Here is a 72089-nt window from a genome sequence, read left to right as displayed (position 1 = left end):
ATCTGGATCCCAATAGGGGAGGGAGCCAGAGCACGTTGGAGAGAGCAGTGTTAGACAGGCTCAGGGGAGCAGTAGAGAAGCTCCAGACTGAAACCTCCCAGGCAGTGGACCTTGATACAAGAGCCAGGAAGACACAAAGATCATGTGGAAGTGGCCCAGAGAATGGGAACAGACAAGGGGAGAGAAGAAGGGCAAGAGATGACTACTGCCAGAGGGTCCCTGGGTAGTGAGCAGGCCTGAGTCCCCCTCTTGCACCGTACCTAGTCACTACCAAGCATGACCATAACAGAATTTGGCTGGCCCCTGAGGCAAGGGGCTAGATGTTTGGTGCTGCAGTTCGCCTCTAAGATGGATGTATGGACTGAGGGATGCTGATACCCTCCCCCCCCCAGAAGGGGGGAGAACAAAATGGAGGGCACTTCTGGAGGGTAGTGTCCAGATGTGGACAACGCAGACCAAGGAAGTGATGTGGGTCCAGAAGCAGCGGGTGGAGACAAGCAGTGTGGAGCAATGACAGGTGAGACACTGACAGGTAAAGGTGCACTCAATAGACAGAGCTAATTCCTGGATTAACCAGCAAAAGGCACTACTCAGTGTTCCCTTGCCCTCTTGCTGGAGAAAGTTTTTAAAGGAAAATGCCTCTATTTGACAGTCTTGTAGATGATCATAACTGTTCTTTGGGGGATGGGTAGTAAAAAAGGAGAAAGTTTGTTGAGATAGGCTAGAGCTGTTTCTGTTGTTAACGTCTAATAGTATCTCCTGCAAAGCCAAACAAGACAAATACACAAAGAGAAAAGAACAGCCAACAGGAATAGGAAACACAGCTTTTGTCTTTGCTATTGACTTTCATGTACGATCTCATTGCTTGCAAAACACAGGCACAGCACATGGTCTAATCAATGACCCTGAGGCCTGGCAAGCTCATTCTCTATATTATATAAGGCATAGCTTTTATATGACACTTTAGTTACAGGCTCAAAGCAGTGTTTCAAACTTTAGTCTTGGCCAGTTAAGCCAGACTCTTATTAGACAGAAGGTGAAAGGAGAAGGATAGGAAAGAGAAAATATAAGGAATGGAAAAGAGAGTACACCCGGTGGGAGGAGAGTGGGGAGGGAATTGGCAAAGTCTCACATCCCAGTGGTGGTCAGGAGTTAACTCGTCAGTAGAGGTGGCAATTCCACTTGGATTCCTCTCTCCTGATGGGTCAGGACAGCTCTTTAGGCGTGCTACTGTCAGAGTGGTTACTGGGGAAAGAGGAGACTGTGCAAGTGGCTGCCATGTCTGTGAAGCTCATTTCTTCCTGTTTTCCCATCTTTCATCCATAGCTGTCCTCTATTTTTTTTTTAATCTCCAAAACCTTGTTTTGAAGGAGTGCTAAAGGAGGAGGGATGGGTGGAAGAGCTAATCCCCTCATTATTTTGTCCAACAATTAGGCCTAATTTCTGACACATCAGTTTGGGTCCATTCATTTCCAACTCACTTCTCTTGTTTACCAGGCATGATCTTAATAAAGTCATCAAATTCTATCACTAGGCCTTCTTGTTTGTACTATTTCAGCCTCTTTGATTCTCTTTAGAACTGTTTCTCATCAACATTTGTTGTAACAGGCTAGTGTGACACTTGATTCACTTTTATCCACTTTCCCTAGTTGAGTTTACAATTAGGGCAAATTTGTAGGCACAATTATTGCAATAAGCTGCTCTCTTCATGCTGTCATTATTCAGTAATAGGTCACCACTGGGAGTCATTTAGACTTCTACTAAAGGAATTCAATAGACTGTAAAGCTGCCCATTAAACTCTCATCATCTACATCTTTTTGACATTCAATGCTCAATTGTGCTCTTTGCTCAAACCTGTGAATTACAGGTGTTCAGTTCTGGTGTAATCTCAGTTATTTTTAAACCTGTTGTTTTTACCATATTGGATACTTAAAAGATATAATATCACAGTCTCAATGCCAGGAGATGAATGGAGGACACAGTCAAAAATCAAGTGTACATACAGGTCACTAAGCAATGTTTAACATAACACCAGAAAAACACAAAAGGGAAGAGAAAAGACTAGCAAAGATATAAATGCAGCTTCTGTCTAGTGTTGACTTCATATGGATCAGAGTGCAGGAGACTGGACTAGATGACCTACTGAGGTCCTTGCCAATTCTACATTTCTGTGATTCTCTGATATTAAATAAATTGTAGGGACAATGTACTATGCTGCCAAAACTAGAAGGATGGCTGGTTCCTACCACTGTTTAGCTTTTGGTTCTCACAATGGGCTAGGCTGGGGAGAAGAGGGTGGATTAAAAGCAAATTGTGATCAGCTGCTGGTGCTCAGGTTGATGAGAGCCCTATAAAGGCCAAATCCAGTGCACATTGAAGTCAATTTAAAGGTTCTTTGACATCAGTGGGCATCAGATTATACCCTGAATCCCTAGATAGTTGTACCTCTGAAAGCATGTAGGTTTTTTTTAATGTCCAGAAGCTACCCAGGGAAATTTCAGTAAAAGAACTGAAGGGTAAATCCATAGGCATAATTTACCTGTTATGACTGACAAAACTCTAACATGCTTGTAGTAAAATAGTATTGCTACTTAGTAATTTCATCCAAGCACTGCAAAGTACTTCATGTATACAGCAACTTCTCACTTAACAAGCCTCAGAGGGGTAGCCGTGTTAATCTGTAACTTTCAAACTGAGTAGTCCTGTGGCACCAAAGGAACACTGCAGAGTTATTTTGAAATGACTCACATTATATTAAAATAACCAGGTGTGTGTCTACATAGCAAGCCCGTTATTTTGAAATAATTTTAAAATAATGGGTCTCTTATTCCAAAATCTGTAACCCTCATTTTATGAGGAATAACGCCTATTCCGAAGTAGTTATTTCAAAATAGGGTGAGTGCAGCAATGCTTATTTCAAAATAAGTGGCTTCAGGGATTCTCACAGCTGCCCTGGCAGCCACTCTGTCCACACTCATCGGAACTCTATAGTTCCCCTCCCCCTGCAGCCAGAGGGGAAACCGTTTGTGGCATGATGCAAGTTCTGCTAGCACCCTGCCACACTGCAGCACCCTGCTCTGCAGTCCCTGATGCCATGGCAGACCCCAGTGCTTCATCTGAGCCCCCCATGGCAACTAGCACAACTGCAGCTAGCTCCAAAGCCCCCGCCCAGGGGTGGAATAGGAGGGCCCCATCATGGTCTGGTGCAGAGATCCTGGATCTCACTGAGGTCTGGGAAGAGGAGGCAAAACTCCAGGATCTCCGCATCCGATGCAGGAATGTGGACATTTATGGCTGGATGGCCAACACCCTGGACCAGAAGGGCTACATGTGCACCCAAGGAGCAGGTGCACATGCAGGTCAAGGAGCCGAGGCACAAGAACAGGGAGCACAGCTCCCACTCAGGGGTGGCACCCCAGTCATACCCCTATTTTGACCAGCTCCACTGCATCCTGGGAGAGGGGTCAGTCCCTTGCCCCCTTTGTTGTGGACTCTGGGTTGCAGGTGTCTGTCATCAGTCTCCTGGAGGGCAGGGCTGTGGACAAGGAAGAGGAGGAGCTGGAAGAAGGCGGGGAAGAGGAGGAGGCCAGCACCGACAGCATGCCTATCAGTCAGAAGGTCAGCCTGTCCCTGGAGCTAGTACCCCTCTCCCAGGATGTGACCCAGGGCTTGGATGAAGCCTGGGAAAGCCCATCAAGTGAGTTCCATTACTTACCCTAGACACATGTAGGGGGAGGTGATGGGTGGCGAGGAGCTGTATGCTCCTCGCTCGGTCTTCTCATCCTGGGAATCACACAGCAGCTCCAGTCCAGAGCACGTGGAGTGCCACTCCAGAGCACAAAGCTGCAATGAGGCTGCCACACAGGAAACTTGCGCTTTTGCTGACAGGGTTCCTGCATAGGCCTGCCTTACTCCTGACTCCATGGTGGGACGCCTTTCCTCCACATGCCACCCCTAAGGAGGCTGAGGTCATGGACACACACACAGCAGTGCCACACATGGTCATGCCTGCACGGCCGAGCCAGTGTGGCGAGGCGGAGGACACCGAGCCCTTGCCAGGGGAGCCTTCCAGGAAGGGGAGGAAGTGGAGGTGACCCCAGTAGCATCCTCTCCAGCAAGTGGAATCTGCCGCTCACACATACTGCCCCCAACACTATCCCCCACCTCCAGCTAGCAGGGATTCAAGTCCTTTCCCTGACAGATGCTGCCACTGCTGGTCCCAACATGTGCATGACACAGAAGGAAATCAAACTGCCATGTCACACCTCTACTTCCCGCAGGCTCCTGTCCTGGCCGGCACCTTTCTATGCCTGCTACTCCCCGGGACATGGGAGTAGTGAGGTCCCCCTCCAGGACATCTATGCCTCTGCAGGAAAGAGCCTCAGATGGCCTTGTTTCAAAGCATATTGCCTTTGCCTGAACTGAGACCTTTTGGTGTGGGCTCAGAGATGAGGGCTAGCTTCAGGCACCCTGTCTCCTGGGATGAGTGCCCTTCTTGTTCTTCATGAGCCAGGGGAGCAGAGTGTAAACTGTGTTCCCCACAATGCACATCAGGCTGTCATACAATTGAACATCCACTAATGTGATCTATGCCATCAAGTGCAAGCAATGCCCCTCTGCCGTGTATATTGGCCAAACTGGACAGTCTCTGTGACCAAAGGATAAATGGACACAAATCAGACATCAGGAATGGTAACACACAGAAACGTAGGCCAATAAACACGGAAGAGGGGCATTGCTGGCACTTGATGGCATATATATCACATTAGTAGATGTGCAGTTGTATGAGCCCCTGATGGTGTGGCTTATGTGGTTAAGTTCTGTGATGGTGTCACTTGTATAGTTGTGTGGACAGAGTTGGCAATGGGGTTTGTTGCAGTGATAGGTTACTGGGTGAGTGTATATGAGGTTTGGTATTTGGCTGCTGGGTGGATATTTCAGTTTTAAGAATGCCTGTAGGTGTTTGTCTCGGTCTGTGGTATTGGAGCAAATTCCTGCTTAACATTGTAGTTATTTTCCTGAAAAATGCTACTTTAAGCAAAACAATGTTAAACTAATCCAATTAGCCCATAAGATTTAATGTAAATGGGGGCTAGGTTGCAGGAATTTTTTTTCCAGCAGACATGACAGTATATACATGTAGGTTGTGTCTAGACTGGCAAGTTTTTCCACAAAATCATCTGCTTTTGCTGAAAAACTTGCCAGCTGTCTACACTGGCCGCTTGAATTTCCGCAAGAACACTGATGATCTCATGTAAGATCGTCAGTGTTCTTGCGGAAATACTATGCTGCTCCCATTCTGGCAAAAGCCCTCTTGCGCAAATCATTTGCACAAGAGGGCCAGGGTAGACAGCACAGTACTGTTTTGCGCAAAAAAGCCCCGATGGCTAAAATGGTGATTGGGGCTTTTTTGCGCAAAAGCACATCTAGATTGCAATGGACGCTTTTCCGCGAAAAGTGCTTTTGCGGAAAAGCGTCCGTACCAATCTAGACGCTCTTTTCCGAAAATGCTTTTAACAGAAAACTTTTCCGTTAAAAGCATTTCTGGAAAATCATTCCAGTGTAGACATAGCCATACAGTATAAGTTTTAAACAATTTTAAACACACAACTTAATACTATGCACAGATTGTGACGCTTGGTTGAGGTCATGGAGTCAGGGGTTGGAATATTTCCCAGGGAATGTCTTGCTATTAAATGATGAACTAGCATTCAGCTGAGCCCTCCAGGGTTAACATGTTGTAGTTAATGTAGCCTCACACTTCACCAGGCAGCATGGACTGAGGCAGGAGAGAGGAAACACAAGAGACACATGGCAGTTGCTGCAAACACTTACCCACAGACACTGAACATGATGATGAACCACACTACCCTGCTGGAATGCACCACTCTCTCCTCCGGATGGTGCACACACAGCTGTGCAGTGTCAAGGGGTGTGTGTGTGTGAGAGACAGACAGATGCGCACACGCTGTGTGTGTGTGTGTGTGTGTGTGTGTGTGTGTGTGTAAGAGAGAGAGAGATAGGTAGAGGAAGGCAGACAGAGATGCGTATTGCTCCTGTAAATATGCTGACCCCTGCATCAAGTACACTGCCCTTTTAAGTACAGTAGATCAGCAAGTTCAGACTCAGGGATATCCTGTTTTGTGGAGTTGGCATGCAGAGTGGGGGCTCAACTGGTGGGAGGGGAGACATTCTGATGTCAGCACCCTTCTTCCTCTCTTCTGCACAGCAAGCAGTGGGCTACCAGGAGCAACTCCAACGCTGAGGGTAGAAGCAGTGCAGCAGTGGGGGAGGGGCAGCTGAACAGGGATATATCCTATCCTGGTTCAAAGACCCTTGAGGACAGGCTGCTTTTCCAGAAAGCCTATAAGTAGTAGACAAAGCAGAAGACCAAACTACATTATAAGAGGGCATTGGACAACTTTAAACTAGCACATGCTGTAACGGATAAGCAATATAACTACGAGACAATGATAACTGGGACACCCTTAAGCAAGGAGTTACTGTATTGGGACTTGATACTTCTCCCGCTGGTGCGGGTGGTGTAGTTTGTATTGCCTATGCAGCTATGCTCATCATGAGGTCAGATTCCCCCCAAGGTCCATCAAATGCAGTTGGCCGTGCAGCAGGCTCATTTGCTTGTGAAGAGCAGAGAGGTGAACTTATAAGATTTTCTCTGATAGGCAGGGGGGCCGACAGACTTGCCGGGCCCTTTGCCAAGTTGCGCGGGGGAGGGAAGGGTCCCAGCTCCATTGTCCTGGAAAGGGAAGCCCTCAGAACTGTCTGGAGTGTACGCACCCTGCATCACCTCCTCCCCAGTCAGCCCTGAAAACCACCCAGAGAGTACTGCGCAGCAATTGAAAGGGCCTAGGACTTTGGCTGCTGTTGCTATTGCAGCAGTGTTAAAGACCAGGAACCTTGGACCCTTTCAAATGATGAGACCTAATTTGCCCCTTTTGTGTCCTTCCCACCCCCACATTGGTTGGCCTACTGATGGGCCTTTTGATTTCGGTAGTATCATCTGAGCTTGGCCAATGCAAATAAACAAACAAACTCTGACTTGTTCTGAGGCTTGTATTGCAGATTGATGGGAAGGATGAACATAAGAAGCATTAAGTGTGGTGGAGTAGTTATGTAATATGCAGTAGTTATTGTTAATATAACTTCTATAGGCTTGTTTGAGAAATAATCCCAGACACAAGGAGGTCTTTTATCCTGACTGAGAGAACAGTTTCCTCCACCTGTGGATCAGAGGCTGTCTGCTATCACTAATTTGGTTTTAATCTAAGAACCCTTTACGTGACAAAGCTACTAAGAAACAACAACGAGAGATGCTCGGGGAAAAATGACTCCACTACTTCAAGATAATTATATGTTGCAGAGACTGAGTTTGCAGTAAATTAAAAAGGGTGGATTTTTAAATGGCTTTATATATATCAAGTAGAACTCAGGGATTGTGTTCCAAACCTCTGTGAGTTATGATAAAGTGGGGGAGGAGAAAGGGGATTGTATTTTAGGCATGCTGCTACATCTCATGTTTCCTCTTGGCAGAACTGAGTCAGTATTATTGCCTCACACAACGCGGAGAGCTGCTAGATAAGGAAATTAAAAACGCACACCAGGTTTGCGTAGTTTGCCATCCTGGAAGGTTCAGGGCATGTCAGCATCCTAAACACTGAAGATTTTCAGATCTATCATACTTAAATCCACAGGAAGTGGAATAGGAAAATGAATGTTGCTAACTGCAACGAAATGACAATATTAAAGAGTTCATGCAGGGTTGCAGTGTGGCAGAGGTAAAGTGGTGCTTTCCAGGGTCAGCAGGGATCTTTGGCAAACATAAATGACTTTCCTATAGCTGGTAACAAAAACACCTGGTCAATTGTGCACTGCAAATAACCCATCTGTACAATGTATTAAAATGTCATTGCAGGTTCTTCGGGGGGAGCTGGAGCTGAATAAATTAACTCCTTCACAGTCTCCTCTGTGGCTGCTATTTCACAGCCTGAAAGAGGGTGAATGAAGGCTGTGAAACCTTTGCCAACAGCAGTAGGATTTGCAGTGGAGTTCTGTTACCAGACCTGAGGGCCTGCAGAACAGCTGTTCATGTGACCGCCTCCTGCAAAGGCCTTGTTTGCAGAACCCTAGGGTTAAAGGGACTTGGAGGCTGCAGCCCTTGCCCACTTTGTGCCAGGAGAACCGTTCTTAGCAATCTTTTGGAATTTCTGTCCTCTCCCAACGTTTCCTGCGTATCGCAGATGGTCCAACAGTCCTGGGTTTCAGGTGGTTACCCTGCTTTGAACTACAACCCCCCTGTTCTCTTTTGAAGTGGCTTCTGTCTAGGATTGCCAGATGGCTGAAAGAAAAATACTGAAACCCCCCCCCCCCCCAAAAAAAAAATTTGTTGCAGGAAAAAAAAAAAGGGTGAAGGGAACCAAACTTGTTGAGCAAAAGAAAAAAACCTCCGAGAACCTGGATCACTGCTAGGGGTTAGCAGGTAATCATTTAAAAAAACAAACAAACCCAGACACACTTTGGGGGGGGGGGCTTGGAAGCAGCTAATGGGGAGAGGGCGGGGAAGATTGGGGGGGCAACGGGAAGCAGGGCTGGTTGGGGGGGGCGGGTGGAACGGGGCTGGCCATGGGATATCAGGGGAGGGGGGACTGGCCGGAAGGGGGTGGGGCTGGCTGGGAGTAAGGGGGGACGGGAAGCAGAGCTGGAGGGGGGTGGGGAGGGCTGGGGGGAAGGGGGAGCAGGAAGCACAGCTGGCGAGGGGGGTGCAGCAGTGCTGGCTGGGAGGAAGGGGGGGCAGGAAGCAGAGCTGGCGGGTGCGGGGAGAGGTGCAGCGGTGCTGGCTGGGGGAGAAAAAGAAGAGGAATGGGCCAGCAGAAAGCAGAGCTGGGAGGGTGCAGGGAGCCTACCCAGGGAAGATCAGGAGGGGAAGTGAGGGAGAACCGGCCGGCTGGGAAGGGGAGGGGTGAACAAATTGGCTGGCGGGGAGAGGGACTGACCTGGGCACTTACTGCCTGTCCTGCGCAGGCTCCCAGCAACGCACAAGGGAGGAGGAGGAGGCTTCCCCTTCTCCTCACATTCAATTGAGGGCTCCTGGCAGCAATCGTGGCCCCGCCTCCCAGCCAGGACTCCCGAGCTGCTCCCCCCGCCCATGCCAGGCTTCCATCCGGTGCACAGCTGGAAAAATCAGAAAATACCAGACATTGCACATGTCCGGTATTTTCTGAATTTTTTAACCGGACAGAGCGCTCAAATACCGGAATATCCGGTACAATACCGGACACCTGGCAACCCTACTTCTGTCCTATAGAGCTGGCTGGGCATGGCTTCCCAGTTCCCACTCCGGGTATTGCAACTTGATACGTGGAGTTACAGTGCTGAGGTATGAACCGCCTCCCCTCTCCCTATAGAGTCAGAGTGAGGCAAGCTTATTCTGCAACTCCCCAGTCCCTCCAGTCTTTTTACTTCCTGCCTCCAGGGCAGCATCCAAACCTTCCTGGTTGTTCCACCTCTTGGAAGAAGGACCCATACTGCTTTAGTCACTTGAAATATTTAGGGGTATGATATTGCTCCGGAAGTGATATTTCTAGTTTGGTGTTGACTTTAACACAGGCAAGAAAATAATACTTTTTAATTTGAAGGTATAAACACATTTTCCTAAACTTGGAACATGCCACAAACATTCATGGAGTGTGGCCATAGTTCATGTAATGTCATTTAAAACAATGAGGAATACTGAGCAAAGAAATGTATTAGGAAAAGAAGAAACAATGCTACTGTAATCCAAGCAATGAAAGTATTATCCCTAAAGCTACTCTACCACACTCTTTCCTTCACTCTCTTGATTCTGTCTATAATCTCATACTTCTCCTGGCTTCCCAGGACTGCTTTAGAGAAATAATTCATATCCATTGGATATCAAGGCAAAATTTTGATCCTTAAGGAATAACTGTTGCAGTTTAAATTCCAGCTAAATGCACACAGATTTTAAAGCAGAAAGAAAAAGCTTTCTTCAGTTTTGCTGATGTTTGACACTTTCATATTTCTGATAGCCCTGTATTAAATATCTTACTGGGAATGTATTGGTAGAATGTGTCTGGATTTGCTAACTAACTGATGAATTTTATTAGTCTTGTTTTGAATATGCTAATTCATTATAATTTTAGCAAGATCAGTAAAGTAATTAGACACTTGTCATAATTTTTGCTACACTGTAAGTTGGCTTTAGGGTCCTTAGTAGTTCTTTAGTATTCTGTATGGATGATACTGGATATCTCACTCTATCAAGAGATCCATTGACAGATCTTAAAATTCAGCTATGATGTTTTTTTCCACTTGACATATCTTTCTAATTACTTAATTCTTAGTGCAACACCGCTTATTAAAAAGTACCTTTTTATGGTACATTTTTCTTTTTGGAGGCGATTATTGAAAATAAAACAAAAGAACAATTTGATATTATGGAACCTAAAAGGAAATAATGTTTTCCACATATGTTTCTATTTTTCTTTGATATGTCTATTAATCCATAGAAAATGATTAAATAATGAAGACTGCTAAACTAATAATTTCTCATTAAAGATTTGGAAGCTTGCATTTGTTTATATATAGTTATATTAGTGTATATTAATATATATACACACGCACACACGCTCAACAGAAAAATTAAAATACAGAATACAAAGTACAAAATTAAATACAAAATACTGTGAGCTTATCTGGTATCCAGAGTTTTTGGCACATAACCAATTCTGTAGGGATTTCCTAAAACATCAAAAGATGACAAAAATAAAAACTGATACTGAGTTTATCACTGGAATTGCTAAATCACCTTTCTGTTCTCAACAATATGAGTCCTAGACCTCAAATCCATATGAAATTTTGAAACAATCAATCACTAGAGCAGCACATGATTGATTTCAAAATCAATTTGTCATGGTCCAATATGGATTTAATGGTTTATTGGTTTGACATTTCTCATTTGCGAAGTGCAGGTAGGCTGCAGTAATCTCTCTAGCCTGCATTTACAAACCAAGATCCTGGGAGGCAGAAATGGTTTTGAATTTGTACTGGGTATGGAATTACCTGATAATGTTTTAATCTAATCATTTCCCCAGCACTACAAAAGATGCTATCTGATTTCTATGACAAGATTTTTTGGATGTCCAATTCACATCACAAGAAATCCAAGAGATGGCTTTGATAACATGAATGCCTTGAATAACTTTCCTGCAGAAAAGAAACATGAAGATGAGATTTCAAATGGTAAAGTACATAAAGAAAAGGGTTGGATTTTGGTGCATTTTCACTTGTGCAATGAGGGCACAAACAGGTCAGCTCAAACACTGCCTTATTAAAAGTCCTACTTGTGGGAGAACATTTTTTTATGTCAGTGGGAATAATTTGTTTTTCCTTCTTTGATATCATTGATCTGGGGGCAGCAACCAATTTGGTGGCAGCTATTTGGAGGGAAGTTTCCAGTGATTAGTGTGAAGCTGTAGAAGATTAAGGGAATGCAGTTAGTGACTGTCCTCCTTCCAGGAAAACTTATCACAGACTTAAGTTTAATCCAGGAGAAGTGCTAAGAAAGTGGGAGAACTGTATGCCTTCAATCTGTATGTGGGAATGCTTCTCGGAGAGTTCATTTGATGGCTATCAGACAATATCTCAGAAGATAAGAAAACAATAGCCGTCAAATGCTTAGTGCTGAACACAATATGCATTTGAAATTTTCTGTAGAACCCGTCCCCAGCCAGCACCTACTTATTCTCTTTGCACAAACATGCACTTCAGATTCTTCAGAAATCATTTTATCTATTTATTAATGACTAAAATGAATAAGTGCCTATCTCACACTCCTGGTATCTTTTAGGAAATGTTATCCATAACGTTGTATACAAAAATTCAGAAACATATTCTTTCCCTATTTCATGACATATTCAACAAAACAAAACATAATCTACGAATACACTGATCTTTCCAGTCCACAGGTCATTTCCTATCTATCTATCTATCTATCTATCTATCTATCTATCTATCTATCTATCTATCTATCTATCTATCTAGATTTAAATTCAATCGTGCAATGAGGGCACACATAGGACTTTAAGTCAACAACTTCAAGTCCACTGAGACCATGGAGGGCAGTGAATTCCAGAGCTGAGGGGCTCATATGAAGACCACTCTACCAGGAAGCTAAGCATGTGCTGAAGTACTTACCTAAAGTATATAGGGATGGTTTTAAAAATATGCTTAAATATTTTACAATAAACCCTGCCTTTTCTTATTCTGTGCTTTGTTACAGAATGTTGTGGATCAGTAATCACCGGTATGATGTCCTCACAGGCATCTTGCTTTTTCTATAATGGTACCCATTTGATTGCACGTGTATGCCCCCTGTATGTGGTAATGGCTCTGCACAGATAGCTGATGCAGCAGACTCTGAGGGAACCCCCAAAAGCCACTCGGCCAGGTTTATCATAAACAAAGCACAGTAATAGCTTCCCGGGATCAGATGTCTACAGTTATGCTAAGAATGTTTGCCCATGACAACGGACTCAGCTCAGTCAATGGCGGATTCTACATCGCCCCCTAAGCTGGCCGAGGACAGCCTCTCTAAGGTGCATTTTTATTCACTGGTACAAACAAGTCACATATTACTGACTCATAAGATTGCCACCCCTAATATATCTAGATACCACCCATTACCTCACACCTGGTGGTTTAACTGAAACATCTTTAGCCATTGTGCTGTCAGTTTAGACTCTGTCCTGAACCTGCATTGGTATGTCCTAGTTATTTATGGGGAATGTGTTGGTAACAATGATATTCCTTAACAAGGTGTTCTGTTATCATCCTTCTGAAATGTGCTTATAGCCTGAGCCCAGTACCAATTAGTGTTTCCCCACTTTTTTTTTTATGGGGAGGATGTTTACTCATTGTCCCGGAAAAGCATAATGCATGGACTGAAGGTGACCCAATGAGCTAAGAACTATTATGTGGATACCTTACTTTACCATTCCCAAATTCATGCCCCATCTGTCCCTTAGGGTATGTCTACACTACAAAGTTAATTCGAACTAACGGATGTTAGTTCGAATTAACTTTGATAGGCGCTACACTAGTGCTCCGCTAGTTCGAACTTAATTCGAACTAGCAGAGCGCTTAGTTCGAACTAGGTAAACCTCATTCTACGAGTACTAAGCCTAGTTCGAACTTACTAGTTCAAATTAAGGGGTGTGTAGCCCCTTAATTCGAACTAGTGGGAGGCTAGCCCTCCCCAGCTTTCCCTGGTGGCCACTCTGGCCAGCACCAGGGAAACTCTATTGCCCCCCTCCCGGCCCCGGATCCCTTAAAGGGGCATGGGCTGGCTACGGTGCCCGTGCCAGGTGCAAGCCTGCCAGCACCCAGCTAGCAGACCCTGCACCTGGCACGGCTCGAGCCAGCCACCTGATGCCCCCCAGCCCTCCCCCTCTTCCCGGGACCAGGCTGGCGGCTCCCGGGAGCTTGCCCGGGACCGCAAGAGGCGGGCACCTGCCTGGTCTAGTGCGGACATCGTGGACCTTGTCCACGACCTCCGCACTAGGCACAGGAAAGTGGCCGTCTAGGGCAGGAGAGCTGCCAGCCTGGCCACCCAGGAGCAGGTGTGCATGAAAATCAAGGGGGTCCACTGAGACCCCCGACCCTGAGCCCTGAGCTTACAATGGCCGTCCTGGGTCAGACCAAAGGTCCATCTAGCCCAGTAGCCTGTCTGCCGACAGTGGCCAACCCTAGGGACCCTGGAGGGGATGGACCGAAGACAGTGACCAAGCCATTTGTCTCGTGCCATCCCTCTCCAGCCTTCCACAAACTTTGGGCAGGGACACCACTCCTACCCCCTGGCTAATACCACTACATGGACCCAACCTCCATCACTTTATCTCACTTCTCTTTAAACTCTGTTCTAGTTGTAGCCTTCACAGCCTCCTGAAGCAAGGAGTTCCACAGGTTGACTCTTTGCTTTGTGAAGAACAACTTTCTGTTACTAGTTTGAAGCCTGCTACCCATTCCTTTCCATTGGTGTCCTCTAGTCCTTCTATTATGGGAACTAATGAAGAACTTTTCTGTATGCACCCTCTCTACCCCACTCGTGCTTTTATAGACCTCTATCCTATCCCCCCTCAGTCTCCTCTTTTCTAAGCTGAAAAGTCCCAGTCTCTTTAGCCTCTCTTCATATGGGACCTGTTCCAAACCTCTGATCATTTTAGTTGCCCTCCCCTCTCCCACCCTCTCTCTTCCCCTCTCCCACCTCCTTTTCCCAGTCTCCCCGAGTTTTGTTCAATAAAGAGAGATTCTATTTTTGACCACACGTTTTCTTTATTTTGTACATCAATAAGAAGGGGGGCTAGGGAAGGGTAAGTGGAAGGAGGTGAGGGAGGAATGGGGTACAAGCCCCCGATGGGGAGGACTGGGCTGGCTCTGTGGGCTTCTGGGGGTGGAAGCTCTCCTGCAGCCCCCCAATTGCCCCCTCTCCCCAGATGGCAGCCTGCGGCAAGTGCAACCGCTCTGATGGCCGAGTGCTGTGATGTGCCCAGTGTGGGCACTCAGGGCACTCCAAGCCAGGACTGCTTTGCAAGCGGGGCACCGCTGAGAACTGTCTGTCCGGGGTGGGGGTCGGGTCCCTTTAAGCACAGCCCTCGGCTAGCCTGAGACAGCAGCTCCACGCTCTAAGTCCTCATCTGATGCCCTGCCGGCACTGCTTCCGGCCATCCTTAAGCCCTGTTCAGGGTCCACTTAATGTGGACATGCTAGATCGAATTAGCAAAAGGCTAATTCGAACTAGTTTTTAGTTCTAGATGCATTAGTTTGAATTAGCTTAGTTCAAATCAACTAATTCGAACTAAGTTAGTTCGAATTAGCGCTGTAGTGTAGACATACCCTCAGTCTGCACACTCCCTGAGATGACCGATGGACAGATTTTATTTGTCAATCATGTTTAGTCCTTTATGGTGAGCCTGGGAATGTTAGGCTTGACACCATGACTAGGGAATGTATTTTTATGATGCAGTTTTAGAGGGTCTCCAAATAATTGATATATATGAGTAATATTGCTATGGTATATATATGGATAATATAGATATGGTATATATTTGGTGTAGATATGGTATATATATATTTGTAAGGTATATGGCATAAATAGGGTATATGGGCAAAAATGAAAAAGTAGTCATGTGACATACGACACACAACAGAGGACAATACACATGACATAAAGGACAAACTTACAACTGAAAACAAATAGTGCCAGAATTCTATTTATATCTATACAAGATACGGTAAACAAAAATAAAAAATAGGAAAAAATAACAAAAATGTTAAACATTTAAATGAGCAAATTATTACCCTATTTTAAGCTTTTAATAAAAATATTAAAGTTTATATTAATACTTGCCAATTTTGTTGCATTAATTTAGTAACTTAAGGCATTTTTCATGATTTTATATTAAGTCTATTTTAAAACTCTGCTATATTAAAATAAGAAAAGCCCATGTTTCAAATATTAGTCAGTGGTTAGGATTAGAAGCAGAGGCATTTTTGTTGCCTAGCAACCATATCTTCAAGAAAGTTGAGAGTAATTCCAGCTGTTGCATTCTTGAAAGGTTAAAATAATTAATGTGCTGGATTTATTTAAAGATTTTACCTTGATTTCTTTTTGTTTCTTGTTTTGTTCTGTTTTCAATTGCTTTATCTTTTGGAGGTTTCTGTAAAAACTACAGCTTTTAACACAAAGAGAGTCAAAATTAGGAGAGGTTGGGAGTGCAGGGGGAAGGGAAGCAGGAATGAAGGGCAATTTAGGAAGACAGCAAGACCTGAGCCAAGAAAGATTAACTCTTAAAATTGTCTTAAGGTACAGGCAGTAGCAGCAAATTTAGCAAACTGAGCAAGGATATGAAGAAAAACACACTGGTATGTTTAAGAGTTCAAGAAATACTGCTATATTTTTATCTGAGCATGGAGTGTAGGGCTATGGGTCAAAACAGCTGGGAACCAGCATCTTAGCATTTTATGTTGGTTCTGAGCTGTGAGTGGGGGTAGTCACCTACTCTTGTAAAACCTGATTTTCCCCTCTAGTGTCCATTGCTTTTAAGGCACACCTACACTAGGAAATTATTTTGAAATAACTAAATTTGAAATAATAACTCCTGAAATAGCAAAATCAAAATAGCATGTCTCTATTATAGGGGAGCCTCAAATTTAGTCCAAGGCAGGCTCAGGTATAGATGCACTATCTCGATTTAAAGCCCCAGGAAGCACTGGGGAATAATTACTTTGAATTACTCTGGGGAGTAGTAATTTTGAAATAGCAGCAGCAGAGCATCCACACTAATGCTATTTTGAAATAACTACTTTGAAATAGGCTTTATTCCCTGAGCAAAACAGGAGCACAGATTTCAAAATAACCAGCCTGTAATTTCGAAATCACGGGCTTGGTAGTGTGGATGCTCTGCTTATTATTTCAAAATAAGGGAGATTATTTTGTAATAACTTCCCTAGTGTAGAACAGGGCTTACGTGCATGCCAAATGGATTGTGGGAGTGCCCTTACATGCTGCAGTTAGCTGTTTTTGGACAACTTCATGTGTTAATGCAACAGTTCTCAGTTTTAACCCACTTACTCTTGGTTTTTCACTTTGAAATTATTTTTATTCACTTCCCTGTGATCAAGTCATAGCTCTTGCCTTCTAGTGTGCTCTGTGAACTGCTCCATTTTCCCCTTCATTTTATTTACCAATTCAGTAAAATTATTGTTTGGCATAGTTAGGATGACAATGAGCCAGGGCCCACCCAATTAGTGGCTGGACCCATTGGAGAAACAGGCACAGTTATTAAAGTGAGGTAGTTGGACAGGCATTGGAGACCCAGGAAAAATATGCAAAGATAGAGCTGAGCCTCTGCAGGGAGCAATCTTAGTGAAGCTGCTCCTGCCTCATGCCCCTGTGCTTCACAGCAATACACAGCTCCAGTTACTACTTCCCCATTGGCTGATTGTTTGGGAGCTGAGAGCCAGTTGGGTTCTGGCTAGGTGGAACTGGTGCAGTAGGCTGGTGCAGGATGCATATGAAATAACTGGAGCTGTATGATGTGAGATGGAGCTGCAACCGGTGATGATGGGGAATAGAGCAGAGACTCTGCACAGGAATCCAAGGAATAGTAGCAGAAACATAGGCAGTGGGTCACAACATCACTCAGTTTGCCCTGGCCACTCTTTTGTCATGCCATCAGGAAAGGGGCTCTGCTTGGCAAAGATAATTGTGAAGGAGTTGAGGTCCTCCTAGCCCAAGCCACCTGTAGCCTATGTGGATAACTATTCAAGTAGCTTTTAACTAATGATGGCTGTTATGGTTCTTGTGCTTAAAGCTCATGTTAAAAAAAATCACCAGAGACTAATCTTCTCATGTTGTGAGGAAACAAAATGCTGAAACATTTGTATGTGACAGCCAATTATAGCAATGAAGATTAAATGGAAGCAAACCAAAAGCCTGGCCCTACATTCCTCAGGCATCCATGTGAGATCACTGACATGGTACTATTTTGTTGTTTGTAATTTTTCTGAGCTAAAAAATATTGCATTTTTCTATGACTCTGACTTTGCATGAGGACCAAAACAAAACAAAAAAAAATCTAATTTTCTACTTCAACTCACAATTCATAAATATTGTTCACATTCCTTTATTTCTTTTGTTTTTATTGTATTAAACTAAACCTGATATTTTGCATAGATGATCTAAAACACTGACATAGTTTCATATTTCATTCAGCCAGCAGAACAGTGTAGAAGTTCATTTGATACGTAACTGAAAGAAAGATATGTTGCATTTGGGAGGCATGGTTATCTGGAGTTTGTCTCAGGGGAAAATAGCAATTAAAGCAAAAGTGTCAAATCAGGCTGCTGATCATGCTCAGAAACTGCAAATTATGACTTCAGATTGTATGATCTTTGAGGCAGGGATATCTTCTTATGTTTGCACAGTGACTTATAGTGGAGCCTTGATCGATGACTAGGGTCTGTGTGTGGTTATTGTCATTGAAATAAGCTTTTGTATGAGAGATATGTTATTCTGTTTATTTGGTATATCTGGGTAAAAGTCTTTGGATATAAAAGTCCTTATCTTTGAGAACACTCTGGAAAGCTCCCATAATAGCTGAACTTGGCTTACTTCTTGGAATTTAATAGGCTTTTTTTATATATGATTATGTGGTAAACTTGTAAATTATTGCAGCCCTTTGGCATATTCACTGTATTATTTGGAAAGAAGAATTCTCATTTTTCTCCACAAAACACTACCTTATTCAGAAGGCTAATAAGTATCATATCCCATATCCAGAGCGTGTGTTAAGGCTTTTTCAATTTATGTAAAAGGACTTACATAAGTAACTTGCATAGCCTCTTATTGCTCATGATATGGCTTGTCAAGTTTCTAGCTCCAGATTGAATTAGCTCCAGTTCCTCATTATGATTGGCTACGGATGCCAAGAATATTGGTGCAGAATGAAGCTGAGGCTTGCTTAAAACAGGCTATAGTAATGATTTATTTCATAGATAAAGTATTATACCAGTACTGTGATAAACCATAGCTAATTATTCCTAGCAGACATATTGGTTTCACAATGCTGAAGAGGAGAAGCCAGAAACAGAACCAATAGCAATACTGAAAATATCAAACGGAAGTAAAAAAAAAGAGTTGGAAAGGAATATCTGCAGTTAGGCATATTGCTTATGTTGAGTCACATGAGACTAAACCAGGCTATCTGGCATTTTATGAAAACTTTGCAGTCTTACATCAAACTTCTAGAAACATAAGTATTTCAAAAGGAAAGAACATGTGAAAACTATCAATGTTGTGCTTAGCATAAGCTTAATTATGCAAACTTCAACTGCCTAAATTTTCTTATTACCTAAATCAGGTTCATCTCTTCAGGCAGGTATATATTACAAGGACAATCATTATCAGAAATCATGAGTGTCAAAACATGTTTATTGTCAGATATCAGGTAATTATGGTCATAAAGATTTCCAAAAAGAAAACAGGGCATTTGTGTTCAGGGGATTTAAATGGAGATGAATTATCTCAAAAGTTTCCAGTCTAGAAAGAACTAAACCTAGGGTTTCACATACATAATGCTTCAGTGACAGGAGGATGTGCAGCCATATGGCGTTATTCTAATGTTCCTACGTTCAAAACCTGGACTTTGAGTACTCCGAGCTTCTCCAATATAGCCATCTTCTTGGTCTATTCTAGTTAATACAAATTCTTGTGCTGCCTTTATCACTGTAGAATTGGACAGTCTGCTAGTAGTCCTTTAAGTAATATAGCTACGGGTTGAACCTCTGAAATCTGGGACTCTCTGGTCTGGCAACATCTGTGGTTCAGCAGAACCCTGGCACCTGAGAGTGTGAACTCCCTCCCTGAAGAGCTCTGGGTGGGCAGGTCAGCAGTGGGACTGGCAAGCCCTGTCCCTGGGACACTCCGGCCATACAGTACAGCAGCGAGACTGGTGAGCCTCATCCCTGGGGAGCCCTGACCTGGTGGGGCAGCAGCAGGGTAGCCAGTGGCAGAAGTGGGGCATCAGGACAGCCCTGTCCCTGGGGATCCCTGGCAGTGCACGGCAAAAGTGGGGCAGTTGGCAAGCTCCATCTCTGGGGATTCCCAGTTGGGCGAGGGAGAAGTGGGGCCGGGGCTGGGGTGCTCCATCCCCAGGGAGTCCTGCAGGTTGGAGCCCAAGACCAAGCCAGTCAGTCCGGAGCTCAGTGGCAGTGGGGATGAAGCAGAGCCAGCCGTACGGAGTGGGAGTGTCCTGGAAGGCTGGTGACAGGGACCTCTGTGTCCTCTGATCCAACAAATTCCCTCATTCGGGATGGGTCAGGTGCCAAGGGTGCCAGACAACGGAGGTCCAACCATTACCATCTTGCTGGGCAGAGTTAGAGAAGAAGTGCTAACAGATGTTGTTGCTAATAATTCAATGCTGTTTCCTTTTAGGACATCTTTAAGACAAAGCAAAGAATAGCATTCTCCAAATTATTTGCATGGAAATTATACTCTACAACTCTTTCTGAATAAAGTAGTGAAATAACTTGCATGTTCTGTCTAATATCTCATTAATCAATAAAACTAACTCTAGTATCCAAAAATGTGTCTGATCCCTGGAGTGCACATGTGCTGATCATTGTATGGTCAAGCACACCATCCTTCCTGACTTCTCCTGTACTGGCAGGAACTAACATCTATACCAGGAGATTTCACAGAGACTGGTAGAGGTAGGAATTCACTGGACTCTGTCCCAGCGCTGAGAGTGCATGAGGCACTTCAAGCACCTGCACCAGTGTGTTAAGGACTCTTAACAGTTTCTCTGGGCTGGGACCAGGCAATTTCCCTTGCTACAATGAACTGGACTGAGTGATCCCCAGGCTGCAACCACTGAAGCTGAATTCATAACCCCCTTCTTGATCTTGCTGGCATCATTATATAGTGCAGGGCTGGGCAAGATGTGGCCCGGGGGCCAGATGCAGCCCACCTAACACTTTGATCTGACCTGTGCGCTGCATCTGGCTGATCTCTATTTATATTCTGCTGCCCGTGCTACCGAATTTCCAGGCAGTGGCTCAGGCAGCAGAATCTATTTAAATGGCTCCTGTCTCCCAGTTGTGGTACTACCCTGGAAGGAGACAGAGCTATGAGCCTTTTAAATAGCCACAGCAAACTGGGTGCCTGTGGTAGCAGTGGGGCCAGGAGCCAGGAGCCCTTTGCTCTGTTTTTACTTCAAAACCTCCAGCCCGAGACTACTCTGGGGGGGAGGTTAGTCCCTAGCCCCGCCCCTTCTGGGGGTGGAGCCAGCCTGTGATCACCACCTAAAATTCATTAAGTGGTCCCCCAGAAAAAATTATTACTCACCCCTGGTATAGAGGGATCCTCATGAGGGGCAGGGCTAGAAGGCAGGAGGTTTGTGGGAGGAAGTCTTGAAGAAAGCCCCATGTGACCTGGAAGAAGAGGGGGATATTACTCTACACCTCTATGTAGTGGACCTCATTGAAGATGCCCTTTTTGAGGAGCCTGAAAAGGACCCTGAGGTGTGGCAGGAAACAGGCTGAGGGTGGTAAGTTACATTATGTCTGCACACTCCACAGAAATATCTCTTTGGGCTCATCTAGACTAAGCTAAAGTGTCAGAAGAGGATATGCAAATTCTGTGGGAATTTGCATATCTTCTTCCAATCTCACTTTCGAAAGCAGAGCTTTCGAAAGTGAAAGTATTTTGGATGTGGCTTTTTCAGCAAATCTCCCCTCCCTCTTTTTAAAAAACCCGCTCTTCCTCAAAAAATGAGGTTTACGTGGCTTTTTGAAAAGGGGGGGGGCACTGAAAAAGCTCATCCAAACTACTTTCATCTTCGAAAGCTCTGCTTTTGAAAGTGAGATTGGAAGAAGATATGCAAATTCCTCTTTTGACACTTTAGCGTAGTCTAGATGAGAGCCCTTTGGGTCTGGAATTACATGTCTGAAGCCAGCTCCCTCACCACAACACAACTTCACCTTGACAGGGTTCATGAGCAAGACATGGCTGTAAATCAATGATTGTATTGAAACCCTATGAACCATTATAAAGCTCTTAGTGGAAATTATAGCAGAGTTATTAACAGGCTGTCTCTGTGCCGTGGGTCTGGTTTTTTTTCTGTTCAGCATGATGAACAATGATACTTCCTTGGCAAGGCTGACCATGGGGGGAGGATGTGAAAGGGCACAAGTGGGACAAAGAAGAATTTTTGACATATGGCTTTACAAAGACCCCAAACTACCCTCTCCCCACTCTACTTTTCTTCCCTTGAAAATGGGAGTTCCGTGGGAAGCAGATGGGTATGGGTGGTGGCTTGGATTTCAGTCTGGGAAGGGTAAGGGAATGGTTTGTTTGTCTGAGGAAAGTCTGGGCAGACTGCTTTCTTTGTGATCACAGGAAATATTTATTACCATACCCTGTCTCTGGTATGTCTCCTCTTCTCTTGCAATGGAATTATAAACTGTATTGTATTGCTTAGCCAATGAGTGGCACTGTGTGTAAAAGACCTTATTTCAGCAAACGTCAGCCAAATCTGACAGAGCACTACAGGACTTTATGATTAGGGCCATGCCAAATTCACAATCCACCCATAGGATTTGAAAATTAGTCAATTTCATGTTTTTTTATATGTTCCCATCTGAAATCCAACGGGACTGTTGTAACCTACACACCTAGTGGGTGTAGTTCACTGTCCCATATAGTGGCACTTAGACCACTTACAGAGAGAGAGAAGAATGAGTGAGCTCTACAGCCTGAGCTAAGAAGCAGCAGACTTTATAGATCTAGCTGTAGAGGTTTATCCGCCTGGAGGCAGTTACACTGTAACCATAGGGAGTTCCAACACAAAGGGGTTGTGAGGAGATGGTTACAAAGCTATTGTAGATGGGTTGTAGGATTGCCACCTTCTATCCTGTGCTGCCTTCAGAGCTGGGAGCTTCCTGCAGCTGCAGGAAGTTCCTGGAGGTGGGTCTGATTCTCCCCCTCTCCCTATGCTGCTGTGAGTGCCTTAGCCAGGAGCTCCAAGATGCTAGTACCAGCTGAGTGGGGAGGGACAGGATTTGCTCTTCCTCTGCTCTCAGGGGGTAGATCAGATCCACCTCCAAATACTGGAGTTTTGCAGTTGGGCAGCAGCCCTAGAGCTTCCTGTATTAGGGGGAAGTCCAGTAGGTGAATCTGATCTTCCTCCAAGAACAACCATCCAGTAGAAGAACAAGTCCTGTCCTTCCTCAGCCTTGGGATTAGCAACAAAGGAAGGCAGAAGAAACACAGCAACAAAAGGTTGCATAATTTTTCCAACCTTCCACTCTTAAGTGCACCAGAGAACTTCAGCTGTTCCAAACCTTCAGAATAGACAGGCTGGAAACAACATTTTGCAAGATTTTTGCATTGCTATGAAGTTGCGCAAATAAACGATATATACACTGTCATTTTTAATTTATGCTATGGGGAATCCAGCAGAGCATATCTTTAAATCCCTCAACTTTGTTGCAGACAAAGAAAACTATGGATGTGGTCTTGCTATGTCTGATGCATACTTCATATCTCAGGGAAATTTCATGATGGGGGAAATGTAGAATGTTTTATAAAAGCTCTGCATATAATGGCTGAAAACTGTGATTTTGAGAATGCAAAACATGAAAATGTCAGACAAGATGATTATTGCATTAACAGATAAAAATAATTTCAGAGCAGCTACAACTGAAGAGAAATTTGACCCTATCCACGGTTATAAGGAGGGCAAAGGAATCAAATTAAGTTAAACAGTAGACAAAGAGGCAAGATCAATTTGAAAAACTTGAAACTACCTTAGACAGTTGAGTATTAAAAGTCATTATCATAAATCCCCTGAGGCAAGGAGAAAGATTCCCTCAGGCAAAGAGTACAAATTCCAGCCTAAATGTACAGGATGTGGAAAAACTCATATCCCAAGAGAGGATACATGTCTAGAGGGGTAATACATGAATGAAATAGATATTTTGCAACTGTTTGCAGATCCAAAGCAGTTAGGGAATTGACTCACATTACAAAGAATGAAGAGCCATTGTTTCTGGGATCTATCACTTATGATATAGTGCTTGCCTGGCATATTCATGACAAGACTATTGATTTTAAAATTGACTCAAGAGCTGACATCACAGTCATCTCAGAATGGATTTACAATCACCTTTAACCCCTCTCAGAGCTGAGTCACTTGACACAGCTTTGATTAGCCCTGGCAGATTTCTGAACTGCAAGGGCCAGTTCATCACAGAAGCAATTTATAAAAACAAAAAGCCATGAATTCAGAGTACGTGTGATCAAAGACCAAAGACCTTCCCAGTTACATGATGGCAGCCACAATGGGCCTAGAGAGAAAGAAGGAAGAACTCGACTGAGGATTTGATGAAATTGAACTTTGAAAAGAGATCCAAAACAAATCTGCTTAAGAAAATGCTGGATCATGCAGTGTGTAAACACCTGTAGCAGAGAGACCATGTCAGAGACTAGTTGCAGTTTAAGTGAATTCAGAAGACATCATTACCTAGGCTGTGTCTAAACTACATCCCTCTTTCAACAGAGGGATGTAAATTAGACACATTGAAATTGCAAATGAAGCAGGGATTTAAATATCCCAGGCTTCATTTGCATAATCGTGTCATGACACTCTTTCAAAAAAGTACCATTTTGAAAGTAAAACTGCGGTCTAGATGCAGTTCTGTCGAAAATGGAAGGCTTTTTTAAAAGATCCTGTACTCCCTCATTTTTTGAGGTGTATACGATCTTTCAAAAAAGCCTGCCGTTATCGAAAGAACTGCGTTTAGGCTGAGTTTTACTTTAGAAATGGCACTTTTTTGAAAGAGCGCCATGACGCGATTATGCAAACGAAGCACGGGATATTTAAATCCCTGCTTCATTTGCAATTTCGAAGTGTCTAATTTACATCCTTCTTTCAAAAGAGGGATGTAGTCTAGACACAGACCTAGTCTTTGAGGACTGGATGTTGCCACCTTCCCAAGATTAATATCCTCCTGTATCTGCACTGGCATGAGTTTTTTAAATCCAGTGGTCTAGCATGGAGGACTGGCACAAACTGCCAAGGCGTGATAATCTACTTCCTCATTCTGAAGTTCTGCAGCCATATTTCCACAATGATGTGGTCCTACCACACCATGCTGGTTGTCAGGATCCAAAGTGGTGGTCCATCCCTGGGCCTATCATTACAGTCATGGTATTCAATGTCTCTGACATGGGACCGAAAGAATTTTCATCCCCCTTCTGGGTCAGTCATCTGTATCATCTGAAATCTCTCTGGTGATTTCTGTCCAGCATCAGGTACTGCACTTCATGAATATTTGTCCAGCAAGCAGTAGCAGAACTTCATCTTCAGGCACTTGTTCTGTCTCCAGCACAGTTTGACAGAAGGGCGCGTTGACATGGAGCAGCCATCATCAAATGTGGTGAAAGTGGAGTACAGTTCCAGCAAAGTTCAGCAAAGCAGCTCCTAAAGCACATCCTGTTTTGCACACTCTGAAATACTACCCCATAATTGTTAGCACTAACATTGCATACTGAAAAGGGGCAGTGTTGATGAGGCTATATGCCTGTTCACAGTGTATACCCATGCCCAACACAGCATATATGCATGCTCAGCACAGACACAGGATAAACACTCTAGCAGTACATGGTCAAGTAATTGTGAACACTTGGAAGTGTAGACATAGCCCAAACTGGTCTGAGTTCTTGAGTATGTAATTCATCTGCTCGCTGATAAAAATCATTGCCCTACCAGCCTTCACATCATATCTTGATCAAACATTTTGATTGCTCAAGATTTTGATGCCCATTCTGCAAAAGGTATGATCTAGTCATAATAGGGCCTAACTGCTGAAGACAACAGCCACTATCGGGTAGCAAAATACATACCATATAGATGTCAGCACTGCAGCCTGAACAGTAGAATTTAGCCAGCAGAGAGTGACAAGAGCTCACAAGTGAGCTGGTTCATCATTCCATTGAGAAGAGGGTACCATGGCAGGGAAGAAATGAGTATGCAGCGTCACTTTTATAAAAAGCTCAGCTTCTCTGTTTAGCTAATTATCCCATTAACTAGATTTGCCAGCACTATATTTCCAAAATACGCGACAGATTCAGCTATCTGTGAGGAGGCAGAAACAGTAGCAGGAAACTTGGAAATGGCAGAGATGCTCAATGACTTCTTTGTTTCAGTCTTCACCAAGAAGTCTGAAGGAACGCCTAACATAGTGAATGCTAGTGGGAAAGGGGTAGGTTTAGAAGATAAAATAAAAAAAGAACAAGTTAAAAATCACCTAGAAAAGTTAGATGCCTGCAAGTCACCAGGGTCTGATGAAATGCATCCTAGAATACTCAAGGAGCTGATAGAGGAAGTATCTGAGCCTCTAGCTATCATCTTTGGAAAATCGTGGGAGACAGGAGAGATTCCAGAAGACTGGAAAAGGGCAAATATAGTGCCCATTTATAAAAAGGGAAATAAGAACAACCCAGGAAACTACAGACCAGTTAGTTTAACTTCTGTGCCAGGGAAGATAATGGAGCAAGTAATTAAGGAAATCATCTGTAAACACTTGGAAGTGGCAAGGTGATAGGGAACAGCCAGCATGGATTTGTAAAGAATAAATCATGTCAAACCAATCTGATAGCTTTCTTTGAAAGGATAACGAGTCTTGTGGATAAGGGAGAAGCAGTGGATGTGGTATACCTAGACTTTAGTGAGGCATTTGATACAGTCTCGCATGATATTCTTATCAATAAACTAGGCAAATACAACTTAGATGGGGCTACTATAATGTGGGTGCATAACTGGCTGGATAACCATACTCAGAGAATAGTTATTAGTGGTTCACAATCCTGCTGGAAAGGTATAACAAGTGGGGTTCCTCAGGGGTCTGTTTTGGGACCGGCTCTGTTCAACATCTTCATCGACGATTTAGATATTGGCATAGAAAGTACGCTTATTAAGTTTGCAGATGATACCAAACTAGGAGAGGTTGCAACTGCTCTGGAGGACAGGGTCATAATTCAAAATGATCTAGACAAATTGGAGAAATGGTCTGAGGTAAACGGGATGAAGTTTAATAAGGACAAATGCAAAGTGCTCCACTTAGGAAGGAACAATCAGTTTCACACATACAGAATGGGAAGCGACTGTCTAGGAAGGAGTATGGCAGAAAGGGATCTAGGGGTTATAGTGGACCACAAATTGAATATGAGTCAGCAGTGAGATGCTGTTGCAAAAAAAGCAAACGTGATTCTAGGATGCATTAACAGGCGTGTTATGAGCAAGACACGAGAAGTCATTCTTCCGCTCTACTCTGCACTGGTTAGGCCTCAGTTGGAGTATTGTGTCCAGTTCTGGGCACTGCATTTCAAGAAAGATGTGGAGAAATTGGAGAGTGTCCAGAGAAGAGCAACAAGAATGATTAAAGGTCTGGAGAACATGACCTATGAAGGAAGGCTGAAAGATTTGGGTTTGTTTAGTTTAGAGAAGAGAAGATTGAGGGGGGACATGATAGCCGTTTTCAGGTATCAAAAAGGGTGTCATAAGAAGCAGGGAGAAAATTTGTTCATCTTGACCTCTGAGGATAGAACAAGAAGCAATGGGCTTAAACTGCAGCAAGGGAGATTTAGGTTGGACATTAGGAAAACATTCCTAACTGTCAGGGTAGTCAAACACTGGAATAAATTACCCAGGGAGGTTGTGGAACCTCCATCTCTGGAGATATTTAAGAGTAGGTTAGATAAATGTCTATCAGGGATGGTCTAGACAGTATTTGGTCCTGCCATGAGGGCAGGAGACTGGACTCGATGACCTCTCGAGGTTCCTTCCAGTTCTAGTATTCTATGATTCTATGATCTTCAGGGCTGGTGCTTGGGTGGTGGAAAAAGGATTGCAGAAGTATACAAAGGAGTCATTCTCTCATTTGTTAGGAGCAGCACAGAGTATGGGGGGGGAGGGGAGGGAGGAGAGAGTTGCAGCAGTGCCCAAGAGGGTCATTCTCATGTGTGAGGAGCAGCAGGTAGTTTCTGAGGTTGAGCATTGGCTTGGTGAGGAGCCTGTGTTGCTGCCCAGAGTTGGGAGGATATTGGCCTCCACCAGTGAGGAGCATGTACCAGTTGAGTTGCGGGAGGGTTGGTCTCTCCTGGGGGTTGGTGCCTGGGAAGTGTCAGGGGCGCAGAGCATGAAGAGGTGACTGGGAGGTGGGACATCAGTTTCTCCTGGCGAAGTGTGGGAATCAGTGCCCAGGGGCATCTGTTGGTTTCTCTTGTTGGGGTGGAGAGTGGGGAGCTAGATAGGATACTTCTGTAGTGGTATAGTGGAGCAGTTCCCAGAATGGCCCTCCCTGTCCTATTCATGCTCCTCCACACTGGGTCCTGATCATTCCTTCTCCTGCAGCTAGGGCCATGGCTCCAATGCCTGAATGAGGGGGAGCCTGCACAGTGCTGTGGAGAGAGCATGTGGAAGTCTGCAAAGTGTGGCCAGTTAGGGACTAGAGAAAAGAATTGTCTCTGACAGGGAATACATAGCAGGAGCTGGGGAAAATCCTAGCCTTGCAGGGCATTGTCTGAATCCCTGAGACACTGTTCTAGATACTGACACTCAACCACTACCAGGGACTGGGCACCGACACCCTTTTTGCCACTGCTAAGGACTGGGTACAGTTCTAGGTGAAATACAGGATAAAAGGCATCCCATGCTGACTTACTACAGTACAGGCAATATTTTATTTAAGTTAGGCATGTCCATTATAATACAGGAGTGTTGGCAACCTTACCATTAACAATTATGCTAATGTATTACATTCACTTTAGGGAGCACAGTTTAAAACATGCACATACATCATATTTGTTTTACTTCATGTTGAATTTGTTACTCAGTCACCAATGGAGCGGTTAGCTAGTGTGATCACATAACATCATTATTATTTAGACTGCAAGTTCTTTGGGGGCAAAGACTGTCTCTTTGTTCTATGTTTGGCACAATGGGCTCTTGATCCATGACTATTGCTTCTTGGCACTATTCAAATGCAAGACTAAGTAATACAGGCAGTCCCCGGGTTACGTACAAGATAGGGACTGTAGGTTTGTTCTTAAGTTGAATCTGTATGTAAGTCGGAACTGGCATCCAGAATCAGCCACTGCTGAAACTGATCCCTGAATCTGCAGACCAGGGAGACGCTGAGCAAAGCCGCGGAGGACCTGGGGCCGGACCCGCGGCGCTTCCAGATCAGCTGGAAGCGGTCGCGGGTCCGGCCCCGGGTCCTCCGCCACTTTGCTCCCCGTCTCCCTGGTCTGCTGGCTCCCCCAACAGACCAGGGAGACGGGGAGCAGCTTTTCTCGCCCCGGAGGAGGCGGGCGGCAGGACCAGGCGTCCCGCCGCTCCTGTCCTCCGGGGTGAGAAAATCCCCGTTCGTAACTGCGGATCCGACATAAGTCGGATCCACGTAACTCGGGGACTGCCTGTAATGAGATTCTAAAGGCAGGTGCTGGAGCAGAGTAGATAGGTATGTTTTGTATTGTATGTAAACTGTCTTTGCCACTGTTCTCATCGTTGATATGAAATTTTTCTAGTGATGCTTATATGGAAACCCCATTAATCTTTATCTATGTAGGTGTTTAGAGCACGCTTATTGCCATGGTATCCGAGTGCTTCAGGAAGGGTAGTGTGCACAATGAAAGGAGAATATACTCATTAGTGTCTAAAACCTCTCAAGGTTATACATAGAGTATAGAAATTTAATGAGAACGTAATGAGACTTCTAGTACTACTGATTAAGTGTATCTATCATTTTGAGGATATGGATAAAGTTGCTCAATACTATTAAAGTTAGGGAAAACTGAAGGCCCAATATGTCATCTTCCTATATCATTAATCATATTTATAAAGGGCATTCTGATGACAACAACCTGATCCATAACTACTGAACTACTGGGAGCATTACGGGTAGTAATCTGCTGAATTCAGAGTAATTAATCACATTAACTACCATGACTATTTTTGTTCTCTCTGTCATATATTGTTTGTCGATTAAGTTAACTGCAACAAAATTCTGAGTATACCTTCTGTACAGAATTCATAGCATTTTATAGAATTGCTACTAAAGGCACTGTCAGTCAGGCCAAAACCAGGATAAGGAGCAGTGCGTAGTTGCAGTGCTCCACAGATAGAGAGAGAGCACAAAACATATTTAGCCAAAGGGAGAATGTTTCCCTTATCTCTCCAGTGCACAGGGGTGCACAGGCCAGCTGCTAGCTCCCTTTTGTAAGGTGCAGCTTGCTCTTTATTTTCACATAGTCCTGCTCCTATGGGGAGTGAAAATTACAAATCTGTGTTTGTAATTATGAGGCTGTATGTTTAAAAATGACCATTTATATCTTTGCTATTACTAGTACTACAGAGTTACCATAGATCTTGTACTAAGTAAGTTGTGAATGGATCAGTGGAAAAGGTATGATTTGCTCTGTAGGATTACACTCTTTATATGCATGTATCATTTTTTGTACAGGCAGTCCCCGGGTTACGTACAAGATAGGGACTATAGGTTTGTTCTTAAGTTGAATCTGTATGTAAGTCGGAACTGGCGTCCAGATTCAGACACTGCTGAAACTGACCGCCAGTTCTGACTTACATACAGAATCAACTTAAGAACCCCAAGCGTCCCCAAGTCAGCTGCTGCTGAAACTGATCAGCAGCTGATTCCAGGAAGCCCGGGGCAGAGCAACTCTGCCTGGGGCTTCCTGTAGTCAGCGCTGGTCAGTTTCAGCAGAAGCTGACTTGGGGACGCCTGGGGCAGAGCAGCTGGGGTGCTACTGGACCAACCCAGCAGCACCCCATCTGCTCTGCCCCAGACGTCCTGATTCAGCCGCTGCTGAAACTGACCAGCAGCGGCTGAATCAGGACCTGGGGCAGAGCAGCTGGGGTGCTGCCGGGTTGGTCCAGTAGTGCCCATGGGCGCTGCAGGACCAATCGGCAGCGCCCCAGCTGCTCTGCCCCAGAGTCCAAAACAAAAGCCTGGTCTGCTGGGGGGGGGGGGGAGCACACTAGCTGCGCCCCCCCCCCAGCAGACCAGGGACACGGGGAGCAGAGCCGCAGCGGCAGCGGGGTGCCGCGCCTCTGAGGCTTTGCTCTGGCAAAGCCTCTGAGGCGCGGGACCCCCCGCGGCAGCGGCTTCAGTCAGGGTGCCTGTGGTCTGCTGGGGACCGTCCCCAGCAGACCACAGGCACCCGGACTGAAGCCGCAGCCGCGGGGGGTCCCGCGCCTCTGAGGCTTTGCCAGAGCAAAGCCTCAGAGGCGCGGGGAACCGTCGCTGCTGCCGCTCCAGTCTGGATGCCTGTGGTCTGCTGGGGACGGTCCCCAGCAGACCACAGGCACCCGGACTGAAGCCGCAGCCGCGGGGGGGTCCCGCGCCTCTGAGGCTTTGCCAGAGCAAAGCCTCAGAGGTGCGGGGAACCGTCGCTGCTGCCGCTCCAGTCTGGATGCCTGTGGTCTGCTGGGGACGGTCCCCAGCAGACCACAGGCACCCGGACTGAAGCCGCAGCCGCGGGGGGGTCCCGCGCCTCTGAGGCTTTGCCAGAGCAAAGCCTCAGAGGCGCGGGGAACCGTCGCTGCTGCCGCTCCAGTCTGGATGCCTGTGGTCTGCTGGGGACGGTCCCCAGCAGACCACAGGCACCCTGACTGAAGCCGCAGCCGCGGGGGGGTCCCGCGCCTCTGAGGCTTTGCCAGAGCAAAGCCTCAGAGGCGCGGGGAACCGCCGCTGCTGCCGCTTTGACTGAAGCGGCAGCAGCGGCGGTTCCCCGCGCCTCTGAGGCTTTGCTCTGGCAAAGCCTCAGAGGCGCGTGACCCCCCCGCGGCTGCGGCTTCAGTCCGGGTGCCTGTTGTCTGCTGGGGACCGTCCCCAGCAGACCACAGGCACCGGGTCTCATGCGGCAGCAGCGGGGGTTCCCGCGCTTCTGAGGCTTTGCTCTGGCAAAGCCTCAGAAGCGCAGGAACCCGCCCGCTGCTGCCGCTTGGGTCCCGGTGCCTGTGGTCTGCTGGGGACGGTCCCCAGCAGACCACAGGCACCGGCACCCAAGTGGCAGCAGCAGCGGTTCCTGCGCTTCCGAGGCTTTGCTCTGGCAAAGCCTCAGAAGCGCGGGAACCCGCCCGGTGCCCCTGGTCTGCTGGAGACGGTCTCCAGCAGACCAGGGGCACCGGAGCAGCTTACGAACGGAGCTTTCTCGCCCCGACTTCCGGGGCGAGAAAGCTCCGTTCGTAAGTGCGGATCCGACGTAAGTCGGATCCGCGTAAGTCGGGGACTGCCTGTATATGAAATTATGGATATTGGCGATGTGTTTGTATCTTAAATCTGTATTGTATTCCAGGGTGACATCCTCCAGATAGATTTTACATAGTCCTTAATTTGTAATGAAAATTAGCTCAACAAATTAGTTGTTGGGGTTCAAACAAATTTTTATTTTCATATTTGAAATTACAAGCCCAGAGCTATGAACTGCCAAGCTCAGAGGTGCCACACCACAGCCCTAGCAAACCTGGGCACAAAGCCAAAGAACATTCCCTCAGAGTCAACAAACCACATAAGGACATGTGACCCTGGACACAATCTTGGGCCAGTAACTTTCTATAAACAGGGGCTTTGGAGGTGGAGGATAGAGAAGACACCTGAGACATCTTCATTTCCTGCTTCATTTCTCTGGATTGAATGTCTAACAAGGAAGCTCTGAAGAAGGACTGATGATCCCCAGGCTGGCTGGGTGATTCCAGAGAGACTTTTGCAGTATAATCCATCACTGCTACAAACCTGATATGAGGACCTGGCAATCATATTTATGTATATGATGTATTAAACCATTAAAAAATTTCCTTTCCTTTCCTTTCCTTTCCTTTCCTTTCCTTTCCTTTCCTTTCCTTTCCTAAGATTACTAAGGCTAACAGTGTGATATTTGGATAAGATCTGATATTTGTATTGACCTGGGTATCTGTGTCTGATCCCTTGGGATTAGAAAGAACCACAAATATGATTAAATGGGTTTTCAATAACCTTACACTATATTAGACCTATTTATCTTGATGGAAGCCAAGAGCTGGAATGCCTAAGGGGGATTAAGTTGGCTTCTGATTAACCATGGTGGTACTGCAGAAGCTCTTTTGTTACTGGACAGTGACTCAGTAAATCTTTTCATGGAATAAACCATCAGTTTGGGAAATTTTCTGCCTTATTTCATGCAATCTGCCGTGAGTATGGCTCTTTCAGTGAGGCCCATTCCAGGCTCTGGTCACAATATTGTTTTTTCAGATGTTGACTTTCCAGTGGCTAATAGTGTTGTAAAATACATTTGTAAGTTTAATACATTTTAAGCGTCTATAATAGATTTTTATTCTAAAGCACAAGTTTGAGGACATTTTCAGACAGCTCTGAAAAATATAACTAAGATATTGAAGACGCTTTCTGCAGATTGATGATCTGATCAATGATTTTTGGGCTAATTGTACAAAATTCAGGTAGGTAATTTTTCCCTACAAAGCTCTGAGGGTATGTCTACACTGCAAAGTTAATTCGAAATAACAGCCGTTATTTTTAATTAACTTTAATAGAGTCTATACATGCAAACCGCTATTTCAAAATTAATTTGAAATAGCGGAGTGCTTAATTCGAATTTGGTATATCTCATTCTATGAGGAGTAACGCCAAATTTGAAATAGCTATTTCGAATTAAGTGCTGTGTAGACACTTAATTCGAAATAGGGGGCCTCCAGCCCTTCCCAGGGAGCCCTGGTGGCCACTCTGGGCGCAACCAGGAAAACTTACTCTCCTCTCCCCCAGCCCCAGAGCCATTAAAGGGGTAGACCCTGGCCATAGTGCCTGTTCCAGCTCCAAGCCTGCCACCCCAGAGCCAGCAGTGGCCACCTGGTCCCCTGGCCAAGTGGCCCCAAAACATGAACCAGCAAGCCACTGGCAGCCAGCCCTCCTCTGCTCCCCAGGAGCAGTCTGCCAGCTCCCAGGAGCCTGACAGGGCCCAGAGAAGGTGGGCGCCTTCCTGGTCCAGGGTGGAGATCATGGACATTACTCTGGTTTGGGGGGGATGCCCTCAACATCTATGATCTCTGCACTAGACGGAGGAATGCAGCCGTCTATGGCAGGATAGCTGCCAGCCTGGCCACCAAAGGCCCCATGAGAACCCAGGAGCAGGTTAGCATGAAAGTCAAGTTGGTCTGGCGAGACCCCCAACCCTGAGCCCTGAGCTTCCTTTCCCCCTTCTTCCCCTTGCTTCCCTCTTCTAGCTCCCTCCTCCCAGGTTTCCCCCTCTCCCCTCTCCCACCCTCTTTCTTCCCCTCTCCCACCTCCTTTTACCAGTCTCCCCAGAGGTTCATCACGCCCCCAGTTTTGTTCAATAAACCCAGTTTCTATTTTTGAACATACGTGTCTTTTGTTTGACATCAAGAAGGGGGGCTAGAGAGGGGTAAGTGGAAGGACATGAGGGAGGAATGGGGCACGAGCCTCCAGTGGGGAGGACCAGGGTGGCTCTGAGGGCTCCTCGGGCTGGATGCTCTCCCACAGGGCTTCCTGGATCCTGACAGCCCCCCCCCCCCCGATGAACCTCCTGGATGGCAGCCTACAGCAAGTGCAGCCGGGCTGATGGCAATGACCCCATGAGATGCACCGGCATGCCCAGGGGCAGCTCTGGCTCCATGTGGCCGAGTGCTGTGGTTTCCTGAGTGCAGGTACTCAGGGCACTCCAAGACAGGACTGCTTTGCTGTCCCTCATCGAGGTAAACAAACAAGTGGGGAACCCTGAGAACTGTCTGTCTGGGGTGGGGGTAGGGTCCCTTTAAGCACAGAGCTCAGTTAGCCTCAGACAGCAGCCCCACACACTAAGTCCTAACCTGATGCCCTGCCGGCACTGGTTCCGGCCAGCCTTAATTTTGGTTCAAGGTCCACTCAGTGTGGACACGCTATTTCAAAAGAGCAAAACGCTATTTCAAAATAGTTTTTTTGTGCAGATGCGTTAATTTGAATTAGTTTTATTCGAATTAACTATTTTGAATTAAGTTAACTCTAATATTTCAGGGTATGTCTACACTACAGCATTAATTCATGTGAGCCTTCAGCAAGTCACATAATTCTTCCTTAATGCTTTTGTATCAAATTAAAACAGTCAAATTAATGTTTAACTATGCATTGAAAATACCAAAAGACAGGGCTTTATAGATTTTTTGATTAGTATAAAATAATCTACTGTGGTCAATGATTTTAGCAGTAAATACAAAGGAATGATTAGGCCATTATTTGATTATATTAATATTTATTTTTTCTTGTTACAGACCTGCTGATTTAATTTAATTTCTGGATTTGGTTTGTGCTAGAGGTAACTCTGATATAGTAAGAGTCCTTCAAGTGATTTCGTGCAGATATTTTTCCTTTTATTGTTGCAGTAGGAGCATGGAACAAATAGCCTTTAAAAAGTAATGTTGAAGTTGTTTGTTCTAAAAGCTGACCTTCCTTTAAAAATTTTCTAGGCTGTTAATCATTCTCTTAGCATTCCAGTGAAGTTATTATCTATGGAGTGTCTAGAGGTTTTCCAGTTACTAATAATCTTTTAAAACTGTTTGGGCTGACTTTTTCCGTATTTAGTCTTGCCCAAGTAAGGTTTTTTAAGTTTAAGCCAATACTTCAGGCATTTCCAAGAATGAACAGAGCGAGAAAGGACTTGTGTAACTTTATGTGCATGTGTACATATATGTAATATGTACTTGTGACCATTTCTGGATGATTTGCCCTTTAAAGGAAAATAGGTCCACCTCCACTTCCTCAGGGGGAGAAAATAATCAATGTTATAAGATAGACAGGCAACATGGCTAAATTAGAGGTGGAGAAGGATCAAGGGGTAAAGTCTGTGGAAAACAAGGAGAGTAACTAAACTCCAGGTAGAAAACCCAGGAGTTGCTACTTTCCAAAGAGCAGGGAGGAATTTGAAGAAGCCCAGGAGTGACTGGGAACAAAATCAGATACTCAGGAAGAAGGGACTGAAAGCAATTTGGTGTTGAAGACTGTTGAATTGTACTTATTTTGGACTTCTCTTTTCTGCCATAGTTAGCGGGCTTAGTTACTGCAGCTGGTTACCATGGTAACTGAACTTTGCTGGGAAGTTAGGTGATCCAGACTGCAGGAAGAGAAACTGAGGTAGTGACTAGCCTGAAACTATATTGGAAAGGCAGTATTGCTACAGAGGCTTTTTTGGAAATAGTTCTAGCATCTTGTAAACAGGGAGATAGAAACTTGAGATTTAGGAGAGAGACACTCCCAAGACTGCGAATATACCTTTTTGTATAGGTGACTATCAGACTACATTTGGCTTAATTACAAGGTTGGGTCAAAATTAGTACTTAATTTTATGTTTTTAATTATATACATTTTTCCTTTCTAATGATTTCCTAACATTGTAATGGCACCACAAAACTGAGTGCAGTGATTTTGGTCACTTGGGATTCTTGATGTCTGTGGTATGGAGCAGTGATAAGCATAATATAAGATTTATGTGTCATACACATTTCATATGGATGACATACTGAAGGCAAGCATATGTTGAACCTTTTAAGTGTAAATACCATTTTGTGTACATATAACTGGATATGTGGGGGACTGGCCCTTTAGAAATGTATTTTAATTTGTCTCTAAATAGGCCTATTATGGAGAAGATCTCTGATATTTTATTGTAATACTGAAGGGTTGTTTTGACTGATTGTAATCATATATTTAATTTCCAATAAAAAAAGTTCATCAATAGAAGCATTGTTCCAGAACTGACATACATACACGTACACAGAATTAATTGTGCATGGGTACAACTCTCAAGTATGGTACATAGTATCACTGTTTGCATGGATTCAACAGGAATTCAGATGATAGTCTTCCCGATCCCTGTGATTTAGAAGTTGGCATTATTGTTTTCAGTTTTAAAGAGAAAATACCCCCAAGTATAATTTTAAAAGATAAGTGTTTAAGAAAGAAACTGAAAGCCCTTATAAATTACTTGCTATTGGCTGTTAGCCATGCTTAGTTTTGCTCCCTATGCTTCATTTCTTAGTTATGCACAGCAGTTGCACTGTAACTGTTTTGTGTGTGTGTGTGTGTGTGTGTGTGTGTGTGTGTGTGTGTGCGTGCATGTGTGTGCTTGCCTATACACAGTGAGGGAAGAAATGTAAACAATAAATTAATCCATTTAAAAAGCTTCTATGTTTGTTTCATTGCTAGTATAATATATTTCAACTCAAGTGCACACAGATACAAATTAAATAAAAAGATAGGAATTATGCTATAGGAAATTGCAAAGAATGGGAATAGATTTGAGCTCCAATCTGTAAATATAAAGATCTGCCTTTTATCTGCCGCTAACTCTTGTATCATGCCCCTAGAAGAAGCACCCACATAAACCTATTTGACTCCATGGCAAGGGATTTTGCTAATTTGATTAGCTCTTGTTGAATTTTGAATTACTTCTGATGGCTTTCACCAAATTCTATATGGGGTTCCAGTGACTCTTGTTCTTGCACAGAGTTTGAAATAGACTCATAGACTTTGTCAGAAGGGATCATTATGATCATCTAGTCTGACCCCCTGCACAGTGCAAGCCACAGAATTTCACCCACCCACTGCTAGAATAATCCTCTCATCTATATCTCAGATATTGAAGTCCTTGAAACGATGGTTCAAAGACCCCAAGATGCAGAGAAGCCTCCCACAAGTGACTCATGCCCCATGCTACAGAGAAAGGCGAAAAACCTCTAGGGCTTCTGCCAATCTACCCTGGAGGAAAATTCCTTCCCGACCCCAAATATGGCAATCAGCTGAACCCTGAGCATGTGGGCAAGACTCACCAACCAGACACCCAGAAACATGAATGCAGTGGTCACTGTAGCATGAAATCTCATGAATCAAAATTTCAAGATGTAAGTATTCTGAAATATTATGGTACAGCAATAAACATTCAAAGTCTGTATTGTGCAAGACACAAGGTCTTTGATGACTGCTTGAACTTAGGCATCTGTGGTCCCAAGTTCATGAAACTGTTGAGAATGTTTGTTTGTAAAGGAAACAATAAAATATCTTACCATGTTACATATCCAGTAAACTAAAAAAGTTTATTCATAAGTCTTCAGTTGTGTTTCCTATATTCATTTCCAATGTGGGCTGTAGGAACTGATGACAAGAGTTCAAATAGATCAACTAAGTTTCAGATTTTAAAATGCAGAGAAAACTCAGATTAGTCATCGTTCCTTGAAATATAAGGATTTTTTTTTAAAAAAATGGATTAATGAATTTCCTCAACTGAGTATATAATTTCAATTGGTCTGATAGGATGGATTATTGATGCATAGCACAGCTGGGAACATTACTGTTATGGTAAATAACATCTGTGCAATTGAAGACCCACCAATAAAGTGGATCAATGGAAATAACAAAATACTATGACAGATTGATAAAAGCATAGAAATTGTGAGTTAAGATTTATGCAGTATCTTTAATATGCTCCATCGTGTTACTAGTCAGATCAATAAACAGCGGGGGATATAGGGCAGGGCGAATGGGGTGGCTGCCCTGGGCCCCAAGCTCAGGCATGGACTGGCCCGCCGGGATACCTCAGTTTAAATTCCCCGCCATGCAACACAGGTGAGAAAAGAGAAGCGTGGTGAGAGGGGCCCCGTGAAATTGTGCTGCCTGGGCCCTGCAAAACGCTCATCCGCCCCGTCAATAAATGTAGACTATTCTGGTAGGTAGCAGAGTTAATGGCTGATATTACATGTAATAGGCTATTTATCAATGGCAACACATCAGAATACCATAATAAACTGCCTACCTGCCCTTTATATATTGTGTCAGGGTCAGGCCAGATGGCAAGCAGGTAACTGAATATAGGTATATTAGTCCCAGGTTAAACAAGTCGCTGTTTCCTTGGTAACCAAACAAGATCTACCCCAAGTCAGATTCGTGACTGATCCAGATCAACCAGTACTAACCAGTGGAGACAGTTAATTAAAACATCTGTAGGTAATCAAGAACTTGCTAGACCCAGTTGAGACAGTTATATTGATAGGAACACCTGGAGTCAATCAAGGAATGACTCTAACTGGTGAAAGTCTCTCCTTTAGTCAGCTCCAGGAACTGTGGGAAGAGGACATGCTGCTGGAGAGCACAAACAGTTGAGAGACAGTCAGGTACCAGGAGGGTGCCCTATAGGTACAGAGGTGTGGGGCAGGCAGAGCCTTGCCTGGAGGACAGCCTGTTTGGGCCCCAGAAGTCTGAGGGAAATAAATTCCTTCTGTGAGAGAGACTGAGTTAAGAAATCCAGTCTGTTGCCCCCACATTCGGACTAGCCTCCAAATACTAAGAGATAGTTCCCTACTTTTCCCTCTGCTGTGCCAATGACGAGATTGGCTACATCAGGTTATGGCTTATCCTAAGGGGTTAGTCTGAGAACTGTAGTGAGCTACTAAAAGAAACAATTAGGCAAAGAGTTGCCAGTTTTTCCAAGCATGGAGAGATACTACTCAGCTCTTGCTACTTGGCAGCACAGGATGCACTGTGGGAGGTTAGGAGCTTAGACACAATATACATAAAACTCTTGTTTGCAGCCATGGAAGTTTGAGTACAAAATAAACATAGTGTGTGGCTCCATGATTGCTTGCTTGTTTGAGCAAATGCATGCTAGATATGCAAGGGTATGTCTATACTACCACCCTAGTTCGAACTAGGGTGGTAATGTAGGCAACCGGAGTTGCAAATGAAGCCCGGGATTTGAATTTCCCCGGCTTCATTTGCATCTTGCTGGGTGCCGCCATTTTTAAATGTCTGCTAGTGTGGACTCCGTGCCACGCGGCTACATGTGGCTCGGACTAGGTAGTTCGGACTACGCTTCCTAGGAGTAACGGTAGTTCGGACTAGGAAGCCTAGTCCGAACTACCTAGTCCGTGCCGCGTGTAGCCGCGCGGCACGGAGTCCGCACTAGCGGACATTTAAAAATGGCGGCGCCCGGCGAGATGCAAATGAAGCCGGGGAAATTCAAATCCCGTGCTTCATTTGCAACTCCGGTTGCCTACATTACCACCCTAGTTCGAATCAGGTATTACTAGGCTAAAGCTGTCATAACTGAAGCAGGATGCCTTCTAATTTTTCATATAGAATTTCTTGTCTTCACAATCCACTATAAACAATTCTGACAATAGCCTTGTGAACAATATATTGTAAATAAATAGTACTCACTCTCATTTTACAGCTACAGAAGCTAAGATTCTAAGAGGTTAATGATTATCCTTAAAGTCACAAAATCAGTGGGAAGGCGCTATGTTAGAACCTAGGAGTCCTAATTCAGTCTCATGTTCAATTCACTAGTCCGTACTGCTTACACAAATTCAATATCCATCCTTTGATATTTACGTTTGAAAATAATGTTGACGCTTAACAGCAAGTACTTACCTAGTGAAAAGACTAAGTATTCTTAGACCCCAATCCATCAAAGACTTATGTACAGGCTTACCTTGACTTTATTAGGACTAGATATGTTCATGAAGCTAAGTACTTGCATAAATCTTTGCCTGTTCTATGAATAAGTGGGGAATAATACTTAATCATCCATTTCTACAAGTTTTTAAAAACAGAGATCCTGTATAAATCATCTTTTTAAGAGCCAGATTCTGCTGTCTGTACTCTCAGAGCACATCTAGACTACAAGATAAGGTCAAGTCTAATATGGTTGATTTCTTACCACTCAATGTTGTGAAGTCAATTTTCCTCCTTACTGCTGGGAGGAAACAAATGTAGTGTGAAGTAGAGCATCCCATTTGGGAACCTACTGTCGACTCAGAGATTGAGGTATCACAGGTAGCTTTACATTTTGGGCTATGTTCACAGTGCCAGCTGTGTCCAAAACTCTGCAGCGGGTGGTTAGGGACTCATGTCAGCAGCATCCCAGAATGCACTCATCTAGTTCCTCCCCCCTTGTGTGAAATAAAGAGGAGTGAGTGTGTTCGCACCTTTTGGTGCCTTGGTTACCTGGGCGGATGCTATAGCATAGAGTCTGGTTGTCACAAAAGCATTATCATGCTCATGTGTGTCATGGTGCACCTAATGGTACAGTCCTTCAACACCTTATGCATGTCACTCCTACAGGAAGAGGATGAGGAGGAAGCTCAGCGTGGCATGGAGGCCCTGCTCAGGGAAGACCTGGCGCTCAAGCTAGTGCAGGGACCTGTCAATTTTCTGGACACAGTGGTGCGTTGGTTCTGGTGCTGTGAGAAAAGCTCGGACTGGTGGGACTGCATTATGATAAGGATATGGAACGATCAACAGTGGCTGCAGAACTTCTGAATGTGCAAGGCCACATTCCTGGAATGGTACGAATAGCTTTCCCCTGCCCTCAGGCATCTGAGACCCACTCTGACCCTGGAGAAGCATGTGGCAATTGCCCTCTGGAAGCTTGCAATGCCAGACAGCTACCGATCTGTTGGGAATCCGTTCAGAGTCCATAGACCACAGTGGAGGACTTTGCTGTGATGGACTTCCCTAACTGCAGTGGGGCCATAGATGGAACTCATATCCTCATCTTTGCCCCCAACCACCTTGCCTCAGAGTACATCAATCACAAGGAGTTCTTCTCCATGGTGCTGCAGGTGGTCATGGATCACAAGGACCATTTCACCAATATCAATGTTGGATGGTTGGGAAAGGGGCATGGTGTACACATCTTTCAGAACGCTTGCTTCTTTCAAAAGATGCAGAGTGGCACTCTTTGTCCAGACCAGACAATCAGTCAAAAAGGTGGAAATGCTTATTGGGATCCTTGGTGTCTCAGCCTACCCCTTGCTCCTGTGGCTCATGAAGCTGTACATGGGCAGCCTGGACCCCAGCAAGGGAGAGTTCAACAACAGGCTGAGCAGGTGCAGAATGGTGACAGAATATTCCTTTGGATGTTTAAAGAGGAGGTTCAGGAGTCTCCTGACTTGACTGAACCCCAGTTAATGCAATATTCCTTTTGTGGTTGCAACCTGTTGTGTGTTCCATAACCCGGGCAAGTGCAAGAGGGAAAACTTACCTGGCAGGATGGGATACTGAGACAGAGTGCCTTGTCAGAGAGTCTGAGCATCTGGACACTATAGTGATGAGGAGAGCACAACAAGAGGCAGGGCAAATCAGCGATGCCTTGAAGGACAGTTTTATGCAAGGCCCCTTTTTGAGATACTGCCACATGTCTCTCCACAATTTGCCCCTGCATCCCCTGTGTTTACCTTTAATCCCACACCATAGCCCTGCAATTCAACCAGTAAAGAGACTGTTGGTCAAAGAACATGATTTTCTTTTTGGGAAAAACAGCAGGGAAAGGAAAGAAGTGGGAACCGGGAGGGGAGGGAGGTCTCAGGAACAGGAATGGAACTTCTTTCTGCCACCTGACGACCTAGAGGATACAGTTCCCCTTGAGTTTTCTGAACCCCCATGTCCAAGGGCCTTGACGGCCCCTGGGGACTCTGGGGTGGAAGCCATGGTGCTGGGGGAGAAGGGACTGGGGGTGTCATCAGAGTGGACAGAGTTCTGGGAGGAGTCTCTTTCTAGATAGGATGCCATGCACTCAGGGACATCTGTCAGGGAGACAAACATGGTCTCATGCTACTTCATCAGCTGCTCCCTGGTGGCTCTCCTCTCCTGCCACTCTGTGATCCAGTCCAGATGCTTTGCCCGCATCTCCTCCATGTGGGAGTTCATGTAGTCCATCTGCTCACAGAACATGTTGTCCCTCATACATTTTCATCTGTGGATCTGAGCCAGGCAGGCAGGTGCTGTAGGAGGGGTGGATGCCCCGAGCTGGCTGCTGGCCTAGCTACAAAGAAAAGTTACAAAGGCAGACTTTACAGAAGATACATTGTGTTAAGCCTAAATCTAATCTGTTAGTGAACACCGAAAGTCTGTGTAAAGACAAAGGAGATGTGTTCTGTGCAAGGTCAAATGTTTGCTTCAAAGCAGGCATTTTACAAAAGGTGCACAGACTTCTCAGGGGGCATTGGGATGCACTCAGACCAGAAGCAGACAGGCATGGTAAGGGGCCAACCAGGGCAGAAGCCTGCAGATGGGAGGGAGTAGGCGGCACAGGGTGGCTTCCTATTTGGTCCGGAACACCCTGGGTCTGGCACACAGAATTTCTTGGGGATAGTGCTAACAGATTCCCCTCCTCCTTCCTCTAGGTTGCCATGTGAGACATCAGTCTTCTCCGAATCACACAGAGTGATCAGGAGTGGATGTTGACTGAATTTGGCCATAAACATGAGCATTATGCTGCAATGCTTTGTGGTTCAATGATGCCAGACCACTTACTGGTTGGTTGCCATGGGAAGCTGTATACCTCAGAAGACAGCATAAGACTGGCCTTCCCAAGAACCTTGTGATAAGGATTAAAGGGTTTCTATGTGAGAGCTTCATGGAGCTCTGCAGTCAAGACTCCCACTCCATCTGCAGGCACGTTAACAAGCTGTTCCAGGCTCCATGCACTGGGTAAGCACAGAGTGCACTGCACATCAGAGCCCATTGCCTTAACTTACTAGTAGTTAGAAAAGTTTGTGAACTTATTGGAAGTTCCTTCTCTGGGGTCAGTGCTGGACTGGAGGACATTGTGGGAGATGGGAACTATCTTTAACATCATGACCAGCTGCTGGCTCCTGGGGATGGCTGGATGGTTGGTCTCCTCTTCCTCCCCCCCCCACTCCATCATCCCTCTATTCTCCTTGCTAACACCAGGCATGGGTTGGCCAGACTCTACAAACACAATGGGAAAACTGCTCCCATGCCTCCCACATTGAATCCAGCTGGTTGTAGAAACAGCATATGTGAGGTGCACCATACTGTCCACAGTCCTCCTTCATCTTATAGTAAGAATGGTGCCGCTCCTTGGTTTTTTACTCTACACTGCTGGGTGTCCCTGGAATAGCCTCAAGCCCTCAGGGAGCTTGCAATTCTGCCATAAATCTCAGTATTGTTCTTGCTTTTTTGGAGCCGGGTGAGGATGGCTTTATCTCCTCATACCTTGATGAGGCCCAGGATCTCCTGGACACTCCCTGCCGGAGCTTTTCTGCACCCCTGAGAACTGGAGCCCAGGAGAGCAGAAGTCTTCAAAGTCATCGCAGTGTGAGTTGGATTGTTGGAAATCATCTCCAACTGTGCTGTGGTGTGCTGCTCTCTCAGAATGGGCTCTCAATGCTGGCCATTCAGGACAGGCCATTCTACTGTTCCCGTGGCTTTTTGAGCTCAGTGGGAGAGCAGTAGAGGCACAAATTCTGGCCAGAGTGGGGAGCCGTGGGACTTTCCAGCAATGCTACATTTACACTAGCGTAAATTTGACTGTGCAAGGTCGAGAATAGAAAAGCAGGAGTACTGAAATTGATTTCAGTGTCCCTTAAGGGGGGCTGACAAGTTTAGTAGTATGGATGCATCACTTAGAAAACTCAACCATATGTGATTAAAGTCTATATTAAGTCCTCGTGTAGACCAGGCCTCACTGAATAGTACTTCAGTCTTGGAGCAAAACCAGTAAAACCAAAATGAATTTGTTACTATTATATTTATAGGAAATACTTCTAAATATTTAAAATGGTTTCTGATAAAATTACTTGAGATTATTGATTGAAAACAATTAAAAACAGGTGTCTGACAACTGCTAGAAAAATGCATTGAAGATCTATATGTGTTGCTGTCACTAACTTAATTTGTATGTTTACAGTTTTTTCCACTATCCTCTTTTTATAGTCCAAATATAGTTAGTTTGATATGGTCTAATTATAGTTAGATTATGAAGCAATGAGAAGAAATGAAGCATATTGCTTCTTAGTTCATTGTTACAGGTTATGGTAGTCCAATAAATATATAATGTATCATCGCTTCTACCTCTGTCTACTTAATGTCAAAACCAATGCCAGATATATATGGGAAAATGGTGCATGATCAACATTTTCTTGCACCTGAAATTTTTCTGTACATTAGTTTGTCCATTACTTGTATATCAGCAAAAGCTTTGATTTGTTGCCCTGCTGGAAATGTGGAAGATCAAGTGTAGCTGCTGCAATTGTTTTACAGATGAAGAAGCTGAGACAACTTTTGGATATCTTTATATTTCTGATGTGGGAAGTTGATTGTACAGAAATATGATTAAAATAAATACTACATTGCAGAATTTTTACATTTTATAAAGCAATCATTATAATCTGAAATGCTTCTATTACAACCATATTATATTGTCATTCATTTTATGTAGATATTCTGTCTGCTTTCTGTTATTGTCTAGGAAGTATGCAAAGTCATACTTCCTAAGTCATAATCACTAAATGCTATACCTAAAATTGCACTTACACCAATCTTAGGAAGATCTCTCGCAACTTTAGCAATTAGATATGTAAAACTTTTTAAACTAAATCTAGAAGATGGCATTGTAAGTGGAATTTATGGAAAAATTGAACTTCTGACCTATTGAACATTTATATTTTGACACGTGTTTTCAGAACGAATAAGTATGAAGAGTATTGAAACTTTACACAAATGTTCTCAAAAGTTCTAATTCTAAATTAGAATGAGTAGAGTCAGCTTTAATCTTTGCATCTGCCACAGAGCTTCAATGGAGATGTAGTCCAGCCAGTGACCAGTACCTGTATAGGAGAACAGGGGCACAAGAGGACCACAATTAACTCTTATGAGGCACCATGGCAGCGCAGGAAGATGCAGAAGTTATGTCTACTCATATTGAGCTGAAATGTGGTGTTTAGAGTTTGTTGATGGAAAATTCCTCTAAAACTGATCTCTTCCAAAAGGGAATTTAAATTTAGACATTATCCAATTTTCTGATGGGAAAATATATTCCTTCAAACTTTTTTTTTGGCCTGTCCTACTTCATACCTACTGGGTATGTTGATATGAGAGCATATAATTCTGTGTGACATTCTTTCAAAGTTAGTTAGTAAAAACGGAATGCTTGAAATTGAACAAATTAAATTAGGCAAGGCAGAATGTTGACTATGTTTGGTAACATCACTAAAGGGATTGCTCTTTGAACTTCAATCTGGAGGCAAAGTTCTTGTCTACTTCTTGCCACATATTGAAGATTCTTTGATTAATATATTGGAAACCTAGTGATTTGGTATTTCTCCAACCTCTGGGGACAATCATATGTACAATATCTGTTTCTGAGGATCTGTGTCTATATGAAGAGAGCAAAATGCATGTGTAACTCACACACTTATGGGTTACACATGCAGAATGTAGAAATATAGGGTCACATTCTGTCTCCATAAGTCTTACTAAAAAGTGTTACGTATACATATAACAATATTTATTTTGTGAGTACATGGATGATAAATTCCGTCCCATTGCCACTAGTTCTTATTTAATTGTCCTGATATGGAAAGCCACATAATTCTGTTGATAATAAGTTGAGCATATATTGCTTATTTCTGCTAAATTAAATTTCACAGGTTAACTACTGCATTGTTAAACACATCATACATATATATTTTAAGGTGAGATCAACTTGCTTGCTCATTTGTCCTACCCCCTTTTTTCAAGCTTTGTTTGAACACCATCACCATGTATCTGCAAAGATCTCAATGAGAATTCCACTTACTAAAGTCAGTAGACTTTTGCTTTTATAAAACTTAGATTGTGATGGGATGGCGTGCTTCCCCTTATATTGAGATGTTATGATATTTCATGTGGGCCACAATCTCACCCTGAAAGCTCAAGAATTTGTTATTTGAATGTTGGTGTTTTCCAAACTATCTGTCAGCAAATATTTAGGAGGATACAGTCTATCATATATTTGAGGCTATGAAAATACTGCAGGTTCCATTTTGTGAAGGAATTTGTAAGAGAATAAAGTCCTGCAGACTTGTCTGGATGTTTAAGTTGAACAAACTGGACTGCACTACACCTACTACCACTCCAGAGTTATGACTATCAACAAACAGAGACAGTATTTGCTCTTGTTACTTAAGTTTTCAAGGTTCTGAGTCTTATTTGGTGTAAGGGGGGAGGTTATGTGGGTTTCTGGTCTGCTTCCCTACTAAGCACAGAATCTTATTGCCTATTTACCAAACATTTATGAGAATGGGGCTGTCATTCTTAAAGCACTGTCGGCTCAGTTTCAATAGGTTTGAGTCAATGCAAATATTTTGTATAACTAACTTTGGACTGGTGTGTGTGTGTGGGTGTGTGTATTCATTCAGTTTTCTGGCTCTATCTTCAATCATTGGGAATTCCCTTGAAGTAGAAGATGACTTTCATGGATTATCAATTTCAAATTGATGAGTCTGATGATGGCTGATAAAGTCTGTTCTGGAGCTACAGACCATGCCACGTTGTAGACATGTGCTTCAGAGCAGGAGTGGATGGACCTAGAGTATTGGTTCAGGCCATGGAATGCTCTGTTGCTTCCATTTTTTTGTTATGTGTAGTTGCATCCAATTCTTGATGTACTGAGTTTCCTCTCTCAAGCAGATCCTTTAAAATTCATTGTACATTACCTCAGATTGATATAAATGTTGCATTTCCTCATCTTGGGGATGTCCCCATAGCATTTTTCTTGACCTTTGTCTGGTGTGTTTCCCTTGGCTGAGCTGAGTGTAGAAGATCCTACAATGTAACATAATAGAATATACAATAGAGCTATTTGGTGGCACTACCATATCAATAGAGAATGGCTAATTTAATATCAATATTAAAGAAAAAGAGGAAAAAATGCTCTGGGAAATTACAGATCAGTTATAGCAAATTATGAAGGAAAGAATAATGTTCCAAAAAACAAATACTAAAAAAGGATATAATGCAACATGGATTTACCAAATGTAGGTCATACCTGACTGACTTGATTTCCTTCTTTGAGAAAATAACTGGGTTTTTTTAAATAAGGAGAATGGAGGACCTATCTTACGCATCGAGACAAGGGGTACATCTACACAGCTGTAGATGTACCCCTAGTCTCCTCTCTGAAATAACATAGTGCTTCTGTCCAAAATAACATGGTGCACGTCTACACTACAAGCCTTTATTTCGAAATAATGTCAAGCTGGAGGACTTCTTACTCCAACTCCTATAACTTTCATTTATGAAGAGAAAGGGAAGTCAAAGGAAGTGTTCTTCCTTTGACATCTTGCTGTGTATACAGTGCCAAAAGCCGAATTAAGCCATTTTGACTTCAGCTACACAATGGACGTAGCTGAAGTTGTGTAGCTTAATTTGACTTTAGCCCTGATGTGTCCTAGAAGAGCTTGGCTAAACACTTTGAGTGAATATTATTTCTCTCCATAAATACAGTCATGGGTAAAGACCAAAGGAATATAAACTGGCCATGAACAAATTCAGGCTGGAAATTGGAAGAAGGTTTCTAAATAAATCAGAGGTGTAAGGTTCTGGAACAGTCTTCTAATAGGAGCTGTGTAGGCAAACAGCTTAATTTAAAGAGAGCTATGCAAATTTATGACTAATTGTATAATGAAGTTGCTTATGTTAGTGGATTTAGAATACAGGTACTGGCTGGCGTTGAACAACTGTATTGGGTTGAGACCAGGCTAGATGATCTAGTGGTCTCTTTTGGGTTTTAACTCTCTGCATAACTTGTAGGAAGAGGAATAGAAGGTGAGTAAGCACTTCTCCTCAACATCCAGGCTAGTTACTCAAATGGGAGTAGGTCTTCCTTGATTTGGTCTCAAGCAGGCATGAAGTGGCATTACAGTGGAATCTTTCTAAACTTCTCACTCACTAACTCCTAGGTTTGTGCAGGGCAGTGCTTTTATATCACATGTCCCAATTAGTATGTATCTGTTTGTTTTAAATCGTTACTTGGTCTTAAGCAGATTTTCTCATCCCATAAAATATTTGACCACAAGTCTGGTCATAGACTAATTACCTCTAATATATATGGTTGCCTGCAAATAGGGAAATAATGCCAAACTCTGGGTAACTTTGTGGAGTTTTTTGAAAAAACTAGAAATCCCTACTTATTCCTTATAATACCAACCTTGGGGTATGTCTAGACTACACGGCTCTGTCGCCAGAGACATGTATATTAGTTTACTAGACATACCCAAATGAAGCGGTGATTTAAATAATCACCGCTTCATTTAAATTAAAATGGCTGCTGCTCTGTGCTGATCAGCTGTTTGGCGGCACAGCGCTGTGGTCTGGACGCTCTGCAGTCGACATCAAAGGCATTTGTCGACCTCCCCGGTATGCCTCGTGGGATGTAACAGAACATGACTCACCACTGCAGCACCTTCTGCTGATCACTCTGGGAATCAGCACTCCGGACTCAGAGCTCCCTCTGCTGGTCAGTGTCCAAACCTCTGTTCCAGATCTTATCTGGTTCAGCTCTGAGTCCCTTCCTGGCCATTGTGCCCTTTCCTCCGCAGACTGTCTTAAGGTCAGTGCAACTGCACTCAGGGGTCCTCCTCTCCAGGGAACCCCTCCCCCATCCCTTGTACCCACCTTACCTCAGTGATCCACTGCCAGTCATCATCTAGCCCCTCACTTCAGGGGCAAACTGCAGTCTGAAATGGCCACTCATCATTGGCAAGTGGGTGTGGACCTACAGCCTTTGCCTTTCCTGGCTGTTTCCCTGCAGCCCCAGTACACTCAAGCCTTGCCTCAAGCCCTGCAGCCTGGAAGTGAGGTCAGGTCAGAACTCTCCAGCTCTGCCTGCCTTTCCCCAGCACTGCTCTGTCTCAGGAAGCCTCCAGCTTCCCTAGCAGCCGGGTCTCTTCTGCTTCCCAGCTAAAGCAACATCTTCCCTCCTGGTGCCCCTATTTATACAGCCCTAACTGGGCCCTAATTGGCTGCTACCTGCCACAGCTGTGGGCTTCACAGCCCCAGGGCTGGGTTTTAACCATTAAAAGGGCAGTGCAGGGCAGATGCCCCACCACAGGAACTCATCAGCATGAATTCAGTGCCTTACTCTGCTACAGATTTCATATGTGATTTTTGGCCTAGTCACTGAATTTTTCTGTATCCTAGGTTCCCATTTGTAACACTGGGATAATACTTTCCTACTGTAGAAAAAAGGGGAAATAATTCTGGAAGCAAGATACTACAGAGATGGGGATCACCTAAATACCTAAATTGAATGTTTGGGTTTTTTGCAGTTTTATTATGAAATTTTAAATAAATACTTCCCTGCTTTTTACCGTCTTTGTTAAATTAACAGAAAATAATGGTTTCAGGGAAGCGTATTTACAGTGTAGTATCTTTTTTAGGGAAGGTTTTGAAAGCAGGTTGTTCTGCTCTGAACTTCTCTTTCAACTCCCCTGGTATCTCCATGTCTTCACTCCAATCCTAGAGCCATCTGTTACTGCTTACATGGTTCATCACAGAAATGTAAACTGAAAATCCTCCTCCTTGGCACAGAAAGAATGTGCTAAAGAAACAATGTCTTCTTTCTCTGTTGGTGGAGACACTTTAGTTACAAATGCATCACTGAAAAAGCACATTGCAAAGTGACAGCAGTGACCTGAAAAGATCTAGCACAGATTCAGTGCTTCTCTAATCTTAGCTCTGGTCCTTTATCAGTAGATATAATGCTACGTGGCTTTCTCCTAACCCACTGATATCCCCTCATTTCTGAAAATTGGGTAGAATACTTCTTAAAGGCCAAAAGTGTAATGTCCACAAACACTTTAGACATGTTTTCCTAAAGTTTAGGCCTAATCTACTCCCATCATTCCAATCAAAACCACTCCATCTCCCACCATTAGTCCTGAGTTGCTCATTTTATATCATTGAGGCATCTGCTACTCCCACACCTTCTTTTTAAAAAAGTTTAGAAAAAACGCCCCTTTGTTTATTACTGACCAAGAATGTTTTCTACTCAAAAGACACCACAGGCAAGAGAATTCCTACTGCTTTAAGACAGGTTCTCACAGTATTTCTTGCCCATGGAAAGGCAACACAAATAGGAATACCTCTGTTATAACATCCAGTGAAGTAATGCTAGGAAAAGTATGTAGTTCATCTTATATATTTTTTGGTTTTATTAGGTGAAACTGTTAACTTGACATTATATTCTTCATGGGCCCAGCTATAGCAGGGATTAGAGAAAGATCAACATATTATGAATGTAATGACACTGTGATTACAGCCGGGTAAGTGGCCAGGTTAGTAAAGCTGTCGCTTTTTAATTGAATTAGGGATAGAATAAGAATGGATGTACATGAAGATGGCTTGTGGGATGGGCTAACTTAGAGAAGCCTAAAGGCTGCTCTAAATTACTTTTGCTAATAAAAGAGCTGGTCAGGAAGTTTCCGTTGGAATGTCTTTTTCATGTGAAAATTTGGATTTTGCTGAGAATGTTCATATTTGTCTAGTGGGAAAATTCAAATGAAATATTTCATTTTGAATTAATTTGACCAGAATTGAAATATTTTTGAACTGACCCAAAATACTTAATTTACAATTTAACAAAACATTAAACTGCATTTCTCCATCTGTGAATTGACTGATGGGAGTTGTCATTTAGGCCCATTTTTGCCGGATTCCCTTGTGGACTAAATCTTCCCATAATAATATGCAGACTTCCCTTTATGCTGCGTGGTGCATCATGGCAGATGTATGACTCTGTCTGCATTATGAGAGAGCTATCCTGGTTCATAAGAAAAAAATGGGGCGTTAAGTTTTCAAATAACAACTTCCAACGAGGCACTGCGCCACTGTCGGAAAACACAACACAAAGCTTTTTAGAGCTTCGCACAACACAAAGCTCAATAAACTAAACATTTCAATTTTGATAATGTCAATTTTATTTTGATCCAAATGATGAAACAAAACATTTCTGAATTGACTTAAAGGGCTTGAAACCAATTGCCTGGATACCATGACGACTGGAGATCTTCTATGTGCTGCAGCCTTCATCCGCTGTAACATTACACAACAGTTTCACCTCCATTGTGCAGTTATCCTCCATCTGCTCTGCTTTTGAGGACTTCTTGGCTCACACTTTGACTGGAACCTTTCCCTTGACCGTTCTGCCATGGGTGACCCTAAGGCAGTACATGGCTTCAGGCAGTGTCGCTCTTGGGAATCACTGGAATACGCAAGCCTCTCCGCCACTACAAGGTGATGATCCATGGATCGTCTGGAAACTATTCAGCAATAGACTGGAAAATACACTGCAATGTATCAGTTCATATCACAAGTAACAGTAGCCTAGTAACATCTTGAGAAATTCTGCAATGACATCAAGTTACCATAGTAACTCATTGACATTAATGCCAATTAATGTAAGAGGAACTAAGGAGTTAGTCTGTGAAAAACACCCTGGAATTAGTGGGATGTGGAAGTGCAGAAAGGGAAAGGGGCTGAAACTGATACGCGTACACATAAGATTCAGGGGTCTACAGAATAACATACTATAAAGGCTTCATGCCAGCATGCATTCCTTGGGGGAAGAAGTTGCCAAGCTGACATCCCATTATTGGTAATGGGAGTAATGATTTGACACCTCCAGGAAATGTAAGTAATGCCAGTATTAGGATTAGTATGTTGTATTACTCCTATCCTTCCATTTATGTTGTAATATTTTGACATTGTGTATCTGCTTAATTAGATTTGCAATGAAAGATTGAGAACTTGTAAATACTTCAATTCTGGTCACTGTTCTTTGTGTGGTCCTAGAATCTCCAAATGTGGTGATATTCCACATCATAATTCTCATCCTATGAATCCTCATACTGCAGTCATTTGGAAGACCAAACTCTTAATCCATGTCACTGGTTTTATGAGAACACAATCAATCAATAATGAATATATTAATCGAGGAATTAATAAGGCTATATATTCAAAGCGTGGTAGGTGAAGCTAGGCAAATTCAGACTGGAAATAAAATGTATATTTTAACAGTGAGAATAATTTTCTTTGGATTAATCATAATTATATTTACAGAAGGCCATGGTAGATTCTCCATCAACGACAACTTGTAAATTAAGACTGGAGGGTTTTCTAAAAGATCTACTCTAGGAATTACCTCAGGGAAGATCTATGGCCTGTGTTATACAGAAGGTCAGATTAGATGATCACAATGGTCCCGTCTGGCCTTGGAATGTATGAGTAGTTTCACACAACATCTTTTATTGCTTTAATTGAAATGTATCTGTTTCAATGAATTGATTGTATAAGTATGAATGGGTGGTAGAATTGCACAAGAGATCTCTTCAAGTAGGTGGGTCACCCTGACTTTTATAGGAATTGGATTGTGATTTGGGAACGGGATGCAAGTTCAACAAGGAGGTGGTGTATTATGATGTTCTAGGGAAAAGAGCTAGGAGCAGGTATTCTTTTTAAGGTCCCCCACCTCTAGGTTTCCCAGCTGCAGATTCTGACCCTGGTCTGGAGTGATTCTTTAGGGCTGGAATTGATTGGGTGGCGGTGATGCTGACTGCACAATGAGACCTGATTGGACCAGTGGTGACAACATTGAACTAACTTTACAGCATTCTGACCAGTGGCAGAAGTGCACAAGTTTGCAGTGAAAATTGACTAGCCCCACAATTGCAGAGCTGATGTCACAGAACTAGACCTGACCTCAAGTAGGGCCTGACGATGTAGACTTCTCTACATTGTAACAGATAGAAAATAGAACCCTTCTCGGATCATTCCCTGACTGTTTCTTAATCTAGCTGGACCTGTGGGTATTAAGTAGTGGGGATTGTTGTGTAACTAAGAATGCTGAACCTTGAAAAATCAGAAAATGAATATGTGGAACTGCAGTGTTGACTCTATTCCTGACACATTGGCTGGATTTTGCTCTTTTCATTGTATGTAAATAGATTTATGGTTATGCTTCTTTTGGTTTTTCCCTTTTTCCCAAATAAAGATTTATGATCTCAAGTTCCCAAGGTCTCCTCAGTGCTTGTGGGAGGAGAAAAACCACCCAAAATGATGCGGAAGGAAGTTACATTAATTTTCCCAGCAAGAAGAAGGAATGTGGCTCTGGGTTGGGGCTTTTCATTTCCAAAGAGTAATGCTAAAAGCAGGTTAAGTTGAACAAATGGAACTTTATTAAACAGCGTGGATTGCACTGTTCATATTAGGGATGTGCATGTGTACTCATGTATATGGTTAACCATTGAGCCTGGGCTCATTGGTTAACCTGCATGGTTACACACAACCCCTATTCTCCCCCATGCTGCTGCCTCTCTATTCACATGAGCACTGGCTCCTGCTTCTCCCCCTCCTGCATGTAAATGTGTAACCACTTAACATTTCAGCAGTTACACATTTACAAAAATAAACATATTTTAACATCCCGAGTTTATATGGCTGAATTGCTTTCAGCTCTGCTTTTCATGTTTACTGTGCCTCTGGTATCCTGTCAGTAACATTCCTATGGGCCTTCTGACTCCACATCCACTGATCATGAAACATCTTCCCTATTTTACAAATATTTTAATATAAACATTGAAAACAAATGATGTTGTGACCCCCCACCCCCAATCCCATGTCCCTTGGGCAGAGGGTTGCTAATGCATAGCTTGGCTGCAGTCCCATCTTTCCCATGGTTTTAGCTTGTTCCACAATCTTTGGAGAGAGTTTGGTCTCCTCAACAGGACAGACTCAACTCTGTCTCCAAGCTAGCAATCTCTCTTTGGGAAGTCTCATCCCTCACTGGAGGGTTGGCTTTTGGATTGTTCAGTGTTTGTTATAATGATGTGTATCTCTGTAGGCTCTCTCTTGGCATCGTCTGCTAACTTGTGAGTGTCTTGCGTTCCTTCAAAGCACTTATCATTCTTGTGCAATCATGTTGCAGACATGGGTGCCACTGCACCCATCACAATATCTTCCAGTGTCTCACTAAAGATGGATTGTTACAGGAATGCCTGTCTCTAGGGCTGGTAGATCCTTGGCTGGCTTGTTGCTCTGTTGTGCCTGCTTTCTCTGATTGTTGGCCATCTCCTTTCAGAGGCAATTACATCCTTCTGGATGCAACAGGTCTCTCCTCACTATTAGTGTTTAGGTCCTTTGTCCCATCAGTGCTTGCCCTGTACTGCTTTTGCATCACTGTGATGGGGTATTGCTGTGCACCAAAAATGATATTGGTTCTGCACAAGAGGAAACTGTCTGTAGGTCTCTGCAGCTTGCTTTGTTGACAGAACTCAATGTGTCTGGACGCTCTTTGTCGACAGAAGTTTTGTCGACAGATACTGTCGACAAAACTTCTGTCAACAAAACCCGGTAGTCTAGACGTACCCTTAGATGTTTGTTAATTGCTTCACAGCCAATTCCATAGTAACAGGGCAGTCACAGGCTGCAGTTATCAAGAGCTGTAAGAAGTTTGTTACCTCATTTCTTTCCACAGCTCTGTTCACAATAAACATTTTATCTGGACACCAATCTGCTCTTCAGTATAATACAGTACCACCCTTCCCCACCTTTTCTTGCAAGCTATATCCTCTTCCCGGTGTGTAAATAAACTTTATTATTTTTAATTTTGATTTCCAAGGTACTGTAGAAAAGTCGAATCATGCACTACATGGAGCTTTCATTCTAAGGAGTGGCAGTGGATTAATGCTGCCACTATTTAGGATGTGGCGGAGGTGCTGGGGTTGCAGCAGTTTTATCAAGTGCACTCAAATTACATAGATGATTACTAAAACAACTCATTTAAAAAAATTCATCCTCCTACATGAACAAAACACAGTCTCTTCCCCTTCCTTCTTTCTATACTGCTCCTCGTCGTCTGATAACATACAGATGGGAGAACTCTTTATTTTCATGAGAAATCTTTACAATATTTACTCTGAGGTGCCAGGCTCCCAATCTGCTGCATGCCAGTTCCCCATCGAAGCCCCTGCTGAGGGCTAAGAAGTCACCTTGATATAAAGCTGTTCCTGTGCCCAGCTGCTGCCCCTGCCTAGCATCTGCTGCTATTCCCAGACTGTCCTTCACCTCTCTTCTGCAAGCTTCACCCCAGAGGCTTGTGCATGCAGCATGCACAGGCTTTTCCAGCTAAGCCTCACACTACAGGAATGCAGGCACCTGAGGACCCCCTGAGATTTACATCTGTTAAGAATTCTGCCTGAGCTTTCCATCAGTCTTCAACCTTGACCAAGACCTGTTAATTATATCTGTGATCTGTGCATCTCAGCTGACAGCAAACTTACTTGCATTTCCTATGACAGGAGAAACACACACACTACAGCCAATTTATTGTACAGTTTCAACTTTCTATTGTTCTGCACAAGTAAGTAACATAAAGACAATTACTGAAAACCCTGCATGATGTTGCTCAGCTCTAGATTTGCTTTAATGAACCTTCATTTTATGATTTGGTAGAAACTTGTTTTGCTCTAATGGCTTATCAGTGGTTTGATGTCTGGTAATTGTTTTTTTTTTTTAATTCCAAGAATGTTTTGTTTGGATTCCAAAAGGGAGGTATTTCTTTGTTTACCTAATATGTTAATTAAGCTACTCTATAGTGCTTTTCAAGCATATCACTGTTGGCACTGAACAATAGAATCAAATCAATAGCTGCAGGACAAAAATCAGAATCATGTTTTGGAGGACACGATGTATGATGCTGATGCAAATGCAAAATGGTGTATATTCATGGTGAACATACAGAGCTGTACTTACACCAGAAGGAATAGCCTTCAGGACTGAAGATCATCTGGAGGAATGAGCACAGATGTTTGAAAACAAAAGTGTCATCATGGTTGTAAGGGAAAATAGCCCCTCTGCTCGCTTTCTCTGAATGTTTGGGTCAGGTAAAGGAACACATCCTGAGTGGTATCACACAATTCTCTCATTCTTCAGATGGGGCACTGTAGTCCAACTATCAACCATGCTTAACCAGCACATCTGACTGGGTTGGCAACTTGATTCTCCTCTTTAGGGCTCTGTGACCAGAATAGATTGAACAGACAGCTCTCTTAGATCAAATTATGTTGTGTACTACAGCTGAAATTAAACAACAATGTGAGGGTATGTCTACACTACAAAGTTAGTTCGAACTAACGGACGTTAGTTCGAACTAACTTTCCTAGGCGCTACACTAGCGCTCCGTTAGTTCGAACTTAATTCGAACTAACGGAGCGCTTAGTTCGAACTAGGTAAACCTCATTTTACGAGGACTAACGCCTAGTTCGAACTAGCTAGTTCGAATTAAGGGCTGTGTAGACCCTTAATTCGAACTAGTGGGAGGCTAAGGCTTCCCAGGTTTCCCTGGTGGCCACTCTGGCCAACACCAGGGAAACTCTATTGCCCCCCTCCCGGCCCCGGAGCCCTTAAAGGGCCACGGGCTGGCTACTCACTTTGTGCCAGTTGCAAGGCTGCAAGCAACCGTGCCTGCACAGCCTGCACCTGCCACACCATGAGCCAGCCATCCGAGGGCTCCCAGCCCTCCACTGCTCCCCAGGACCAGCCTGGGGCTCCCAGGAGCCTGCCCGGGGGCGCAAAAGGCGGGCGCCCGCCTGGTCAAGTGCGGAGATCGTGGACCTCATCGAGGTTTGGGGGGAAGCCTCCAATGTCCACGATCTCCGCACTAGCCACCGGAACGCGGCCGTCCACGGATGCATGGCTGCCAGCCTGGCCGCCAGGGGCCACCAGCGCAGCCAGGAGAAGGTGCGCTGCAAAATAAAGGACTTGCGGCAGTCCTACTCCTGGGCCTGCCTGCCAGGGGCCGACCCGGAGGCCTGCCCCCACTTCCATGCCCTGGACCGCATCCTGGGGGCTCATGTCGTCCCTGCCCTCCGGGACGTGATTGACCCCGGGGCAGAGGGACCGCTCCTGGAGACAGAGGAGGAGGAAGAGGGCTCTGAGAGCCAGGAGCCTGCCGCCAGCCTGCCCAGGACCCGGGACCCCCGAGGCACGCCACAGACCCGCTCGCCTGTGTCGTCTGAGGCCGGGGAGGCGTCCACCTGTGAGTACCCTCATGTTCCCCTTATGTGTACGGGGGGCTGGGGCGAGAGGGAGCCCCGGGACCGTGCGCCTGGGCATTGCCTACCATGGAGCAGTAGCTGGGGATCCTGCAGGGGCCCTGACCTTGCACAGGGGAGCTGGGTTTCACACACCTGGGCCCCTGGGGAAATTGACCGCTGGTCTTCTTGCACCACAGCTGCAGCACCTGGGCCTGCAGGGCGCACCACACCGCCTGCAGCAGCCGTCCGCGCCTGGGCAAGCAGGACAGCCAGGAACCAGGAGGACTACCAGAGGTGCCACCTCCGGTTCCTGGACCGACAGCTCCGTCTCCAGGACCACTGGGTCCAGGAGGACCTCAGGCTGCACCGGAGGAGTCTGGAGGCCCTGGAGGAGCAGGGCCGTGCCCTGCGAGGCCACCTCCAGAGCCTGCTGGACCGCTTTCCATTTCCTCCTCCCTCTTGCTCCCCCTCTTGCTCCCCCTGCTCCCCCTGCTCCCACTCCTGCTTCCGCTCCTGCTTCCTCCACACCCCCTGTCCCCTCTGCCCCCCCCTCCACAACCATTCCCCACCGATGCCCCCGGACCCGCAGTGTGGCGAGACGGGAGAGGCAGCCGGACTCCCACCCCTGAGCTTTCCTTTCCCTTCCTCCCTTCCCTCCCCTCCCCTTCCAGCTCCCTCGTCCCAGGTTTCCCCCTCCCTTCTCCCACCTTCATTCCTCCCTCCCCCCACCCCAGTTCTGTGAAATAAACAGACGTTTTTGTTTGAAAAACAGGTGTCTTTATTTGACAGTAGGTAGGGAGGGGAAAGGGGAAGGGGGGGTAGGGTGGAAGAAGGCCCCAGTGGGGCATGCAAGGGAGAGGTCAGTCCTCCTCCTCCTCCACCTGGAAGTTCTCCCGCAGGGCTTCCCGGATCCGGATGGCCCCCCGCTGGGCTTCCCGGACGGCGGCGGTGCGGGGCTGACCGTAGTGTCCAGCCATGCGGTCAGCCTCAGCCATCCAGGCTGGCAGGAAAGCCTCCCCCTTCCGCTCACACAAATTGTGGAGCACACAACATGCCGCCACCACGGGAGGGATGTTGTGCTCGGCCAGGTCCAGACAGGTGAGGAGGCATCGAAAGCGGGCTTTCAGTCGCCCGAAGGCCCCCTCCACCACGATGCGGGCCCTGGTCAGCCTGGCATTGAAGGCCTGGCAGGAGGGATTGAGGTGCCCCGTGTAGGGCTTCATCAGCCACGGCTGCAGTGGGTAGGCGGCATCCCCCACCAGGCACACGGGCATGTCCACGTCCCCGACCCTGATGTGGCGGTCGGGGAAGAAGGTCCCGTCCTGCAGCCGCTGGCACACGGAGGAGTTGTGGTACACCTGTGCGTCGTGTGCTTTGCCGGACCAGCCCACATTAATGTCCGTGAACTGTCCCCGGTGGTCACACACGGCCTGCAGGATCACGGAGAAGTACCCCTTTCTGTTGACGTACCGGTACGCCTGGTGTTCCGGGGCACGGATGGGAATGTGCGTCCCGTCGATGGCCCCCCCGCATGGGGAAGCCGAGGGCGCCGAATCCCCAGATGACGGCGTCTGGGTCGGCGAGGCAGACCACCCTGCGGAGCAGCACCCGGTTGATGGCCTTGACCACCTGCGGAGAGAGACACAGCAAAGTGCCAATCAGTGGGGCGCCCGGGTGGCTGGGAGCGTGCGTGTCCTGGCAGTGCCCCGCACCCCACTCCCGGAAGCAACCCCCCTGGCGGCGTGTAGTACAGCCGGGACAGCCCGACCCCTCCGGTGCGGGGCGCTTTTGCCTCCTCCCCCCCCCCCTTTGTCCCTGGGGCGGCCCATCCCCTCCTCGCAGCCCCCCTCCCCCCCGGCTCGGTGGCCGACGAGCGCCGTACCTGCATGAGCACCGCTCCGACGGTGGATCTCCCCACGCTGAACTGGTTCCCGACGGATCGGTAGCTGTCCGGCGTGGAGAGCTTCCAGAGGGCGATGGCCACCCGCTTCTGGAGAGGGATGGCGGGTCTCTTGCGAGTGTCCCTTCTTTGCAGGGCAGGGGCGAGCCACTCGCAGAGCTCCAGGAAGGTGTCCCTCCTCATCCTAAAGTTCTGGGTCCACTGTCGGTCGTCCCAGCGCTCCAGGACGATGCGGTCCCACCAGTCGCTGCTGGTGTCCAGACGCCAGACGCGGCGGGGCACGCCGGTGCCGGGGCGCCGCCGCGGCTCCTCCACGGCCCCCAGGGCGGCCAGGCGGAGAGGCAGGGGGCTGATGTTCCCCAGGTGGTGCCAGGCAGCCTCGAGTCATTGGTGGCAGGCTTGCAGCAGCAAGTCCAGAAAGTGCACCAGAAGGTGCAGGGCGAGCCGTGGCTCCATGTTGCCACCTGCGGCGGTCTCCCCTGAAGGGAAGCACCGACACAGACGGGCACAGAGACCGACGCTTTGCTGTCCCTGGGCGAGGTTGGCAAGCAAGCAGGAAAAGCTGAGAACCGGCTGTCCAGGGGGGTCCCTTTAAGCACGAGCCTCAGATAGCCTCAGACAGCAGCCACACAAAGCAACTACTGACCTGATGCCCTGCCAGAACTGGTTTCAGCTGCCCTTAAATGCCCCCCTGCGTCCAATCAGTGTGGACGCGCTAGTTGGAATTAGCAAAACGCTAATTCGAACTAGTTTTTTAGTCTAGATCCGTTAGTTCGAATTAGCTTAGTTCGAATTAACTAATTCGAACTAAGTTAGTTCGAATTAACGTTGTAGTGTAGACGTACCCTGAGAGAATTATAAAGCATTCAAAAGTCTAGATCCTTGTCCTTTTTCCTTAATGGCCTATTATCATTCTATGATGATGGCCTAGGCACATCTAGTGTCTTCAAATATCCCCAGCAGGTAACTACTGAAGTTTTACCAGCTCCCATACAATTTGTATCTCCCCTGCCCGCCTCCCTACGCCCTTAGAAAGGTTGTCTTCCACTGTTTATCTTCCACTGTGTTAGTTCCCTTTGAGCCTTATCTGCTTCCTTTTTAATTATCCAATCTTCAGGTGCTTCTAGGCACCAGCTCTGCCTACTTTGTTTTTCCCTTTGATATTTTCATTCTCTCTGCTCCTTGTTTTCCATCCCTTCTCTTTTTCCTCCACCACTCTTCCTTCTACCCTATTTATTTTGGGTCTGCACATCCTAAACTCATAACTCCGGTCATCTGAAGAAGTGGGCTTTGCTCATGAAAACTCATGATACCATCTACATATTTTGTTGAGTCTATAAAGTAGTCTATAAAGTGCTACCAGACCTTTTGTTGTTTTTTAAGTTCATACAGTTTATCTAGCAAGTGTTCTTTGTTCTTTCTGTTCCTAGGATTTTTGGCCTTGCTAATCAAAAACCAGTCTGATAAACTCAACAGAAGATGGGACCAATTTCCTCATGGCCAATGGCCCTCCCATTGTCCTGTGATGACTCTCCAGCTTTTTGGGAGGTATTTTACTTTCTTGTTGATTTCTCAATAGCTCTGTTGATTTAATCCATTATAGTCATTAAGTAAACCCCACAATAATCAGGTCAACATACAGTATTCATGGATTATTACAGAGCAGTTCCATGTTTTTCACAAGTCGATCTTGAGTAATAACCCTAGCTATGTAACTGACTTCCTGCGTGGTCCCCTTCAACACCCTTTGGACCAGATTTACAAGCTATTGAACAGAACAGGTATGGAATTTTGAATGCAATTATTTTTGTCAGAAAATGCCAATTTGCTGAAACCAAAACATTTAAGAAAAAGGCTTTGGTTTCAATGAAACCTTCATTGGGAAGCTTTCTGAGGTCCAGATGATTTTTTTTTTATGATTGGAAACTGAGGAGAACCACCATAGAATAGCCAATAATTCGGTAATTAGGGAACCTGTGACGGGGTATACTAACCCCGCACTGGCCTGGGAGGGGTTAACCAGGCTTGCTGGGCTCAGAAGGCTCCTTCCCCACAGCCCTGCTGGGCATGCTCCATCTGCAGACCCAGTATAAAGGCTAGAGGAACAGCTCAGTTGGGGCTGACCACAGGAGGGGAAGGAGCTCTGACCAGAATACAGGAGCAGCTGCCCCTGCTGGCCCAGGCACCGCAGCAGTAGCTGTCACACGCAGGGACTATGCTGGTCAATGGACAGGAGTAGGAAGCAACCCAGGGTGGGGAGCAGGAAGCCTTGCGGTGGACTCGGTATGTTTCGGATGGATTCCCTGCTGAGCTAGTGGTGGGAACCACCTACCACTGACAGGGCCCTGGGCTGGGACCTAATGGAGAGGGAGGGCCTGGGCCCTTTTCCCCTATCTCCCTTGACCCCTAGAGGGGAGAGTCAATCTAACACTCTCAGCCACTGGGCCTTATTACCCTGCAGATTGGAGTGTGATAGACTAGGCCACTGAGCCATTACATCAAAAGAGTCTATATCCAGGGCCAGACTACAGGGTAAGGTGCCCCACCCAGTCTCCCAGGGGGAGAAGACAACCCACCCTTAGATAGAACCCAAGAGGAATAGAGGAGACCCAGGTTCAAGTCTTTGATCCGAATCAGGCAGAGAAAAGATGTGAAGCTGTGTCTCTAACATGTCTTGTGAGTTATCTAACCATTAAGCTATTGGCTATTCTAGTGTGGGGTCAGTGTAGTGTGTTACAACATGGCTACTCTACCTCTGAGGCTGTGTGGGGAGCCAGCCTTTCTCACTACATCTTTGGGGCATCACTCTTCATGGGGAATTAGTGAGGCCTGGAAGAACAATAATTTAGGACCCTATGAATAATACCACTTATCAGCACTGCAAAATATTTGTGCCTTCATGGTTCAACTAGCATTCCAGAGGACATATGTTCATGCTTATAATAGATTCTGCTTGACAACAATTCAAAGCAGAGCAGACTGACTTATGTTCATTTTCATCACCTGAGTCAGATGCTACCAGCAGAAAGCTGATTTTCTTTTTTTGGTGATTCAAGTTCTGTAATTTCTGCATTGGAGTGTTGTTCTTTTGACATCCAAAAGCATGTTCCATACCTTCTCCTTCTCAGATTTTGGAAGGAAGGCACTTCAGATTCTTAAACCATGAGTTGTGTGATGTAAGTATCTTTAGAAATCTCACATTGATTCCTGCTTTACATTTTGTCAAATGTGCGGTGAAAGTATTCTTAAAATGAACAACAGCACATTGACTATAACATGAAATATATGGCAGAATGAGGGTAAAACAGGATAGGAAACCTATAATTCTCCCCCAAAGAGTTAAATTATAAATTTAATTAACACTTTTTTTAATGAGTGGGGGATGAATCAGGAAAAGGCATATGAATGTTTAACATATCTGGCACATAAATACCTTTCAATGTGTCTGAAAAAGTGCTTTGCAAATTCCTGCTCTCACTTTCAAGTGAAATTGTAAATAAAAAGTAGCATTATCATATGTAAAGATAAACAAACTTGTTTGTTTCAGCAACTGACTGAACAAGAAAAAAGACTGAGTGGACTTGTAGGCTCTTAAGTTTTACATTGTTTAATTTTTGAGTGCAATTATGTAATGAATTACATTTGTAAGTTGCACTTTAACAATATATTCCACTACATTGCTTGTACGAGGTAAATTGAAAATACTGTTTATCATTAATACTATTAAATACAGTACAAATATTTAATTAAAAGTAATATAAAGCACTGTAGATTTTGTCTTTTCTGTTGCAACTGAAATCAATATATTTGAAAATGTAGAAAAATATCTAAAATATTTATTAAACTGGCATTCTATTAACAGTGCAATTAAAACTGCAATTAATTACAATGTTTGAATTAATTGCATGAGTTAACTGTAATTAATCAACAGCCATATTGTGAATCAATGAAATCTGAACAAAACTGGTGGATATAAAACTGAATTGTATGAAGCGCTCCCCAAATTAAATACAAATACATTCATAAACCCAAGTTACAATCAGTGCTAATATTGCTCTATTTTTTTTGCACAAACTACAAAGAATATTGTAGTTTAAAATATAGTTCATTTTAAACTGTAATATAAACTATTATGTACAACTTTAAAGATTGGTGCCAGGACAAACTGCCTCTTGTTCTCCTAAATCTTCAGTTTTTCTATGTGAAAAAGTTATTTGAAATAAATTTAGCAATACTAATGGGGACAGAACATTTGAGTATGACACCCATTCTTTGGTAGAAGTAGGTATGTTGTTTTCACTTCTCCTTATTGCAAATTCCTGTCTTTCTCCAATACAGAAGAAAATAAAATTTTGTTGTATGAAATGAGCTGGTGGTATCTTTCTTAGTGTGCCTGGTGTCCACATTTCCATCATCTTTGTTAAGATCAGGGCTGTGTCCAGACTCAGGGGTTTTTTCGAAAAAAGCAGCCTTTTTTCGAAAAAACTTCACCTGCGTCTAGACTGCAGCCGCGTTCTTTCGAAATAAAATCAAAAGAATGCGGCTTTTCTTTCGACGGTGGTAAACCTCATTTCACGAGGAAGAACACCTTTTTTCTAAAGTGCTCTTTTGAAAAAAGGCGTTCTTGAATGCCAACAGGGCTTTTTAGAAAGAGAACATCCAGACTCACTCGCTGCTTTCTTTCGAAAAAGAGGCTTGCTTTTTCGAAAGTACTGCTTGCAGTCTAGATACTCTTTTTCGAAAGAGGCTTTTTCGAATGATACTTTCGAAAAAGCCTCTTTCGAAAGAGGCTTGCAGTCTAGACATAGCCCCAGACTGTCTCTGACTCCTGTCTCATTTCAGAAGGCTGGAAGGTCTCAAGGGGTCTTCCTGAAATCTTTGCATCCTCTGTGCCAGGGCCAGGCATTGTCAAATTGTCTTGCAGTTTCCCCAGAGAAAATGGTTTACAGTATTCCAAGGACTAGTAAAAGCAGGCACAACCGTAGGCATTTGTGCAATGAGATGACAGACTAAAAAAGACTATGTGCTAGAACACCTACTGCAAATTCTCTGAGATGTTTTGCACTAGAGGAAAACTCCACAACAGGGCTACGCAACACGTGGCCCATGGGCCGCATGTGGCCCTGAGCACATTTGTTTGCGGCCTGCGGTGCAGTTTGGATTTACGTGGGGCTCAACATGCAGACCACAGGTGGGAGCCAAAATGAAAAAGTAGTCAATATAATGGTCTTCTGATGATATGCTTTTAGTAGTTACATTCCTGGACTGTCATTGCTCATTAAAAGTACTGTCATATGGGTGGAAATCAGGTAATTATTACATTTTATTAATATCAGCAGAACTGACTTAAATGGGGCCTGTGTGTTGTGTAGTCTTGCCTTAATCTTTGTATTCACGAAAAAAGCTATTTGCATGTATATGGAACCACACTTAAGTTGCAGCCCTCCGCATGTGCTGTATCACTGTGGCCCCCGGGGCTTCCAAATTGAGTAGCCTTGCTCTACAAGTATATATTTCTCCTTGCCCTAGCCTGTTCCCAATGAGCATCTACACACCACAGCACTAGATGCTTGCTCAGTAACAGGAGTTGAACCTAGGGCCTGTCTATACCAAGAGCTGCTGCTTTGTTTTCTAAGGTTGTAAGAGGCCCAGCCACCACCACGCTAGGGCAACAGATGACCCCACTGTGTGAGTAACATAATCCTCCTCATCACACACTTCACAGATCAGTCCTGTTCAAATCTGTGTATGTTTCAGTATTTGCAATGTGACATTTTTGCATGATGCAAGGATTGCATTGGTGGCTCCTGATTCTTCAAGAACAAGCCTGAAAGCCTCCTCTGTGGCAAGGTTCCTTTAGCTCTTATAATTTTAAAATTTGGATTTTCTAATTGCTGAGCATTGTACTTAAACTGCATTTTCTGCAATCCCAGGCTGCTGGATGAGATAAAGCAGCAAGAAAACAAACAGTATACTAAATTAACACTGCTACTGGGCCACAGTGCAGGGAAGAAAAAGAACAAAATTATTGTTTCTCAATGTTTCTCTTAATCTTTTGTGAAGTTCGTTTGTATGACCTTTAGCCACTTTTACCTGATGATAAATAGTGTAGTTTTCTTGGGCAGAGAGTAGGCCAGTTAATCTTGCTGTCAGAAAGGTATTGTATTAGATTATGGGGTAGCTAGATATAGAAACCAGCGAATCTACAGCTGAGACATGTTCTGTGACAAGAACATAATTTTGCCCATGCTGCTACTTCAAGAATTTGCCATCTGGCTCTATAAAGAGTGAAATTAATTTACATGTTCACCAACAATGCCTAGACATTTCCATTACAATAAACACCTGTTATCATTTAAAGTCATTTTATGGGAGCTGCATGTTAGCATTAAGGATCCATGCAAAATATATCGGCCACTTACATGGTTCAGATATTGTTTAAGTGATCTACTGAATTTCCCAAAGAGCTTATGTATGAAACAATAGTATTAGAAGGAGAACTCTTGAGAATCTTAATTATGTTAAACATTGTGAGGACTGCATTGGAAATTACTCTCATTTGTAAATTCTTATGCCAAGGGATGTGTGTGCATATGTATGTAAGCATACATTCAAGAATCTTTTCCTCTTTCATAGCTCTTAGAGGGCTTTTGCTCACTATACCAGGAGGACAATGCAGGTGGCTATGCAATATTCTTAATACTGCCAGCTGGAAAAGGGGAAGGAAAAAGTTAGAATATATTGTGATGACAAGAATCACCAAGTGGAATAGTTACACAGTCTCAGGCTGTGTCTAGACTGCATCCCTTTTCCGTAAAAGAGATGCAAATTAGACACATCGCAATTGCAAATGAAGCGAGGATTTAAATCCCCCCGCTTCATTTGCATAAACATGGCTGCCGCTTTTTTCAGGCTCGGAGCTTTGCCAGAAAAAAGTGCCAGTCTAGACGCGGATCTTTCGGAAAATAAAGCCTTTTCCAAAAGATCCCTTATTCCTCTTAAAATAAGGAATAAGGGATCTTTCGGAAAAGGCTTTATTTCCTGAAAGATCCACGTCTAGACTGGCGCTTTTGTCCGGCAAAGCTCTGAGCCGGAAAAATGCGGCAGCCATGTTTATGCAAATGAAGCGGGGGGATTTAAATCCCCGCTTCATTTGCAATTGCAATGTGTCTAATTTGCATCCCTTTTATGGAAAAGGGATGCAGTCTAGACACAGCCTCAGAGTCTTTTTACTTAGCATGTAAGCATGTTTTTGTTTTTTGAAGAAATGCTGTATTATTACTATTTATTAGTTTAGTGATAGAAATGTAGCTGTGTTAGTCCTGTATTTTGTTTCAGCTACACCAGACTATGTAGCACTTTAAAGACTAACAAGATGGTTTATTAGATGATGAGCTTTCGTGGGCCAGACCCACTTCCTCAGATCAAATAGTGGAAGAAAATAGTCACAACCATATATACCAAAGGATACAATTTAAAAAAAATGAACACACATGAAAAGGACAAATCACATTTCAGAACAGAAGGGGGATACCGGGGGAGGGGGGGGGAAGGAAGGTAAATGCCTGTGAGTTAATGATATTAGAGGTGGGGAAGGGTAGATGTCTGTGAGTTAATGGTATTAGAGGTGATAATTGGGGAAGCTATCTTTGTAATGGGTAAGGTAGTTGAGGTCTTTGTTCAGCCCCCTGCGGAGAGAGTCGAATTTTAGCATGAATGCCAGTTCAGAGGATTCCCTTTCAAGTGCAGATTTGAAAGTCTTCTGAAGTAGGATGCATGTGATTAGGTTATTGAGACAGTGTCCTTTCTGGTTGAAATGGCAAGAAACTGTTTTTTCTTTGTGATCCTGTCTAATGTCTGTTTTGTGGGCATTGATTCTTTGGCGAAGTGTCTGAGACGTTTGTCCAATGTACATAGCAGACGGACACTTTCGGCACTTTTGTGGAGTTTGGATCTGCTTTTATTAATGCTAATATATGGGACAATATATGTAGTAAAAGCTGCTCTTAGCTATGGATATTAAAGAGTACTAACATGTCTTATATCAGCGTAAAATGAATTGACATATTGTCTAATTCAATTCTGTGTGAAACCTTCTTCTGAAACTTCAGCACAGGAAATATAACTGAGGTGAAATATAATTGTCAAAAGACAATGTGGCTCTCAAATCTTGTGGTGCGCCTGATGGCACTGTACTTCAAGAGCATCCGCAAGTTGCTGCACCTGGAAGAGGACTACGAGGGCGAACAACCTTGCCTCCATTCAAGCGAGTGCTGGTGCTTGTGCTAATGCAGCCACCAGTCAATCCCCTGGACACAGTGTAATTCTAGTTCTGGCATTGGGAGACAGGGATGGAATCTGTGACTGGCTCGCCCCTTTCCTGAGGTGACAGACCCGCTCTGACTGTGCAGAAGCACATGGCAATTGCCCTATAGAAATTTGCCATTCCAGACAGCTACTGGTCAGTCGAGAATCAGCTTGGGGTGGGGATATCTATGGTTGCGATTGTTCTCATAAAGATAGACAAGGCCATCAACAAGATCCTGCTACAGAGGGTCGTGACTCTGGGGAACGTGGACAACATTGTGGAGGGCTTCCCTAACTGAAGAGGGAAGGGGGGCACAGATAACACGCATATCCCCATTCTGGCCCCTGAAAACCATGCCTCAGAGTATATAAACTGCAAGGAGTACTTCTCCATGGTGCTGCAGGCACTCATGGTTCACAAGGGCTACTTCACTAACATTAACGTTGGATGGTTGGGAAAGGTGCATACAACCACATCTTTTGGAACTCCTGCCTCTTCAGAAAGAGGCACATTGGAACTTTTTTCCCCGACCAGAACATCAGAGTTGGCAATGTGGACATGCCCATTGTGATCCTGGGTGACCGAGGCTACCCCTTGCTCCCATGACTCATGAAGCCCTAGCCTGGACCCCAGCAAGGGAGAGTTCAACAACAGGCTGAGCAGGCACAGAATGGTGGTGGAATGTGCATGCTCCACAACCTGTGTGAGAACAAGGAGATTTTTCTGGCTGACTGGGGGGGCTGAGGCAGAGTGCCTGGCTCGAGAGTTTGAGCAGCTGGATGCCAGAACAATCAGGAGAGCGCAGCAAGGGGCAGTGAGAATAAGAGAGACTTTGAAGGACAGTTTTATTCAAGGCCTCTTCTGAGATTCTCCACGTGGCTCCCCAGAAGTTTCCCTTGCAATCTCTGTGTTTGTTTTAATCTCCCTCCTCTTGTGTCCCCACCCCACCTCTGCAGTTCAACCAATACAGAATCTGTTGTGCAAATAACAGGAATTTTTATTTGGGGAAAACAACAGGAATGTATTTGGAACTGGAACTGGGGTGTGGGAGAGGCTCAGGAATGGGAGTAGTATTGCCTTCCACCTCCCAAAGATATGGAGACTCCATCTCTCCTTGAGGTACTCCCATGTCCTGGGAACACTAGGGGTGGAAGCCTCAGAGTGGGCAGGGGTCTGGGTCGTGGCCTGTTCAAAACAGGTCGCCACACACTCCATCACAATAGTCAGGGTGGAGAACATCATTTTGTGCTGGCACATGACTCATTCCTGCCACTTGGCAATCCAGTCCTGCCACTCTGCATGGGCCTCTGCCATCAGGGTGTGCAGACTGTCCATTTGCTACCTGAACATGTCTTCCCTGGTGCATTTGCACCTGCAGATTTGAGCCAGCTGAGCTCAATGGTGGAGGATACACTGAGCTGGCAGGTATCCCAGCTGCAAAAAAAATTACAGGGACAGACATTACAGGAGTTACATTGTGTGATGCCTAATCTCTTAGTGTACACTGAAGGTTTCAGTCAACACAATGGAGATATATTCCATGCAAGGCCAAATGTTTGCTTTAAAACAGGCACTTCAGAGCATGTGGTGGCAGAAAGTGCCTTGCCTCTTTGTCCAGAGCATGTGGCTTTCCTGGACAATGCTACTTTCCAGGCAGGGCAGGAACCTGCAGCCAGGAGGGGGAGGGTAAAGAGTGGGGAAACTTGCTGCTGTGGCTGGCAGATGCTGGGTCTGGCGCATGGGAAATGCAGGAAAGTGTGCTTCTTTTCCTGCCCACAGGAGAAGGGTGCATGTGTGAGCAGCACACGCTGTATTCTGGAGAGAGAGCTAATATCTTCTTCTCCTCCTTCTCCCTGCAGGTTGCCATGCAAGATATCAGCCTTCTCTGAATCATTGCGAGTGATCCAGAGCCAATGTGGCCATAAACCTGGGCCTCATGCTTCACTGCTTTATAGTTCCATGACACTAGACCACTTACTGATGGCTTGGTGTGGGAAGGTGTCTTACTGCGGAGGCTGGAATAAGGATGGCCTCAAAATCCTTGTGAGAAGGGTCAAAGAATTCCTATGTGAGAGTTTCATGGAGCTGTGCAGACAGGACTCCCACTCCATCTACAGACACATGAACAAGCTGTTTCAGGCCCCCCCACACTGAGTAGGCCAAGGGAAAGCATGCCATAGGTCAGACCCCATTGCCTGAACACACTTGTAGCTAGATAAAAGTTGGTGAACACCAGAAATCTCCCTGAGGTTGTTGATGGCCTGGGAGACATCCGGGGAGGACAGGACCAGTGGCAGTCATGAGAAGCTCCTGGCTCTCGGGCATCATTGGCTGGCTACGGGGCGGGCCGTGTCTATAGGCGGACTCGGCCGCTGCCCGGGGCGCCTGATGCTGACATCACAGAGGTACCCGGGGCGCCCGTCGATTGCATCAGTCCATTGACGGCCCTGCAGGCGGGGTTGCCGATCGCTCGCTCTGCCTGGGGCGCCAGCTGCCGCAGCCCGCCTCAGGCTACTCCTGGCTGGCTAGTCCCCTCTTCCTCCTCGTCCTTCTTGTGCCCCTCTGCCATCCCACACTCCTGCAGGCTGAGGCTTGTCTTGTCCAGACTTGACAACCACTCTGGGGGAGCTGGCTGGCTCCCCTCCAGAATGGCATCCAGCTGATCATAGGAGCGGTGGGTGTTAGGTGCAGCTGCAGAGCATCCACTTGCAAATTGGGGCTTATGGTACGACTGGCGCATTGCCTTGATTTTTCACCTTGCACTGTCAGGCATCCTTGGACTATCCTTTTGCCCTGAGGCAGGTTGTGGTCCTGCCGTAGATACTGGCATTCTGCTTGCTGAGGTCATTGAGGATGGTTTCATCTCCTCATACCTTGATGAGGTCCAGGATCTCCTGGACACTCCAGATTGGTGCTCTTCTGTGTCCCTGAGAAGTGGAGGCCATGTGAGCAGAAGTACTCGCCCTCTTTGCAGTGTCCAACAAATTGCTTGAGGAACTCATCTCCACTGTCCTGGGATGTGCTGCTCATTGGCAATGGGCTTTCAAGGCTGGCTACATGGGACAGGCCATTCTACTGTTACTGGGGCTCTTTGAGCTCAGCGGGAGAGCAGTAGAGATGGAATTTCTGATCAGAGCGGTCAGAGTGGACAGCTGTGGGAGGCCTCCAGGAGGCCAATAACATTGCATTTCCAGCAGGGCTGCATTTACACTAGTGTAACTTTGACCATGCACGATCAGGAGTAATGACACCCCTGCTGAAAAGCAGGAGTACAGACATTGATTTCTGCAGACCCTAAGGGCAACACAACTTGACAAAGTGGATGCATCACTTAGATAATTGACCGTGGGTGGCTAAATTTGGTGTAAAGTCCTAATGTAGACCAGGTCTTAGGGTGTAAAACGCAGAGTGAGCCCAACCATCCTTCAGTTCCTTCATTCTGCTTCTGGCAATGAGACAAAACATCTGTAGCATCTGTTTTGTTCTTTGTGCATTGTGCTAGTATCAGCGTAAGTTAGTTAGGCTGTGTCCAGACTCAGGGGTTTTTCGAAAAAAGTAGCCTTTTTTCGAAAAAACTTCACCTGCGTCTAGACTGCAGCCGCGTTCTTTCGAAATTAAATCGAAAGAATGCGGCTTTTCTTTCGACGGTGGTAAACCTAATTCCACGAGGAAGAACGCCTTCTTTCGAAAGTGCTCTTTTGAAAAAAGGCGTTCTTGAAAGCAACAGGCTTTTTAGAAAGAGAGCATCCAGACTCACTGGGAGCTTTCTTTCGAAAAAGCAGCTTGCTTTTTCGAAATTCCGCGTGCAGTCTAGACGCTCTCTTTCAAAAGAGGCTCTTTCGAAAGTATCTTTCAAAAGAGCCTCTTTCGAAAGAGGCTTGCAGTCTAGACATAGCCTTAGTGCGCTAGTTAGTCTTTTGCTGTTGGGATATTTTTTTCTTAGTCAGGTACTTAGTGTAAAGGCTAGATCTGACCACCATTACCACAGGACCTCTAGCAACTAGGCTCTGTGGGAAAAACCTGTCCTTTATGTTCTTTAGCTAATGGCACTCCCAGTGCTTTTATGTCTCGCTAAGGGATATGGTCCTGAGTGATAGTACATAGGCCATTCTTTTGTAAGTGCATTCAAAAAGCTAGAGAGACCCTATCCTCCAAGGGCTAGCAATAGCAAACGAGCGCCCAGTAGGCTCAGATAAAAAGAGTAGCAGGGCACTACCAATACAGTTGCTGGCCAGGACCAGAGGAGTGAAGGAGGGTCCTGGCTCTGACATAGGGCTGGAGATGAAAGATAGGAATTGGCCCAGGGAAATAACAACAGGAGGATTGAGGCAGCAGTAGGTGGCTGCT

This window comes from Pelodiscus sinensis, chromosome 1, assembly GCF_052426305.1.
Source record: "Pelodiscus sinensis isolate ZL-2025 chromosome 1, ASM5242630v1, whole genome shotgun sequence".
Taxonomy (NCBI): domain Eukaryota; kingdom Metazoa; phylum Chordata; order Testudines; family Trionychidae; genus Pelodiscus; species Pelodiscus sinensis.
Note: the sequence above shows the minus strand (reverse complement) of the source record.